General features: G+C 37.6%; 1 protein-coding gene across 4 annotated transcripts; it reads left to right on the top strand.

The window, feature by feature from the left end:
* Positions 1–47,360: 47,360 nt before the first annotated feature.
* Positions 47,361–55,586, top strand: SLITRK5 (SLIT and NTRK like family member 5). Of its 4 annotated transcripts, none has more exons than XM_080662513.1 (2): positions 47,361–48,090; positions 51,354–55,586. In XM_080662513.1, exons 1-2 carry the CDS (start codon positions 48,024–48,026, stop codon positions 54,245–54,247), a joined length of 2,961 nt encoding a protein of 986 aa, XP_080518639.1. In that variant the 5' UTR covers positions 47,361–48,023; the 3' UTR covers positions 54,248–55,586. The 4 variants fall into 4 exon arrangements, with proteins under 4 accessions (XP_080518639.1, XP_080518636.1, XP_080518637.1 ...); XM_080662510.1 differs by lacking the exon at positions 47,361–48,090 and adding an exon at positions 48,172–48,280; XM_080662511.1 differs by lacking the exon at positions 47,361–48,090 and adding an exon at positions 48,684–48,848.
* Positions 55,587–72,089: the final 16,503 nt, after the last annotated feature.

Raw genomic sequence — 72,089 nt, 5'->3', positions numbered from 1 at the left:
CAATCAACTTATCTATGTGGAATAGTAATATTTTTTAGATAAACCAACTGAAACTGCTATTTAGGCATTCTATATGACTTGCTACTATAGCTATAATTACATTTTTATTTTTTATCAAAACTCCCAGAAGCATCATGATAACTTATATTCTTATATTAAAGCTACTGAAGCAGAGGTTGATATAATTTGGGAATGGATTCTTAATAAATTGGTAGGTATTTTTCATAACTAGCTACAGTTCTAACATCATTCGAAGGATTTAATAACTTGGAGTCCTAAAGCTAGAGAACCTTTCTCTAATATCTGCCCCTTTACATTCCTATGTGCATGTGTTCCCATCTCTTTTCTGTACATGGCTGCCTAAAGTTAGCGTGAGGCAAATCAAAGCATTCCCACGGTGGGACTCGCAGAGAGAGTGGGTGCAGCTTTACAGGTCATTCATGCGTAGCTAACTGACTGGGCATTGCTTTGTCTCTGTTTCAAACACCCCAGAGAAAGAATCCAATTGTGTGTTATTCACTATACAATTATCTGAAACTGTGTTGCTAGTGTATTTGGGTTTGCAGGGAGAGAAAGTATTATTTCACATGGAATGTAAAGCTAGCATATGGGAACATATGCACATAAAAAGAAATACAAGAATCCAAGAGCTTAATAGAAAGACAGAAGCGAGAAACTTAAATATAATTTATAAAATTAATTTTCATTTTATTTCACCCTTACAAGAAATGTGTTACTTTGTTTCTCTCAGCTAGTACTTAAATATGTATATTTACTAGTAAAAACTCACATTATGAAAATAAATTTTAACCTTTAAATGAAGAAAATCATTTCTCTTTACTAAGACATGATTGCATGCCCTGGCTTTGGGCTGCAAAACAAATGGGGGATTAACCAGGAGGGAGTTAGAATATTCTAAACAAGGGAAATATTCTCTAATGCTAAAATATGAGATCCCTCCATTTTGGAGAAAAGTTTATTTTGTAATTGTGACTCCAAATAACATTATAAACCTGTGTTTAAATTTCTGTTCTGGGTTTAACTACCTGTATAAATATGAGCATACATTAATCAACCTCTACAAACCAATAATCTCCAAATATTTCTTGTGTCAATTATATGAAAACTAGAAGCCCGGTACATGAAATTCACGCCCTCGGGGGGGGGGGGGGCGTCATTCAGTCTGGCCTGAGCCCTCTAGCAGTCTGGAAGCCCTCTAGGGATGTCTGACTGATGGCTTAGGCCCACTCCCCACAGGCCTAAGCCATCAGTCAGACATCCTTAGCTCTGCTGTGGAGGCAGGAGAGGCTCCCGCCACCTCCGCTGTGCTTGCCAGTCGTGAGCCTGGTCTCTGGCTGAGCAGCACTCTCCCTGTGGGAGTGCACTGACCACCAGGGGGCAGCTCCTGCATTGAGCATCTGCCCCCTGGTGGTTAGTGCGCGTTATAGCGACCGGCCATTCCGCCGTTCAGTCAATTTGCATATTAACCTTTTATTATATAGGATTTGTAGTATTTATGCAGTTCTCTTTTGAGAACCCTTTCTTCCTTTATGAAATAGATATGTATTGCAATATAATTCCTTTACATTTCCTGTGGAGTAACTTCCATATTAAGAAGCAAAAAGTGTAGTGTTTGAAAACATGGACTTGAGCTAGACTGGTTTCCTGGTAAATGACTCAGTCTCTCTGGGCCCCAAGTTGTTTCATCTGTAAGCTAGAGGCCTGGTGCATGACATTCATGCACTAGCGGGGATCCCTCAGCCTGGCCTGTGCCCTCTTGAAGTCCAGGACCCTTCGGGCCTTGGAGGGTGTCCACCTGCTGCGGAGGCAGGAGAGGTTCCCGCCACCGCTGCTGCACTCCTCAGCCATGAGCCCGGCTTCCGGCTGAGTGGCACTCCCCCTGTGGGAACCCACCTACTACCAGGGGGCAGATCCTGCATTAAGCATCTGCCCCCTGGTGGTCAGTGAGCATCATAGCAACCAGTCATTCCGCTGTTCGGTCGATTTACATATTAGGGTTTTATTATATAGGATTATGGCATTACACACATTTAAAAATAAAAGAAATAGCATTATTTACATGTTAACAAAATTTATACTTTAAATAAATAGTAATTATATACATATCCAATGGCAATCTGAGAAATAAAAAGAATGACACAAACTAGTATGTACAGCAGTGGTCCTCATATTTCTCCACCCTGAAAAATCTTACAATCTTACTCTATGAGGACTCCAAAGACCTTTTGTCTATGTGGGTTGTATTTATTGATATTGTAGTGTTAGAAATCAAAACTGAGAAATTAAGAAATATTTACTAATCATTTTTGAATAATAATGAACATATAAATGCAAATAAAAGTAACATATTTTGAGGACAATATCAGTAGCAAGTCATATGTAATGCCCAAATGGCAGTTTTAGTTGGTTTCCCTAAAAAACTAACATTATTATTCCACATAGATAAGTTTATTGGTGTTTCATATTTTCTAATCTCTTTTATGTCTGAATTAACAGATGGCTGTTATTGTCTTTGATAATACTAGAGGCCTGATGCACAAAATTCATGCAAGGGGCTCAGCCCTCACATCCCCTGGCTGCCTCGACCCTCACAGCCCCGGCTCCATCCGGAAGGTCGTCCGGATGGTCATCTGGGCATGACCATGGCACACGGGAGCAAAGAATTTTCAGTAACCACCAGAGGCTCGCCCCATGACAGGAACCGGTGCCCTGCCTTGGTCTGGTGCCTCCACTCACCTGCTCCACCATCCCGCTGAGGCCGATGCCCACCATGTTCCACGTGCACCCCCTGGTTGTCAGCGCACATCATAGCACCAGTTGTTCAGTTGTTCCACCATCCGGTCTATTTGCATATTAGCGTTTTATATATAGATAGCAAAGACTTGGATACAACCTAAATGTCCATCATTTATCTTGTTAATTTAGTCATGTGTCAATTTTGTTATCTTATAATTAGTCTAGCCATAGAACTAAAGATGTGTTGAGTGGGGAAATTCCCTCCCAACCCCCAACACTTCCAATTCAGCAGCTAGAAAATTACAAGAATGGGAGAAAATTCTAGTAACTTTGACTATAATAATAACATTTTAAAGACTGGGCTCTGCTCAGGAAGAACAAAATCAAATAGGATACTCTTAGAAAGAGGGAAGCTATAGGGGGCGAAGGAGGCCGCAGGATTTTGGAATTTTACACATGGCATTTTGTAAATGAATAGATGGGAGCACAAAGGCAACACGTTTTCCTTCACAGTACTTGTTTCTTTCCTCTAGAACAAATGCAGGATGAGGTGGTTTGGAACTTATACTTTACAATCTATCCTTTTATGATAGTCTCCAAGGCATAATTTTCTATCAAATGTCTTAGATATCTTAGAGGTATATGTACATCTTCACTTCAGGAAACTTAGCTACTTATTCCTTAATGGCATTTTTTTTTCTCTAAAATACACCATAAAATATATCTTTCTGAAACACCACAAAGTTAACTGAAAAATGCGAGCAGAGATTTAAAAATTTAAACAACTCCCTGAACATGTGTAATAATCAACTCAAATCCTACCACTTGCTATAATATTCTCCTCAGCACCCAAATGGAAACGTCCAACAGGTAATAATAACTGTCCCACTTTGTATCCCCAGCAGAGAGCAACATGTTCAACTTCATAATGTTGCATGCTGCATAAGTATTATCACATGTTAAAAAAAAAACTGATAAGAAAGAAAAATAGTCTATCTTGTTGTCACGGCAACAAATTAAAAGAATTTGAAGTGGTAAATCCATTTCTCCTTGGTTGTGTCCTCATGAAAAAGTTTCCAGGACTGGTGTAAAATCCTTGTTTGACAGCAAATTGTCTTTTTGAAGCACTAACACATTTGGCTTAAAAGGAACATTTTTCATTCTTTTTTTAAGCATGTATATGAATGTATGTATTTTTGTTTTCATTTTCTTTTGTTTTGTCTTCTATCAAGTTTTAATAAATTTTTTGATTGGGAAATATTGAAATAACAGGAGTTCATAGAAATACGTTGAATACATAACATAGCTTTAACAAGTTATTTCAACCATATATTTGCAAACAGTTCTAATTTAGTAAATTTTCTCTTTTCCTCTTTTATACTGAAAATATGAAAGTGAATGAAGATATATGATTCAAAGAACAGTTTCTCAAGCTTAAAGAATGGACGGCAACTTTTTAGTTAGAAAATTATGCTTAGTAATCTCTATATCAATTTATTTTACAAATTATGCACAGCACAATTACAAAACACATCAAATTAAAAATAGCCACATAAATTTAAGACATTGGATCATGCCAATAGTGAATTTCTTAACTCAAATTGAATATGAGGATTGAAAAACATTGTTTTGAGTTTCAGAAGTCTAGTCAACTCTGAGCCATGCAATTATTTAATTCTATTTTTTCTCACTTAAAGATGCTTACCAATCTTTGTTTTCATATTGTCCTGTGGATGTAATTTTGACTTCACATCAGACAAATATATTGTATATGTGACATTTTTATCTCATTTTTATTGAGTTATTGTAAAAGTACTATTATCAATAAACCCAAGGCAATCATGACATAAAATAAAGACCTGTACTTGGTCATATAAATAGTACAAAATATGCTGCTACAAAGCCATAGTTAAATTACTATTAAAATGAAAGGATAAAATAAAAATGAAAATTTTAGTAGGGCACTTGTGGTACCTAAAAATATGTCTACATACGTCCATGTGTCATAGAAGCAAGTTTGAGAAACACTATGTAGTCACGGAGAACCAATCTCAGTTGTTAGGAATCATTTTAATTTTACAAGAGAACATTTATAACTTGATTAATTAGAAAACCATATCTACTATTTTTCATAAGACAATGGCAGTTATAGTTTTGGAGCAAATCATACAACACAATTTAATTTACCTGGACACTTTAATTTAGCTGAACACTTTTCATTTTCAATAAAAATGGTAGAAATTAGTTTACAAAGTCACTGTTTTATTTTAAATATATTAATATAAATTATGTAAGTTCCTTTACAGTTGCTTCTCTAAGTATTACAATAATAGTAATTACACAAAATCTCAAGAGTAAGAGTTGACCAGGCATTTTAAAAATTAATATTGAATCCAGGTGCTGGAGGAAAAGTAGATTTAATTATTGAAGTTTGGAACTTCTATGGAAATGCTGAAAAAGACTCTGGTGACAGTTGGGGTCTTAAAATATTTACCTTTTTTTTCGGTCATCTTAAATATTTGTTTACATAATGAGTGTTTTATTCATACTATCAAAAGTAAAACATATTTATTGTAAAAGTGACTGTCAATATAGATAATCATAACCTTAAATTAATGAAATTCTATCACCTGTGGATTGTATTATATCAACCTTGCCTTTATATCTCAGGACATGCTAAAATGGAATAATTAGTCTTTTTTTTCTTGATCAAAATCTCAATGATTCAGGTAAGGGGTGAGTCTTTTCTGTGAGGCTGTAACCTATACTTCCATAGGTCCTGGAATTCTACAGATCATTTTCCAAACTATTTGTAAATATTAAGTCACATTTGTATTAATAAAACATTTTTAATGGCTTTTATTCCCAGCAGATCTGCAGGAAGTCTACAACTTTAAAAATCTCCTCCCTGTCTTTTTTTGTTTTTCTTGTGGTTTTTGTTTTGTGTGGTGTTGTTTGTTTAACACAAGAGACACTTTCTGTATGCTCACAAATATGTTCAAGAAACTACCATCTCACCCAGTAATCCCACTCCTAGTAATATATTCCAAAAAAACAGAAACACCAATCAGAAAGGATATATGCATCCCTATGTTCGTAGCAGCACAATTTACAATTGATAAGATTTGGAAACAGCCTAGGTGCCCTTCAGCCAATGAGTGAATTAAAAAACTGTGGTACGTCTACACAATGGACTACTGCTGTAAAAAGGAAGGAACTCCTACCATTTGCAACAGCATGGATGGACCTGGAGAGCATTATGCTAAGGGAAATAAGCCAATCAGAGAAAGATAAGTATCACATGATCTCACTCATTTATGAAATCTAATGAACAACATGAACAAATGAACAAAAACAGATCCAGAGATACAGAATCATCCAACAGACCATCAAATGTTGTGGGGGAGAGAAAGGTGGGAATAAGAGATCAACCAAAGAACTGTGTGCATGTGCATATAAGCATAACCAATAGACACAGATAGTGGGTGAGGGGGGTGAAGGCTGGGACTGGGGGGCAGGGGCAGGCTGGGAGAGGACAATGGGGGGGAAAGGGACATATGTAATGCTTTCAACAATAAAGAATTAAAAAACAAACAACAAAAAAAGAAGCTACCATCTCGAGTACTTGTGCTCATCTACACTGAAACTTCTGAGCAGTAGAATAACATCTGCTGGACTCTATTATTGTTTTTGTTTATCCTGGTATGTAACATATTTTCAAGGCAAAATGTAATTTTTGGAAAAGTCACTGCTTCTTCTAAACACAGCTACCATGGGAATTAAGGGTAGTCATATAAACAAATTTTTATTATCACTACGGCTGTCTTTGGCAATGTGCAATTTTACCTGATTCTTTTGCTCCTGGAAAACAGTGATAATTAAAAAAATCCCCCAACCTTTTGTGCTTCAGGAAATGACTTACTGTAAAGAAACACCTCTCCTCATATGGCTTAAAGACTCATAGATGTTCCCCTTGCTAATGTATGAAAAGCCAGACACAAATCTTTCGAATCCTTATGCTTTGCCCTCTAAATAATTAGCTGGTGATCAGCCACCCATCCTTGGCTGAAGGCATTAGATACCTATGTATTAAACTCATTCAAAAAGTATTCCTTGGGAATAGAATTGAGGGTTTGAAACCAAATTTAACTTTTTAGAAATGTAGCTATTATGTTTCTCAGCATTTATTGAAGTATTATTCTAAAGATGAAGGGGGAAAACATCAAAATTATTTAGTAAATTACAGTCCTTAAAAGTTCTTTTTTCAAACAGCTATCTTGAGTAAGTAAAATTCTAAAAGAAGGAAAAACATTTAAAAGAAGAAGAGTGAAAAGGGTCTTTTTGTCATTTTCACTGCCATAGCTACAATTTGTCCAATGGATAAGACACATTCAATATTCAATGTATATTTACTAAATAAATCAAGGAAACTACTACATAAATTGTATGCTTCAGAAAAGAAAAAGACATCAATTCTAAGCTACAAATGAGAATACGTAAGACACCCAGTGTTAGACTTTCTATATCATGAAAGGAGAGAGAGAGAGAGAGAAGCTACATCTGTTCTAGATTAAAAAGATTTAAAAGTCAAAACAACCAAATGCAATAATCTGTGGTTTTTGACTACAGCTGTGAACAAATCAGCTATAAAAGTCACTTTGGAATTCTAACTATGCTCAAATACAGAATTAATATTAGCTAATATAGGTAATTTGTCTTAACTTGTTTGCTGTGATATGATATTGTGCTAAAAAAAAGGAGAATTTTTGGAGGGGAGTTACATGCTTGAGGTATTTAGGAATAAAATGTCAGTGTGTCTGTAACTTATTTTAAATCTTAAAAAAAGCTGTAGCTAGTGAAGTAAATATAGAAAATAACAACACTTACTAAAATCAGATTTTGGATATTTGCCCGTTCATTGTACTATTCTTTATACTTTTTTAAGTGTATACAAACATTAATGTTTATAGTGAAAGACAAAGAAGAGAAGGAAAACAAAATATTTAGATAAATAAGAGAAAAATAAAAGTTATACTCCATGCCTCAAGCTCATTTCAGAAAAGAAAGACATTTAAAATTTTCTTTAACAAATGTGAAGTTTCTGAGAATAAGGGGGCCTCAAGCACCATCTCTAAGCTAAAGTGTCAGAAAGACAGCTCTGCAAAGGCCACCTCAACTAGAGGGGTGGTGCAGCTAGCCAAGGTTCCCACATCAACATAGTCACATGGGTTAGCATCCTACTTGGTCTTGAACTCTTATACCCAAAAAATTTAACCTATTAACAATATATACAAATTAGCTTTAATAAAACCCAGAAATATTTAATATACTTAGATTGTATATATTTTCTATACTCACTATGTCTTTATCAAGTTTGATTTTATGGATGTGTGTGTGTATGTGTATGTGCATGTGTATGTGTATGTGTATGTGTATGTGTATGTAAAAATTTGATAATTGTCTTAGAATAAATTACTACCAGTAGAATTATTAGACCAAAGATCTGAACATTTTGAAGGTTCTTAATTAAGATTACCAAAATTCTTTCTAGAGAATATAGACATAATCATAAACTATAATCATCATACTGGTTACAATTTACATAATTTTGTATGTAGCCAGTAAACAAAGTATATTACATGCCTGATTTTCATACTCTATGCAATAGTTTCATTAAGTAGGCATTAATACCTTAATGTAACAAAATTAAAAACTGAAGCTTAAATAGTTTAGATTATTTGCAACTGCATAGAGAAAGAAAATTATACAAATTCATCTGTTAATTCTTTCCACCAAAATATCCCTACCAACATTGCTTTGAATGTTCATATGCACCTTCCCAACAATGGGTCTCATATATTTTAAAAGCTAATATTATAGATTAAAAAATAATCTTTCATTTTTAATGGCTGACCATTTCATGGGCCATTTATATTTCTTCTTAATTGTCTTTTTTCTGTCTTAAACATATCCTCTACTTAGACTTCAACCCAGTTCTTATGAATTTATAATTATGTGTAGATCAATATTATTAAACTTCTATTTGACTTACGAGTTACAAATATTTATTTGTCTCTACTACAAATTGAATAAAATTATACATCTTTTAAAGAAATAGAAGCTATTCACTTAAATTACAATTTAAATAGAAAAACATATGGAAAATTAACTCTGAATTCATGTGAAAAGAAAATGTAGAAAAAGTCTCACTATGTGGATGAAAATAAAATTCAAATTAAATTACTGGGTGTTTAGTCAAAATAATAGTTTTATAATAACCCATTGCACATATTTGTACATTTTTAAATATTTATTTATTTTTATTAAATTTATTAGGATGTGGGGTATAAAACTGAAACTTGTGTTAATTTTTAAAACTTATTTTAAACCAATTTCACAAAATGTATTCAAGTTGTCTTACTTTCCTAATACTTTCCTACTTGTTTCATGGTTTTATCTCTCTGTAACAAAAGTGGAAAACGCACAGGTGAACACATTGTTAATATACTTAGTCAATACAACTATTCTGAAAAAAATTAATTGCAAAACAGACTTTTTTTTAATTGAGTTTTAGAAAAGCATTTGGCTATATAGGATGTGTAGGTCAATTTGGCATCAGCTTTTGCATATTTTAATTAAGAGGATTAATTCAATTTACTGCTTTCTAATGTTTTGATTTTAAAGAATTATAAATGTATACTTTTTAAATAAAAATTTCATTCAACCAACCAATTAATTTTCATGTACACAATAGATGTGACTTTTTTTTTTAGCATTTCAACCATGTTTAATTCAGTGCAACTGTAACTTTAAAACTTAGTTGTATTGCTGCAACATGAAATATCTATGCAACTTCCTTAAACATATCTGTATTTAATAGATATCCCCTCCTTGGTTTTCACAGTACATCAAATGCTGACTTATATTCATATTTCCACATGTGCAATATGAAGTCTATAAATTTATGGACAAAATGAAGTGAAAGGTGAAAATAATGATGGATTGAGTCAAATTAGGAATTGCTCCTACTTCTGGTGTAAATATTTGAAAGGTTTTAATCAAGCAGATTTGTTCTTTTCTTTGAGAGGTGCCACCAGTAAATAAATAGGAACCTAAGCCACATTTATTTTGAAACCATATCTGAAAAGCTTTGTAGTATTTTCAAAGGGCTTTCTGAAATAGATCTCATTTAAAAAGGATTTCTAAGAACTAACTAAAACAGTATAACTGAATGAATATCATCCTTAGTGTAATTCCATTGTTGGTGGATATTTAGCTAGACTCTACTCATAAATTCTCTGAGAATATGAAATACAGCATATAAAATATAAATAATTCAAATAAGTTAATCTTATTTTTTATTATTTTCCAAATGTAATAGAAAGTATTTTTTCAACATGATACCTCTGATTTTTAGACCTATCCTTTTAAAAAGGTTCAGGGGCAGTCAAGCAGTAATAAATGTTCTTAGGATATTTTACATCTTAGCCCTGAAAACTTCTTCCCACTAGGCTAGTCATTCACTTGAGTAATAAATTTTTTAGAGGCATTCATAAGAAGGAGAGTCAGGATAGGGATATTCTTTTCTTTAACATTATTCATATTTTGCAAAAGTGAACTTTTGGCTTTCTTCTCGTCAATTTTATTATACTTCCGGCAGGTTGCAGTGAATCCCTTGCTTCACACACTTGATTTGTGAAGAGAGATATAGAGTCTACTTCAGGAATGAAAAGCACGTAAATCTTGATGAAATCTGAAAATGGAAGAAATTGCTAAAAAATGTAAATCTATCAGAATTTCACTATATGCTATATGTGTATCTTTTTTAATTTGTGAGAAATGAATTTAGGAATATCCTAACATAACATTTCAAAGAAATGTGTATTGTATTTACTTCCTCAGATAAAGGAAAATATAGAGTTACAAATCCTGCCAGTCTTATGTCAAGCCAGTCTATGAAACAGGGTAATATTGTTTATTAATTATTAAAATTCATACTTTTTGCAACAACATTATTAAAACATAAAAGAAAGAGAAATGACAGGGGAATTTAGTCTCAACCTATTATTCAACAACACATTAATTGGTGGTAGTTGCATGTAGGACACACTTGTACTTCCTTGGTATTATGACTAAAGTTGCCCTTACACCTCTAGCACCTTGAAAATCCATCATTCTCTCCTACTCATATCTAAATCCAATCTGCCACAAATATATATCTCCCAGAACTCTGATTTCTCAGGACATGCACTTTTCTCTCAAATTCCATAAAATTGTGAAAAAAATTTTTGAGTTAAAAAAGAATGCTCTCTTCTATGGGTGCTACTATGTTTTGCCATGAAAGCAAATCAATGTAATATTGAGACCACATAGTTTTATAGCCCAACATAACTGGAATATTAATTACTGTTCTTCGACTTACTGGTCTGTGACTTCATATAGGTCACTAAATTGATATTAGACACCATTAATATACCTAAATGTTGTGGTTAACAATCCTTATCCTTTATATTTGCTGCAACTTACATTTGTGTGTTATTTCATCACTGAAACTATATTTGGCTTCAACTTAGAATGTTTGAAGAGTGAAAAAGGAAATGATCAGTGAACCCAATCAATCAATCAATAAAATAAGATCAATTTTTAAAAAAAGAACACTAAAAGCAGGACTAATAGGTTTCTTGATCCCTTTTCCACAGTATTTGGCTCTAATCATGGTTCTTCGAATACTATGACTTTAATGGTGAAAAGATAGCAAAGAAAACTATTCCTAAGGAAGAACTATCCAAAGACAAAAAAGAAAAATCTATGTGTCCTTGAGTCTCTAGAGACTCAGACTGAGTGACATATTCTCAATCTTCTTAGGCAGGGTCCCTTCTTTGTTGTATTATTCAGCCAGCAAGCAGTGTGTTATTGGAGAGAAGTTCACGAAGAGGAAACATTAAAAACATACTCAATGGTCCTGAATCAAATTTGAAAAGTTTGAATGTTATGCAAAGCACAAAAGTTGCAATCTACATAGGATAGACATTTTTCACAGTATATATGCAAATTAGAACAAAATTTACATTGTAGTAAATCTTACAAAATAAACATTCTATGGGAGTGAATAATGAGAAGACCTTTTTATGCTGAATAGGCAGGGTAATTCTCTCTGAGGAAGAGATCATTTAAACAGAGAGCAAAGGGAGAAGAAGAACAGACTAAAGCATAAAACAGAATAAATGTAATAAAAAAAAGTTCTAGTATGTTAGCCAAATACAGATAGTCCCTGACTTACAATGGTTCAACTTAATGATTTTTTTCAACTTTAGGATGGTGCAAAAGCCATATGCATTCAGTAGAAACCAGCTAGGCGATGTGTGATAAGTTAGGGGTATTTTTTTTATATATATTTTATTGATTTTTTTTAAAGAGAAGAAGGGAGAGGGATAGAGAGTTAGAAACATCGATGAGAGAAACGTTGATCAGCTGCCTCCTGCACACCCCCTACTGGGGATGTGCCCGCAACCAAGGTACATGCCCTTGACCGGAATCAAACCTGTGACCCTTCAGTCCACAGGCTGACTCTCTATCCACTGAGCCAAACCAGCTAGGGCAAGTTAGGGGTATTAAATGTGTTTTTTCAAGTTTCAATATTTTCAACTTACTGTGGGTTTATCAGCAGGTAATGCCATTGCAAATCACAGAGCTTCTGTAATATCCAGTAGGGCAAAAGTAGGTTTACAGTTGCTTGCGTGAAAAATAATACAATAATTAATAAAGAAAAATACAAAAATAAACTGTTTTGTGTACTCACAACTGCAAACCTACTTTTGCCCCACCCTGTACTTATCCCTATGAGCACACCTAATTCTCTAAGAGAAAAGGAAAAGGGCCTTGTAGCATCAGTCTTCTTTTCCTCTCTCATCCTTTCAGGGTTTCTGCCACTCAAATGGCTTCCTGTAGTTTTTAAATTAACAGCCACTTTGCTGGTCCTCGCTGCTCTGCATTATTTTCTTCTTCAATGATTTTTGTTAACCTGAGTTTCCCTAGGCAAGTTTATAGCCTTTTGATATTTCAACTGAAAGCTTTTACATACTAATGACTCCAAATTTAAAACCCTGTCCATGATTTTTCCTATGAGTTTTAAATCAATTTAACCAACTTTCAACTTGTCATTTCTACTTAGATGCCAAGGAATCATCAGAAAATTAACATGTAAGAAAAATAAATATAGATTTCAATTCCACTCTACAATAAAATGTTTTCTCTTTTCAATAATCACAACACTCTACCTATACCTAGTTACTCAATCCAAAAATCTATTTCTAAGCTCTACAGTTACCATCTTGCCCAAACCACCCCCAACTGCATCCTAGACTTTTTAAATTGCCTCCTGATGTCTGCATCTGCTTTTACTTTACTCTTGTCCACCACTTTCCAGTCTATTCTCCCAATGGTGCCAAACTTAAAATTTGAAACAAGAACTGGTTTGATTTGTGGAAGAAGTAACTGGTGTTTCAGGAACATCTATTCTTACCTTTGTTAATAATTGAATCACCAGGTTTCAGTAGGACACGTGTTTGTCCTTTTTGGAAACTTAGTATGTCATATTACTAAGTGTTTTTGGAGAGACACTGAAATGATGTGTGCAATTTCAGCACAGCACGACAAACACTCTCCTGACCTTTACATTGGCAGAGAAGCAACCAATCGATGTTGCTCTTTTCACATCAATGTTTTGAGAAGGCTAAAAAGGGCTAATTCCAATGTAACCCTGATATTTGGAGGCTAGTGATCTGAACCCATGCCAGCAATCTCAGTGTAACCTCTAATTAAGTCACTGCCTCCTTCCCAGATGCTGGTCTTGGAGATCCGGTTACAGAGGCCATGGGGCTGTGGACAGTGCACTGCCCCAGAGGGAGGGTTATTAAAGCTGGCGCCAGGCCAGACCATCAGATATGGCCTGGAGACCCCCAACACCTGGAGGCTTTCTTGCAAGGCCCGTGAAAAGGACAGGAAGCATAATCCATATTTGCAGGACAAAGATCACAGGGAGGGAGATATAAAGGAAAGCCCCATGCGTGTTCCTTCACTCAGGTTTGGAAGGCTGTTCCCTGAGTCCGCTGGTGTATTAAACAGTGTCCCTCCTTTTCTTTGAAGCATCCTTCGTTTTCTTTGGTCTTCTGCAACAGTTTCTCTCTCTCTTTCCTCTCTCTCAAATCAATAAAAACATACCCTCTGGTGAAGATTTAAAAAGTTATGAAAATTCTACTTGATAAAAAACAGCTCTTCACAAGGCATGAAAACATCTGTCTCTACTTTAATGCAAAAGAATAACCGGTAAAGTAAGACTTAAGCTACCATTGTATTCAGTATATATTAAGAAATAAACTTTTTAAAAAAAAAGAAAGAAAGAAACTTAAAAAATTTTTTCTTCATGGGAAAACAGGTTGAAATAAAGTTCAGAGAACCTTGAAAGAGAAAGAAAAACATGAGTCACCCCACTCCCCAACCCAATAAGACATTCTTAACATTAGAGTAAACATAATGATGAATTATATCTCTGAAAATGTAGTGGATAGTCAAGAAAACAAAAAGTTTTCTAGTGTTTCTGCAATTATAATCACTGAAGCTCCATTAAGGAACTTTTTAATATCTTTTTTGGTAGTGTAACTGTGGTTAGAGCTAATTAGTACTCATACCTGAACTTACTACAAATGTCATGAGTATAAAAGAATTGAGGTAAAGGGCTATAGTTAATAGTAACAATGAGAAGCTTTTATTTTTAAGTACTTCAGGACTATATTAATATTAACTAATCCTATCTAATAAAAGATTAATATGCAAATTGACCATCACTCCAAGACACAAGATGGCTGCCCCCATGTGGTCAAAGATGGCTGCCCCCATGTGGACACAAGATAGCCCCCACAAGATGGCCAGCAGGACAGGGCAGTTGTGGGCAGTTAGGGGTGACCAGGCCAGCAGAGAAGGGCAGTTGGGGGGGACCAGGCCAACAGAGGAGGGCAGTTGGGGGGGACCAGGCCTGCAGGGGAGGATAGTTGGGGAGGGACCCAGGACTGCAGGGAAGGGCAGTTGTGGGGGCAGGCCTTCAAGGGAGGGCAGTTAGGGTGACCGGGCCAGCAGGGGAAGGCAGTTGGGGGCAACCAGGCCTGTAGGGGAGGACAGTTAGAGGTGACTAGACTGGCAGTGGAGGGCAGTTAGGGGTAACCAGGCCGGCAGGGGACGGCAGTTCGGGGCAATCGGGCTGGCCAGGGAGCAGTTATGCGTTGATCAGGCTGGCAGGGGAGTGGTTAGGGGGTGATCAGGCTGGCAGGCAGAAGCGGTTAGGAGCAATCAGGCAGAGGCAGGCGAGTGGTTGGTAGCCAGCAGTCCTGGATTGTGAGAGGACTGCTGGGTGGTCAGACATCTCTCAAGGGGTCCCAGATTGGAGAGGGTGCAGGCTGGGGTGAGGGACACCCCCACCTCCCCAAGCAAGAATTTCATGCACTGGGCCTCTAGTGTTTAAATAATTGTTTATGCAAAGGGTTAGTGAAAGAAATACTGGCTTTAGAAGGAGAAGACTCTGGCAATGTCAGAAACTGATATTAATTTCAACAAAAAATAAAAAGAGAGCCCTGGCTGGTGTGCTCAGTGGTTAGAGTGTTGGCCCATGCACCTAAGAGTTGGGGGTTCCATTCCAGGTCAAGATCATGTACCTGGGTTGCAGGTTCACTCCCTGCTCCTGGTTGGGGTTAGTGCGAGAGTCAACCAGTGGATGTGTGTCTCTCACCTCTCTCTCTCTCTCTCTCTCTCTCTGACTCTCTCTTTCTTTCTTCCTCCCACCCTCTTTCCTCCTTTCCACTCTCTCTGAAAATCAATGGAAAAATATCCTCAAGTGAGGATTAACAATAAATAAATTTTTAAAAAAGAGAAATAATAATACCTCTTCTGTCTCTCAAAGTCTTTGTTGAAAAAAAAGTAAGATAACACGTGTCAAAGTTTTGAATATCTCCAAATCACCACCACTTAAATGCAAGGAATTATTACTTTTATTTACACAGTCATAGTTGTAATTTTATGATATAATGATACCTGTATATCCAAAGAATATGATTTTTAGAAACCATTAAACATTTTAAGAGCTGAATTAAAAGGCATCAAACTATTAAGTAATTTCTAAAACTATCAAAACTATTTCTAAATTTATAATTTTCATGGAACCAAATGCTCTGATATATGTTGCTATTTTCCCTATTCTCTTTTCTTTAATACTAGAGGCCCAATGATTGAAATTCATGCAAGAGTAGGCCTTACTTCCCCAGCTGCCGGCACCAGCTTCCCTCTGGCACCCAGGACCCAGACTTCCCTCCAGCCACCGGCAGGCACTCAGAACCCTCACAGCTGGTTTCCCTCACAGCCCTGGCTTCGTCTGCAAGGTCATCCAGAAGGAGGTCAGTCTAATTAGCATATTACGCTTTTATTATTATAGATTATAGTTAGAGAAAAATAAAAACTTCTAAAAAGAATAAACACAACCATTTTGACAAATCCTCCATTCAGAATAATTTTTTCTATCAAAAAGAGCATTTTTATATACACTTTCTTTGATCATTTGTTCAATAGTCCCAGTCTAAAAGGGGCTAAGTATGAATCATTAAGGCATAGGAAAAAAATAGAACCACTATGTATATTAATTTTGTTTGATGTTTTTTAATTTATTTTATAAATATACTAGATGCACAAATTTTGTGCACCGGCAGGGTCCCTGGGTCTGGCCAATCGGGGCCTTCCTTCCCCCAGCTGCCAGCTGGGGCCTTCCTTTGTTTCGTGCTGCCCCCTGGTGGTCAACACACATCATAGTGAGCGGTTGAACTCCAGAGGAGACAATTTGCATATTATCCTTTTATTATATAGGATTTTGTAATGTTTATAATATTTAATAGATTATAGTTTAATATAAAATGTAAGCAATTAAATATATATAGTAATACATAAACACACATTTTTTTATTGATGGGGATTAATCAATATGACTTATGACTCTGATTTCCAGTGTAAGTAGGAAATTTAAAAACCTTTTAATTCCCAACAACAGAAATTTTGAGAGTTATAAGTCTTTAAGTCCAATCCTTAACATTATTGCATGCCTAGGTATTTAGATTCAAGAGCTAGATACTGCCGAAACCGGTTTGGCTCAGTGGATAGAGCGTCAGCCTGCGGACTGAAAGGTCCCGGGTTCAATTCCGGTCAAGGGCATGTACCTTGGTTGCGGGCACGTCCCCAGTGGGGGGTGTGCAGGAGGCAGCTGATCGATGTTTCTCTCTCATCGATGTTTCTAACTCTCTATCCCTCTCCCTTCCTCTCTGTAAAAAATCAATAAAATATATTAAAAAAAAAAAAAAAGAGCTAGATACTAACTGTGCATTCTGGTGATGCTCAGAAAATAAGGTACATTTCATGTGATGCTAAAGATCTTACATTCCTCTGGCAACAACACTCATATAAATTGGTAGTAATAATACAAAGTCATAAATGGAAAGATGGGAATAGGCAGAGAATACTGTGTTGTGCATCTATGTAATTTATTTTACAAACTGGGATATTTGAGAGGAAAAGAGGTCACTATTAATAATTCTGTTAGGAAAACAGATATAATGGGGACTACATCTGAAAACACAAGATTTATGTTCACCCTATTTTGTGAAAGCTCACATAATCACCCCAGGAGTGGAGTCAGGGCAAGTTTAGGAAGGAAGTGACTGCACCAAAGGATACAGTGACCATCAATTTGCATATTATTCTTTTATTAAATAGGAGGATTAGACAGGATAGAGGCCTGGTGCATGGGTGGGGGCTGGTTTGTTCTGAAGGGTGTCCCAGATCAGGGTGGGGGTTCCCTTGGGGTGTGGGGTGGCCTGGGTGAAGGGCCTGTGGTGGTTTGCAGGCCAGCCATGCCCCCCAGTGACCCAAGCGGAGGCCCTGGAATCTGGGATTTATTTATCTTCTATAATTGAAACTTTGTAGCCTTGAGCGGAGCCAAGCCTCCTGCTTGCTCCATGGCTGCAACCATTTTTGTTGGGATTTATTTATCTTCCATAATTGAAACTTTGTAGCCTTGAGTGGAGGAGGCCAAGGCAGGCCAGGGCTGCAGGAGCTTGGCTTCCTCCATTGCCAGGGGCAACTCAAGCCTCCTGCTCTCTCCAGCTCCGTGGCTACCACCATTTTTGTTGGGATTTATTTATCTTCTATAATTGAAGCTTTGTAGCCTTAAGCAGAGGCCAAGGAAGGCCAGGGCAGGTGGAAAGCTTGGCTTCCTCCATCGCTGGGGAAACCCAACCCTCCTGCTCTCTTTGTGGTTGCAGCCATCTTGGTTGGGTTAATTTGCATACTCGCTCCTGATTGGCTGGTGGGCGTGGCTTGTGGGTATGGCAGATGTATGGTCAATTTGCATATTACTCATTTATTAGATAGGATACTTACTAGAGCTTTATCTTGTTAGAAGCATACATTACTTAATAGCTGTTCAATGTATGTGGCCTGAAGATTTTTAGTTTTTAAGAAATCTTCTGTTAATCATACTGTTTAAGACTGTATTATTATTATCCATGTATCTATAGACTTTTGTGTAGTTTTTTTTAAAACAATAAATACCTTAGATATTGATAAACTGTCTTCAGAGTTTTGCCAACGTTTTCTAGTGTCCTAAGGCTTGAAGTGGTCCTTGACTACATCAATACTGTGGGGCATTCAGTTAAAACATAGTTATTAACCAGAGCAAGCTGTCAGTGAAGTCAGCTCTGATTAATCCAAGGGATTCTAGAAAGGTAAAGCCTGGATTTAGATTTTAAGATGTTATATAAGCCTGACTGGTGTGACTCAGGGGTTGAGTATCAACCTATAAACCAGAAATTTGTGGTTCAATTCCTGTTCAGAGCACATGCCCAGGTTGCAAGCTCTATCCCCAGGATGAGGCATGCAGAAGGCAACTGATCAATGATTCTCTCTCATCATTGATGTTTCTATCTCTCTCTCCCCCTATCCATTCCTCTCTGAAATCAATAAAAATATAATCACAAAAATAAGAATTTTTTTAAAGTTTAAAGCTGTTATATAAAGTAGACAAATTTGATTAAAATATCTTCTTTATAAATTTGATGAAAATAACTTTTTTATAAACTTTACCAGCAATGTGGCAACCTACCTAATCCACCTTATACATATACTTTGTGCCATCCAATTATCTGAACAGGGGGAACTCATGTAGTAAGAACATAACATCTTTCAGTCATTTTTCACTTTCTGGGTCTCCAGAGATCAAATTTTTATTTATAAAAGCTAAAATGCCCTATAATATTATTGTGATACAAGCAGTGACAAGAGCTCTAGGCAAATATTTCTATTTTAACAGGGTTTTTCTTGGAAGATATACCTTAAAATAAATTATTGAATCTTTTAGCCTTGCAATTTAAGATACTGGGGAAAATACCTGGAGGCAATGGACTTTTTGACCTTTCAAATTCCGGAGTTCACTCTTACAACAATGGTCCTTGAGTTATTTATTGAGTTATTTATTTTGTATTCAGTCACACCAGCATGATAGCCTTTCCTTGGTGAGAAAACAGAGATGATAACAACCACAGGAAACAGAGTGTTTTCAGTTTGCATCCCTTCCTCATTGATAGAGGAGAAAAATGAGGTTCCATGGGGCAATTTATGCAATGGGTATGTCTTAAGGTGGCCTGGAGAATTATCCAGCTAAGGAAATTCATCCAAAAGGAAATCTAAAAGGAAAAATTCTATCAGCCTTAAAGTTTTCAACCTAATATTTAGTTATAAATTAACTAAATGTTTTACTGTTATAAATTTATTTAATAAGAGCAGATGACAGAAACAAAATCTGCACCTGGAACTGTAGCTAGCTAGCAGCTCCCCGCCCCCCCCCCCCCCACCCCACCCCTCAGTACACCTCAAAACTTAACAAGAGTTGACTCTCTGGCCTCTCAGGAAAGCCCACTGTAGGAGGTCCTCTGGCTCCAGCTGATTTTAGGAGACCCTTGAATCTGCACTTCTGAACCACAGTGATTAAATCCTATCCAGGGACCTGGCAGGCCTGATCACCTCACCACATCTTCTAATAGGCAATTGAATGTCATTTGATGAAATATTTATCTCTGTGTGTTTGCTATAAAACAGGTCAAAACTTTTCTGATATCCACTATAGGTTTAGAATATCAACAACTTGCTTAATGTTACATGTCAGTTTATAGTAAGGGAGATAAAAATCTCATTCAAAATGCCACTTACTTACAAATATATCCTACTGCTCTTTATTAGGTGCAGGGCACTTTCTGTGTCCTGAAATTTGTATTCCTCTCTTCTGTATTCAGGAAACCTGGATTCTATTAGAAACTATGCCACCTACAAGCTGTATAAATTTGACATATCTTTGGATCTTAGTTTCATCTGTAAAATATGGTGATTGAACTATGCATCTCTTTTGCATCTAAAACATTTTAATCTACAATAATATGTTTCCTTCCTTTTAGTCTTAACTAGAGGCCCAGTGCACTGAATTCGTGCACAGGGGAGGGTCCCCTCAGCCCAGCCTGCACCCTCTCTAATCCAGGACCCCTTGGGGGATGTCCTGGGGATTGGGCCTAAACTGGCAGTTGGACATCCCCCTCACAATCCTGGACTGCTGGCTCCTAATCACTCACCTGCCTGCCTGCCTGGTTGCCCCTCACTGCCTCTGTGTGCTGGTCTGATCACCCCTAACTGCCCTCCCTGCTGTCCTGGTTGCCCCTAACTGCCCCCCGCTGCCAGCCTGGTCACCCCTAACTGCCCCCCCACTGGATTGGTTGCACCCAACTGCCCCCCCTGCCAGCCTAGTTGCCCCTAACTGCCCCCCCTGCCGGCCTGGTTGCCCTTAAGGCTCCCCTGCTGGCCTTGTCACCCCACGCAGCCTGCTTGTTCAGTCATTTGGCCATCCCTCACTAACCCCCCTGCAGGCCTGGTCACCCCATGCAGCCTGCTGTTCAGTCGTTTGGTCATCCCTCACTAACCCTCCTGCCGGCCTGGTCACCCCATGCAGCCTGCTTGTTCAGTCTTTTGGTTGTTCCTTACTAACCCCCCTGCCGACCTGGTCATAGGCAGCCATCTTGTAAGGGCATGAGGGTTAATTTGCATATTACCTCTTTATTATCTAAGGTATCACTGGATTTTTAAAAACCCTTATCAGCCTCTCAACTATTTATCTAGAAAAATATAGGGAAACAGAGAGCATCTTAATGATACCACAGAGGACAATTAGTGCAATCCAAATCAGGAAAGTGATTCAAATTCTTCATCAGATATTTTGGAAGGAAAATACCAGGAGAGAGAAGAGGATAAAGAACATATAGATTCAAAGAGGTTTAAAAGCATATTACCAAATTGTTACATATGAATAGTTTATATGAACATTTTTTAAATCTTAATTTGAAAAACTACAAAAGAATGTGAACTTTGTTACTTGATGACATTGAAGAATTATAGCTAATGTTTATGAAATGATTTTTTGTCATACTTTAAAAAATAAATCTTTATCTTAAAGATGCATTTTAAAATATTTGTGTGTGAAGTAAAATGTGTGATATTTACAGCAATATAAGCCTTAGGATTGTATGAGTAGGGGACTAGATGAAAAATAATTATTAAAGTTATTAAAACTATGAAAAGGCCATGAGTTATGGGTACATGTTTAAATTTTTCAATGACAAATGTTAATATGCCCTTACATCATTAAGATACTTATTGTTGATAAATATAATATATGGAATTTATACTCTGAACACAATTTCAATTTGGTTTAATAAATGATGAGTCGTATTTATATATGCTAATACTAACAGCTTAGAAGAAAATGTCCTTTGGCACAAATAAAGCATTCATATTTCAACATTTTGAGTGCTTTAGATTTCATTGATCATATATAAAACACTAGAGGCCTGGTACACGAATTCATGCACCAGTGGGGTCCTTCAGCCTGGCCTGCAGGATCGGTTCGAAACCAGCTCTCTGACATCTCCCAAGGGGTCCTGGATTGCGAGAGGGTGCAGGCAAGGCTGAGGGACCCCACCGGTGCACAATTGGGGTCGAGGACATGGGAGGTTGGCCAGCTAGAGAAGGACCACAGGAGGGCTCCAGGACATGTCTGGTCCATCTTGCTCAGTCCCAATCTGCCGAACCCCAGCAAGGTAACTACCGGTTGGCGCATCTGCCCCCTGGTGGTCAGTGCATGTCATGGTGACTGGTCAAATGGTCAACTGTCTGCCCCCTGGTAGTCAGTGCACGTCATAAAGAGCAGTTGAGCAGCCTTAGCATATCATTAGCATATTATACTTTGATGGGTTGAACGGCTGACTGGTCGACCAGACACTTAGCATAGTAGGCTTTTATTATATAGAATGTCTTCTTACATGTCCAGGTTTTTTTGTATTAATCTATGAAATCTTAATTTACTCTTCTTGTAAAAAGGCTAAGGAATCTTTTACTGCCTTTAGAATGCAACCAGAGAACTTTAACTACAGCCACTTTAAGATATAAATTGCAATCACAGATTTTTATTTAACCAAAACAGGGAAGGCTACATTTTTTCAATTGCTTTCATTCAATAAAAATTCATAGAGCTCTAGGGGGCCTATGTATTTGCTAATACAAAATGCAAGCTGGGCTTCATTTTTATTACTTAAATTCTGGCATAGTTTCCAGAAATATTTTTCAAGAGAGAGTGAAAACTTTTTATTCACAAATCATTAATACTAAATCTACATTTTTATGCAAAAATCAATCCAAAATGATCTTTTAAATTTAATGTATTAACAGCTTTATTTCCACATCTTGATATGATTTCTTAGATGTAACACATCAAAAAAATGTGAGTTCATATATGACACTGGTAAATAAAAATGTGTTATTGATACCAATTGTTTGTTCTGGTGATACATTTTTTGTGGTAATAATATATTTTCCAATTTTGAAAAAATGTTGCTTTACTTAATATTTTAAAATTATATATTATGTACAAAACCTCCAAAATTATAATTAATCTATATTTTTCAAAAATATTTTGTCATGTCACTCTATAAATTCTTATTAATATAATTTATCATATTAATGGTAAGAGTTGATGATATTCATGTTGAAAAAATGTGTTACGGCCCAGGCAGCATGGTTCAGTGGCTGAGTGTTGACCTATGAACCAGGAAGTCAAGGTCTGATTCCTGGTCAGGGCACTTGCCTGGGTTGTGGGCTCAGTCCCCAGTTGGGGGTGTGCAGGAGGCAGCAGTTCAATGATTCTCTCTTGTCTTTGATGTTTCTATCTCTCTCTCCCTCTCCCTTCTTCTCTGAAATCAATAAAAATATATTTTAAAAAATGTATTATGGACCTATGTATATTCATTCATATAAGGCAAGCAAAGCTAATGTTACAACCATCCCATGAATTGCACTTGCTTGTCTAAAAGGATAATTATGATGGAAGATGTTTATAACTTATATGAAACTTATCATGAAAGTAAAATTTTTCACTTTTTTCTAGTAATTTTTATGTTTCTTATGCAGTTGGAAACCTCAAGAGTTTTCAAAGAGGTATTGCTGCTTGCTCAGCAATACAATCCAATATAATAAAAGCCTAATATGCAAATTGTCCCCTTGACTGGAATTCTGCTGGGAATTTGACCTCTCAACCAGTCGTTATGAACTGCACTGACCACCAGGGAGCAGACGCTCTGACCGATAGGTTAGCTTGCTGCGGGCACCACTGGGCTGGACTGGAAAGTGAGGTGTGTTGTGAGAGCCATCAGGAAGCTCCCAGGGTTTGGCCCAAGCCCCGGGCGGGCAGGGGGCAGGAGCCAGGAGGGACCAGGGGCCATGGGAGGTTGCTATTCATGATCCTAGAGCCGTGGACTGCACAGCCCTCCACAGCCTGTGGCATTCTCAGTGCACAATTTATAATCTTCAGAGCTGCTTCTTTTTATTTGTTAAGTTTCACTAACTACTCCAGGAGAGTGGGTAGCACCATTACAGGGGAACAGACCAGGTAGGCCTGCCCAAGGCCAAGGGGCAACTTCAGGTACCCTGGATGCAGCAGAGAGGGGGATGGGGCTGAGTCCTGAGTCAGAGAAACTGAGTCCAAAACTTGAAAGGAAGCGGGAGGCAGGGAGGGGCTGAGGGCGACAGCTGCGCAGGGGCCTAGAAAAGCTGCTGAGTGGGGGCAGCTGAGGAGCCTGGTACCTCTCCCATAGGACAGGCTCCACGTCCCTCCCTCCTCCTCCTCATGACCCGTCACCCCAGCTCTCCTCCTAGGCCCCACATGGGCTCTCCCCACACAGCCCTGCACGCACAACCCAGCCCCACCCTGCACAGCTTTTGGGGAGCTCTGCCTCTGGAGGAGAAATGGGGAGGCTGCAGAGAGGAGGTCACAGGAGGAGGGGCAGAGCAGAGCCCACCAAGTTAGATGGAAGGGAGGGAGGGAGAGACCCCACAGGACTGGGGACAGAGATGGGTGGGGAAGGAGGGCCATGTGGAAGCGTCACCCTTGGTTGAAGTAGAAATCCTGACCCCATTTTACAGACCCCAGCAGAGTGTGTGGGGGGCAAAGACAAAAGAGGGTGTGAGGGGACTAGATGGATGGAGAGCAGCTACGTTTGCTACATGGCCTATTTATTTTTATTTTTGTTAATATATTTTTATTGATTTCAGAGAGGAAGGCAGAGGAAGAGAGAGATAGAAACATCAATGATGAGAGAGAATCTATCTGCTGCCTCCCACACGCCCCCTACTGGAGATTGAGCCCACAACCCAGGAATATGCCCTTGACTGGAATCGAACCCAGGACCCTTCAGTCCATAGGCCGTGGCTCTAGGGCAACCCATGGCCTATTTAAAACTGCTTCAGTAGGCTGAGCAGGGGTCTCACCACGATGGTGTTACCTGATAATAAGGGTGTCTCTCCTTATGTTGAGGTAATCAGAACTGCAGTGAAGTAAAGACACACCCATGGAGCCAGCAAAGGGTTTCCATGCACACAATGCAATTTACTTCCTGTGGCAGCTGAAGAGGGTGAGCAGAGCCTTGGAAGGACATGAGGTCTCCAAGACCAGGGGCTGGGGGGAAAGTGCGTGCCGAGCATTTCGCACCACGAGTTACAGTCTATATATATAAAAGCCTAATATGCCAGGTGCATGACCCAGCGATCGACCGACCAGTTGCTATGACATACACTGATGACCACAGGGCAGATTCTCCAACTGGTAGGTTAGCTTGCTGTGGGGTCCAGCCAATTGGGACTGGGTGAGACAGGGCCGGACATGCCCTGGAGCCCACCCTCGGTCCCTCTCATGGTCTGTCCCTGGCCACGGGCCCTAATCAGCCCCAATCGGGACTGGGTGAGGCAAGATGGCCCTGATTGGCCCTAATCGCCAGCCAGGCGAAGGGACCCCATCCATGCACGAATTCATGCACTGGGCCTCTAGTATTAATTATAAGATTTTTTTTTGTTTTTGACATATACTATGAACTAAGAATTTTAATTAAAATATATAAATAAATTGAGAAGATAGATACTTGTAAGTTTATTCAATATTACATAAAATTTTAATCCAAGGAAGCCTTTTATTAGGCCCAAGTTAAATTATAGAACACATATCAAGTAATATCAAAATTATTGATGTTTATTATTTAAAAGAAGTTCTAAATCTAGCTATCAGTGTATTCCAATATCTGATTTTTGGGCCCAAAGCATATTCTTAAATAAGCCTTACATGATAGAAATCACTCAGACTAATCTCTAAATGACCATCCATTTAAGACTACTTTGTACAACATCCAGGTTCATTGCCATGGATATTGTGGACGTAATTGTCCAACATTCATATACAACTTAATTTGCCAAAACATTAATTCTGAAAATGGTTTCTTCTCTGTCATGTTTTGTTCCTAAGTCAATATCTGGGGTGTGATCATTTGGTGTCATCTAAATAGGAAAGAGGAAAACAGGACATTAGTTTTGAACAATGGAGAAAGCACTGGGGCTAGAATACAAAGAAAGTAGGTTTGAGTCTTGGCACCATTTATCGGACAAATAATCCAACCTCCCTGAGTCTCCAGTTTTCTCTTTTGTGAAATGGTAATAAACATATCTAACGTTCGCAGCTTGTCCTCTGATTTACTGAATTTTCATTAAACAAATATTTATTTGATCCTTTATTGTAAACTGCTTATATATGATACTTGATTTTGGAAACACATTTTTCATTAAATTTTAAAGTTCAAAGAACTTATGTTAGAATAAGGCACCGAGACAAATAAATCATTATGTCCTGGTGTGACAAATGTAATCACAGAGGCATGCACTATTTTTCTAAAACAGATGTAAATTTTATGGAAAGATCAGAGAAAACCTTCTCAGGGTTGTTGATCACTTTAAGTTTTGAAGGACATTTGAGCAGAAGAGTTAACTAGATAAAGATGTGGAGAACAGTCACGGACAAAGCTGAAAGTATATAAAAAGGCATGAAAACCTTTCCCTTAGAGCCTGGGTATTAATTTCTAGCATAGATTCAACTTAGTTATATGTTTTCATCAATTCTTTTCTTAAATTGATTTGAGAGAGAGAGGGAAACATCAATTTGTTGTTCCACTTATTTTATGCATTCATTCATTATTTCTTGTATGTTCCCTGACCTGGGATTGAACCCTCAGCCTTGGCACATGGGGAGGATGCTCTAACCAACTGAAGTACCCAGCAAGGGCAACTTTTTTTTTTTTTTTACATTTTTTCAACATAAAAAATAAGGGTGTATTTTACAGTAAATCATGTCTTATGATCATTATCATTTAGATGACTATTTTTAGAAAGTTGTGTAAACACTTCCATTAAGATCAAGCAAGAGCCAAAATCAATCATCTTAGGTTTGGTGAAATACAGATAGAGATGGAGATGCAGATAGAGAAGAAGAGGGGGAAGGAGAAGAAGGAGATGGAAATGAAGAGGTAAAGAGAGATGGGAAAGGGAGAGGGATAAGGAAGCGGGGGTGTGGGGAGAAGGTGGAGGGGGTCAGAGGGTGGAGATATCTGCTGTCTCATTGAATTTCTATGAATTTGCCGCTATATTTCTCTTGTTCCTTGTTATTTACCCTGATTTACTTTTCAGCTACCATCCACAAATAACTCTTAATGCTTCCTGATGGACTTGTGAGCTATTTTCATCTTAAATTACTTATGAAGAAGAATTTACTGTACTCTCAACAACGTAGTATGCTTCTCTCAAAATAAATCACAAATTAATTTAAAATGCAAGCTAAAAATCTGGCTCTTCCAGAATCGTGATTTATAAGTATATGTATAATCAACAACTGACGTCCTCCGATGCTCACTAGATGGTTTCAATCCTGTTAAAAGCAAGGGCTCTGCTTTCCTAAAATACCCAACCCCAGAATTTCTTTCTTTTTTAATTTTAAAATTGGGGTATAATTGACAAATAACATTATATTAGTTTCAGGTGTACAACATAATGAATTGGTATTTGTATATATTACAAAATGATCACCAAAATAAGTCTAGTTAGCACTGATCACCATACAGAGTTAAAGTATTTTTCTTGTGATGAGTACTTTTAATATCTACTTTCTTAAGCAATTTTCAAATATGCAACACAGTCACCTTAAATTTATAGCAGAATGCAGAATATTTTTCTTCTATTGGTTTATAAATTATTGGAATATTTTTTAATAATTAGGAAAGGTATAATCAAGATTTAGTTTTAACTCACCGTCTTCTCAAAAGTATTCTTTTTTTCATATTTGCTGAATTATCAGTACATAATTCACATTTTTAATATTTTTATGTGTTTCTTTAATAGACTGTGAACTCACTGAAAGAGAGGTTTTATCATTCTTGATTCTATTTGTTTCTGAAAATCGACAAAAGACCTTACATGTGTTATGGAATTGGTAAATTAATTTTAAATAATGAAGCATATCAAAGAATTTAATTTTTGAAAATATAAACACATAAATAAGCAGACTACTGTTAAGAGCATATTGGAACTTGAGACACTCATATACTAAGAATATTATTCATTCATTTCACAAATAAAACTCGTAAGTACCTATTAACAATATATATCTAATCAAATCAACTCATATGGAAGATACTTAAAGACATCCAACTGAAGTGTAGGTAATAATAAAAATGCAGATATTAAAATTTAAAACTACAAATTTTATTAATTACAAAAATAGAGTAGAATAAGACAAAATTAGAAAAAAAGTACATGAACTATTATGTAGATTTGGCATTGTTCTCATGAACAATTATAAATAAAACCTACTGCAATATTCACATAACACATAATTTAAAAATAAGAAAGTATTCAGATCATTTAATATTTTTACTGAGGAAATGAAATAACTATTCATTTTATTGGTGGGGGTTTGCAAGTGTCATCAGATGCTAAGAAAGTTTCTGTATAATGTGCCCTTAAAAGCAAATGTAAGAAATGAGGTCAGATTAAGGGTGAAATATAGGTGATTGAGTGGCTTTTAATACCATTTTAATATGAAGCCTAGGAGCTTTATACTAAAATCATACAGAGCAAAAAGTAAACTCTCTCTAGGACACCCTCTTCTAAGTTAGGCAGTATGCACGCAGCGCTTTAGGACTGCCATGTTAGAAAGATGAAATATTTATCATTTCTACTTCAACTAATTTTTGAGCACATCTTGAATTTGAACTTTGAATTTACCCCAATTTACTTCTTTTATAATCATTGTTTGCTCCTAAACTGCATTATCTTTTGCTGATACAAGTGTAATAGATGGATTTAAAATAATAACAATACATTTGCCTACTGACAACTTTCTTTATATAGTCACATGTTGGCAACGACCCAATTTCATTTTGTATCGCACAATGAAAAGAGTTTTAAAAGCAGCAAGCAAACCCACACCTATTTCAGTTTTATTTTGTGAAAACATTTATCAGACTCTCCTAACAATTTACACTGGAAATTCAGGAACTCCAGGAGGGCTGAGCACTTTAGAATTACCCATTGCTATTAGGGACAAGGAAGAGTTTCTAGAAGTAATTGCTCTAACAGCTGCAAGAGATTTCTGTAGGCTTTTACAGCTAGCACAGAGCAGCTTTAATGGTGATCCGCAATCTACCTAGTCAAGGATTTACATGGCTACATATTTCTGAAGGGTTTCTTCCAGCGGGAGTCCTCTGGATGACTGGAGGAATCCTTGGGCGCCACAAGCTATAGCTACTGTGGCCCCAGGCTCCTCCTCCTCAGTGTGCTGAAGCTCTGAGCCCTGGGTTATTTGGCATTCTGCAAAATGATGGCAGGGTTTTTTAAGGAATAAAATTTAAAAATAAATAAATAAATAAATAAATAAATAAACAAACAAACAAACAAACAGACATCTTTCAACTCAGGTGTTAGAAAATAGCAAGGAATAGATAAAACAGGCTTAGAAACTATGCCTAAACATGCTATCTAAATATTGCCCCAATATATGACATTGGTATATATAATCAAAGTAATATAAATATTTTATAAAAATCTAAGTTCCCCAAATGCAGTCAAGTATGAATCATTGTATTTTCTCCCAGCAAAAAGTGTCTAACTAACATTTGGATGTAATGAAAATTACTTGAAATGAATGGACAGCATAGATCATAATCTATATGTGAAAGTCAGTTGAGAAGTAGCCTAGCTCCGTGGTCGGCAAACGGCGGCTCGCAAGCCACATGTGGCTCTTTGGCCCCTTGAGTGTGGCTCTTCCACAAAATACCACGGCCTGGGTGAGTCTATTTTGAAGAAGTGGCATTAGAATAAGTTTAAGTTTAAAAAATTTGGCTCTCAAAAGAAATTTAAATCATTGTACTGTTGATATTTGGCTCTGTTGACTAATAAGTTTGCCGACCACTGGCCCTTGCTGCTGAGAGATATAAATATTAGTACAAGATAGTTGCTACCTGCCATCAAGGAAATTTCAGATTAGTGAGAGGAGTTTATTTGTATAGATGTGGTAAGTGCTTTTTGAAATTGGCAGCAGAAAAAAAAAAATCACTGCTTTCAGGATGACATTCATGGTGAGTGCATTTTATTATGTTCTGATATTTGAAAATTGGATACTCCACATATAGAATCTACATTTATCATTTTCACTCTCTGCTAGTGTGTTTATATGTGTGTGTACAAACTCCATCTACACAGCTATGAGTGCAAAGTTATTATACAGCTTGCTACCATGTAAAAAGTAGTATCTGTTAAGTCAAATGCACCAAAATTAATGTTTGTGGAATTTTTCTTCCAAACATTTTCTTCTAGAAGGAACACATGCTTTTTCTTATATGTAATTTTGAAGGTCATAATCTTGGACTTCAATATTGCACTTAACAAAAGTACCTTAATAGGTGCACTTAAAAAATAAACATTAAATAACAGAAATCAAAGTTAGTAAGGTTGTATACTTAAAATGTGAACTCCAGGATGACAAAAATCATTCAAAATATACAAGCAGAAATATATATGTATACATACTGACAAAAATTAATAGAAAATACAGCAGAATAATAATTTGAATTAATGGTATGCATATATACTGTTCTATAGGCATGATAAACTAAGTAATTTGCATTAAAGTTTAATATTCCTAGTAACTTCAATTGGCTGTCCTGTATTTTTCTATAAAATTAACCTTCACTTTCATATCTAAATGTAAACTATGGTACTATATGTAAATTATATATTCATCAGGAAGACAGTTATAAGAATTCCTTTATAATTTCTTTACTGTATCAAAGTATATTTCACTTTCAAACCTGACTTCATAAACAATCTCATTAGAATTTTTCATTATTTATGATGTTGCAAACTCAAGATACAAAACTGTAGTTTCTCCTCTATTCTGTCCTCCAGGCCTTTTGGAACAATTTACATGCATGAGTTTTATAAAATTCATCATAGGAAGTGCAGTCTGGCGAGCACTCCCATTTTCTTATTCCAGTAGCCAAAAGAGCTGCTGAAATCTGCAAGCCAGCACCACTTAATCTATGGCAGACTCTTGGTGCTATAAATCTATAACTAATCAGGATCAGCTGATAATGAATACAACTTGTCCCGAACAATATCTATTCTGGGAAAAAGAAACTCTGCTGCAATCCCATGTAGCCTTCTCCAACTCTTGGCTCTACCGCGTGGACTCAAAACTATGTTAATGCCTGTAACAGCTAACAATATAACAACAAAACAGTAATAATAGGTAACACTTACTAAGTGCTTTCAATGTGCTGGGATGTGTGTTAAACATTTTGTGTAAATTATCTCATGAGATCCTCACAACAAGCAAATACATTATCTGATATAAATAAAATAACCCCTTAGACAGTCACTAAAAGGCAGAGGTGACTTGGGGTTCTAGGGAATGCTATCCAAATCTCTGTTTTTAATCACTGTATTATTTGTGAATAATTCCATCAAATATAGGAAAAAGCAACAATGCAATCTAACAGGACCCCTAACTGTGTTTGAAAATATTAAATATATATTTTAATAAAAATTATTGGGAAAAATGCAATGAAAAATGTCTTACTTTAAATCCATATTTCCTAAACAATGATATGAAAAATAATGAATTAAAAAACACTATAGAGAACCAAGATAGCAGCATAGATAAACACCTAAACTGCTGCCTCGCACAACAATTTTAAAACTACAACTAAAAGACAAAACGTCTATCACCCAGAACCATGTGAAAGCTGGCTGAGTGGAAGTTCTACAACTAGAAGGAAAGAGAAAAGAGCATTGAGACATGCACAAGCACTGAAAAGCTGAGGTACGGAGGCACGCGAATCGGGCTGGCGGCGGGCGACTGGGTGCGCTGCTTTTTTCAACCCGAAGGGAGACAGGCTCCCAATTACTCTGAACTCCAGTCTCTGGGGAGACACTGGGGACCCAAACTCCTCTGAGGAGAAGCTGGACTGTCTGCCATAGGGTCGGTAAGTGAGGGTGGCTTTCTTGCAGAGATGTGCCCAGCAATCATTGTTTACTGCGCTGGGGCGTGGGACGCGGGGACTTGGAAACGCGGAGACGCAGAGACGGCTGACTGGCAGCCATCGCTGTTCACCACACCCTAGCCTAGTGACTCCCTGAGACCCCGCCCCGCACAATCTACAAACCCACCCAAGCTCCATGGAGCAGCTTTTGCATATAAGTGGTCTGCCCTATTGCAGCTTAACCTAACAAACTGCAGCTCTGGTCAGACAGCTCCAAAACCTCCAAACCCCAAGCAAAGAGGAGAAAACTGTAGTTCTCGCTGTAGTTCCTGCTTGGTGGCCTCAGACAGTAGCTGACCTGCACCCCATTGGAGATCCAGAAGCCAGTGTACCTAGTGGTCAGTGTGAGACACCAGATTTCAACTCCTCACATCCATAAGTGACACATTCAAGAGGCAGACTCAGTGAGCACCGAAGCCCCACTCTAGCAAGTCCTGCCCCATAAGCATGTCTCCAGCACAGAAGTTCTTCCATTATAGACACAGAAGTTCTCCCATCGTAGACACAGCTGATCCTCACAGCCAATTGGCCTGGAGGTTAATTCCTCCCAGTGTACCAACAGCAATCAAGGCTTAACTACACCAAGACTTTTCACTCAGCCCACAAAGGGGTGCACCAAGAGTGTCCACCTCAGGTGATAGGCTGAACCACTGGTCACCTACCACAGAAAACCACTCCATCAACACAGGGAAGCAGCAAAATGAGGAGACAAAGAAACGTGTCATGAATGAAAGAAGTGGAGGAAAGCAAACTACTGGACATAGAGTTCAAAACCACATTTACAAAGTTACTCAAGAATCTTCTAAAAACCACCGAGAAACTTGATGAGACCTCCGAGGAGCTTAGTGAGACCTTCAAGGACCTTAATGAAAATGCCAAAAAATGGAAAAGGACCAGTCAGAAATTAAGCATACACTGTCTGAAATAAAGAATATACAGAAATTCAACTGTAGATCAAAGGACCCCAAGAATCAAACCAAACATCTGAAATATGAGGAAACAAAAAACACCCAACCAGAAAAACAAAAAGAAAAAATAATCCAAAAATATGAAGATAGTGTAAGGAGAGTCTGGGACAACTTTAAGCATACCAACATCCGAATTATTGGGGTGCCAGAAGAAGAGAGAGAGCAAAATATTGAAAACCTATTAGAAGAAATAATGACAGAAAACTTTCCCTACCTTGTGAAAGAAATAGACTTACAAGTCCAGGAAGCGCAGAGAACCCCAAACAAGAGGAATCCAAAGAGGACCACACCAAGACACATCATAATTAAAATGCCAAGGGCAAAAGACAAAGAGAGAATCTTGAAAGCAGCAAGAGAAAAACAGCTAGTTACCTACAAGGGAGTACCCATACGACTGTCAGATGATTTCTCAACAGAAACTATGCAGGCCAGAAGGGAGTGGCAAGAAATATTCAAAGTGATGAACAGTAAGAACCTACAACCAAGATTACTCTACCCAGCAAAGCTATCATTCAGAATTGAAGGTCAGATAAAGAGCTTCACAGACAAGAAAAAGCTGAAGGAGTTCATCACCACCAAACCAGGATTATATGAAATGCTGAAGGGTATTCTTTAAGAAGAGGAAGAAGAAGAAAAAGGTAAAGATAGAAATTATGAACATCAAAATGACAACAAATACATACCTACCAACAAGTGAATCTAAAAATCAAGTGAATAAAAAATCTGATGAACAGAATGGACTGATGAATATAATAGAATCAGGGACATAGAAAGGGAGTGGACTGACCATTCTCAGAGGGAAGGGGGTGTGAAGGGTGCGGGAAGAGACTGGACAAAAATCTTACACCTATGGATGAAGACAGTGGTAGGGGGGAAGGGCATGGGGTGGGGTGGGGAATCAGGTGGATGGGAGCTATGGGGGGAAAAAAAAAGAGGAACACCTGTAATAATCTGAACAATAAAGATTTATTTTTTTAAAAAACAACACTATACACCTCAGATTTTTGTTCAGTGTCCTTAAAGTACCTATCCTGAATGCCATTTGGGGAAACATTCTGCATTTTAATTATGTCTTCTGTTAAAATGTTATCAAATTCACACACACAAAGAAATCTGAAATATAGCCCTGGCCAGCATTGCTCAGTGGTTAGAGTGTTGGCTCAGGGACCTAAGGGATGCCAGTTTGATTCCTGGTAAAGGGCACATACATGAGTTGCAGGTTTAATCCCTGGCCCTGGTTGATGTCTCTATCACATTGATCTTTCTCTTACTCTCTCTTTCCCCCTCCCCACTCCCTCCCTCCCACCCTCTCTGAAAATCAATGGAAAAATATCCTTGAGTGAGGATTAACCAAAAAAAAAAAATCTGAAATATAAAGTTATTATAGTGTACTAGAGGCCCAGTGATCGAAATTCGTGCACTGCGGGGGGTGTGTCCCTCAGCCCAGCCTGCACCCTCTCCAATCTGGGACCCCTCGAAGGATGTCCGACTGCCAGTTTAGGCCCAATCCCACAGACCTGGTCTCACAATCCAGGACTGCTGGCTCCCAACCGCTTGCTTGCCTGCCAGCCTGATCACCCCCTAACCACTCCCCTGGCAGCCTGATCGATGCCTAACTGCTCCCCTGCTGGCCCGATTGCTCCCAACTGCTCTCCCCTGCTGGCCTGGTCACCCCTAACTGCCCTCCCCTGCAGGCCTGATCCTCCCCAACTGCCCTCCCCTGATGGCCTGGTCACCCCTAACTGCCCTCCCCTGCTGGCCATCTTGTGGTGGCCATCTTTGACCACATGGGAGTGACCATATTTGACCACATGGGGGTGGCCATCTTGTGCGAGGGTGTGAGGGTCAATTTGCATATTACCTCTTTATAATATAGGATTAGTTGATATCAGAAATGTGCAGATATGAGTCCTTAATATGAATAAAGGTACCCTAAGCAGTTAGTAATGATCTAACTAACTTGCATAAATTAATGCAAGTGTAACTAGGATTGTAGGACATTTCATCACAAACTTTATTTATTCCCATAAAGTTAACAAGCCTTTAGACTTGATTTTTACTATCTGTGAACATGTATGATCAGACTACAACTTAATAACTTATCTATTGCTTGCCTTGTATAACAAAGTTCTTCAATAAACCACGCTGACTTATTATGATAATCCATTCAGTATATGAAGTTCTTTTGCAAATGACATAGAATGCCAGAGGAGTGTGGAACCTGTGATTGTTAGTGTTGTATTTTTATTTTATGTTTTTCAGAATAAGTCATTTATCAAATTAATTTATACTTTTGTTCAGGCTAATGTACACTGAGTAAATAGACAGAAAATTGCGAGATGTATCTAATTGTCCAATAACCAGAGATGGACTTTGGTTAAAACATTCATACTGTCTGGGTCCCTTAAATTAGAATGTAGTACTCCATGATCCCTACAGCCCCTCCTGACACTTTTAAAATTTAATGCAACTAAGCTTTCCATTTTTATTCATTAGTTCTCATACTCACAATTCCAGAAACATACTCAAAAACTAACATTAAAAATACTTCTCATTGATTTTCCTTTTTGATGTGATTAAAAAATTTTTCCTTGAAGTAAATCTTCAATAATTCACCAGATTTTGGGAACCAGAACTTAATATTTATGAACTATTGACCTCCTAAATGACTCACCAATTAAAAACTGATACATTTTCAAATGGGTTTCTCCATTCAACCATAAAGTTGAATAGTTACACAAAGATGAGCTAATCTACTCACTCCATTTAGACCTTACCTAATCTATTACAGAAACAAAGACATATCCTTTAGAATTTTTCAGATATTTTCTAAAAATATGTTAAACATTTTTGTTGGGTTTTTTTAAGTGATTCAAAGTCTGAATGACTTATCCCCACATTGACATAGAGGGTATATGGCTAAACATTTTCAGCATAGTAATCATTTGTCCAGATAATAAATTGGGATAGATTGTCCAAATTGAAAACCTTATTTGCAAATGTAGCTTGCTTTTCTGTTACTCTGCTCAGCTACACTACACATTTCAGAAAAAAAAAATTAAGTCTATTCATTTTGTCAAGTATAAATGGAAACACAAAATTTGTGTTCAAGGGTGCATTTCTTTGGTCATGCATGCTCTCACCCATTTATTTACACTCAGAGTTGCTTTGCAGAGTTTGGTTTATGCTGGAATTTCTGTGATCCTAAATCTTATGCATGCTGCTAGCAGGTGTCCGCAGGTGTTTGCCTACAAGAAGTTCATTGACAGTTTATTGCAGCAAGAGTACTTTCCTTGGAGTGAAAATTAGCTGCAAAAGCACTGCAGGCCAAGTAATGCAGGACTATGATACTTCCTCTGAGGTGAATGCATAATTATTTATTATCTCAGGCAAGGATTAATCATTCTTCTGTGATATTTTTCCCATGGAAGAACTAGTTATCAAATTCTACTTTCCACAGATATTGTCAGTGTGCTGGAAGGACTGCAGCTGTACTATGAGTCTCATGGACATTTAACTTCTGACAGCTGTGAATGCTTCTTTGTGAATGCAGACATGGCTCTTTGAACAGTTTCTGGAAGAACTCCAAGATGCATTCTCAAGTGCTGCTGCAGGCTCTCCGAGTGCATATTAGGAGAAGGTGGTCAGAAACGTCATGAATTGCTAACATGGACAGATCCTTGTATTCTTTCTACACATATACTGATTTCAGCACAGTCATAAATAGATAAAGTGACAGTCAATGATGAATCTCATATTTACAAAATTAGAATATTTGGAGACTCATGATTATGTCAAATTATCCCATGTATTATTTTTCTTGCATTGAGAAAATAAATACTGACATACCCAGACACTCCAATATTTTAAGTTGGAGTGGATATACTCATGTTGTATTTGTAATGAAATTGGACTATTTGACAGTGATGATCAATAAGGTTAAGGTCAGATATTGAAAGATTATATAATACATTTAGCTATTGGGAGTGAATGTAAGTCATTTGTAATTCATATTTTCATCAACTAAAGTGGTTTATTAACTAAGAAATTTAGTTATGAGATAATCTCACTGTGTGTATTCTTTTGAAAATTTTTAGAAAATATGTCATTTCGTTTTTAATATTAAGTTATTTAAATAACAAATTCATGTCCCAAAGGGCTATGGGGTTATATCCCTCAACTTATGCATGAAAAGACTGATATGATTCCTGAGAGGTATATAAAGCTTGCTTCGACTACTAGTTTATTAAATATAAAATAACTAGTTGCTCTAGCCAGTTTGTCTCAGTGGATTGAGCGTCAGCCTGCAGAATGAAAGGTCCCGGGTTCAATTCCGGTCAAGGACACATGCCCAGGTTGTGGGCTCAATCCCCAGTGGGAAGCGTGCAGGAGGCAGCCTATCAATGATTCTCTCTCATTGATGTTTCTAGCTCTCTCTCCCTCTCTCTTCCTCTCTGAAATAAATAAAAATAAATTTAAAAAATTAAAATAAAATAACTAGTCAAAAAGTTATAAATAGGGAAAAATATTATTAGCAACATTTTCTACTTTAGGAAAAAAGTATACTGTATACATTCAAAAGATTGCTTTATGGATCTTAGGTAGTTCAATTACTGTGTCAATAATTTCTGGTAGTTAATAATGTCTCTGATATCCTTAATGTAGATCACTATAGAGTCAGTTTATTTATAAGTATATTTTACAGTTTAAGATACATATTATTACTATAATATTTAAAGGAGCAGTACTATGTAGTATTAGTAATTTAGAATGGAGTTCTATTGTTGATCGTCTAAGAATATTTCACATTATATAAATGATGAATCACTTAGAAAGTATTTTCATTAAAGCTAATTATTAATAATTGATATACATTATTTTCACTTTTATTTAAACTGAGGTAGAAGGCCAAAAGTGTGCATTTGAATTAGCAGTTAAGTCAAAAAATGGATACTGAGATCTTTGTAATTAATATCATAGTCTGGATCTGCTATGTACCATCTGTATGAAATATGGAATATCCCCAACTACCTCAAAACTCAGTTTTTCATCTGTAAAGAAAAATAACACGTCATAAAGTTGTAATAATTACATGAAAGGAGACAATCTAATAAACTAGCCAGCAAATAATAAATGGTTATATTTATGTTGTTTGTATACATACAGTTTATTTACCATTGGTTTTTAATTATAAATGATGTATAAATTGCCTGCCAATGGTTGTGTTGACTGTGGCTGGTAAATCACAATACAAATTGAAATTTTTCATCAAATGTATTCCTATTCTTTGGGAAAAATCAATTTAGGTTTCCCTCTCTATCCTATATAATAAAAGCCTAATATGCAAATTGTCCCCTCAACCAGGAGTTCAACCAGGAGTTCGATTGCTCGCTATGATGTGCACTGACCACCAGGAGGAGGCGTGGAACATGGAGGGCATCAGTGACAAGGCAGTGGAGGCTCTGGCCCTGATGGGTCCCGACGAGAGCGGGACCACAGTGGAATGGTGGAGCAGGTGAGTGGGCAGTGCCAGGCCAAGGAGGGTGTGAGCAGGGCCCAATCACCCTACCATCACCCTGCAGATGATGACCAGCGACTGCGGCAGGGGATGGGGCCACCGGCCGGCTCCCAGGCACTGAGGGAGCCAGGCAGGGGCCTGATGACTCAGGCAGAGGGCGTCGTGTGGGGGCCCAGAGGCCCAGGAACTGCCCAGGGTCCAGACGTCAACTGGTACCTGCCCTTCCATGGCAGACATTCCAGCTTTGATTGCCAGCCAGGCCTAGGGACCGCATCCATGTACTAATTTCATGCACTGGGCCTCTAGTATATACTAGATTACTTCTAAATACTACCATTACAATACTACAATGAAATACTTTTAAATATAAAAATACCTGGGATTAAGTTCATGAGTATCTTCATACCAGTAAGTGGCAGTACAGTCATTGATCAAACTGTCTGCATAGAAGTCACTACTTAGATAATAGAGCAATTAAGGATGCAGATTAATTGCACAATGAATCGTGCATCTCATACTGGTGATTTAAATTAAAATTGGTTATTTCTTCATTAGGATATGTAAAATCAATTAAAATTGCAGCATACATTATAATATGTCACATGACAATAACTATGAATCTAGTATCACTATAAAAGATTCATTAGACTGATGCAATGTTTTTGATCATGAGATAAAAAATGCATTATGTAAAATTAAACAAAAACTGAGCTGCCAGAACTTGTTTTCCACAAAAGGTACAATATTCACAAATTAGCAATATTTGTCTAAATGAAAATACCAATATTTGTTTAAATGAAAACAACTTTACATTTTAAGATTAGGTGAATTTAAAATCTTTATTTTAAGAATAATTTTATATGTATTTTTCTTAGAGAACATATTTTAATACTTATCATGAAATTAACTAGTGTGATAGTTATATGATCCATTGAAAAGAAAGCCCAGTAACTTCTTTTTTATTGAATTTATAGGGGTGACATATAAGTTTCAGGTGTACAATTCTACAGTACATCATCTGCATTTTGTAATGTTGCTCACCAGTGCAAGTCCAGTTTCCTTCTATCACCATTTATACACCCTTTGTCTTCTACCTCACCCCATCCCTCTTTCCCTCTGGTAATCACCATGCTATTGTCTGAGTCTATGAATTGTTGTTGGTGGTGGTGGTGACGGTGGTGGTGGTGGTGGTGTGTGTGTGTGTGTGTGTGTGTTTGCTTAATCTCTTCACCTTTTTCACACAGCCCCACAACTCACTTCCCCTCTGACAGCCATCAGTCTCTTCTCTGTATCTATGAGTCTTTTTCTATTTTGTTTATTAGTTTATTTTGTTCATTAGATTCCACATATGAGTGAAATAATATGGTATTTGTCTTTCTCTAACTGGCTTATTTTACTTAACATAATGCTCTCCAGATGTATCCATGTAGTCACAAAGAGTAAGATTTTCTTCTTTTTTTTTTCTTCTTTTTTTTATAGCTGAGTAGCATTTCACTGTGTTACTTCTTTATATACGTATAAAATATACTAGAGGCCTGGTGCACAAAATTCGTGCACAGGAGGGGAGGGTGCCAGGGGGGGTCTCTCAGCCCAGCCTGCGCCCTTGGGGGATGTCCGACTGCCGGTTTAGGCCTGATCCCTCTCACAATCCACGATGCTGCATGCACCAGTGACCATATTTTCATACAGGTGAAAGGCATCTTGCTGTTGTATGGGCAGCTACATTTTTTTGCCCTGATTATAGAAAGTAGTACATAACATGATCCTTCTGAGGCAGTAGTACCATTTTCCCCAACTTTTGGGTGGAAAAACTGAAGCAGAGAGAAGTTAAGTAATAGGCTTTGTCACACAGTTATAAGTGTCAGAATCAGGGCTGACCACAAAATGTGCAAGCCAGCGTCCATGCGTGTCATCGCTGCATCATCCTGTTTTTTCAGTGTTGGAGTAGCCTTGTCAGGTTTTAATTTTTAAATCTAAGAGACTGTTCCCAACGTATAGGGTAGGATCCCTAGGCCTGGCCAGCGATAAAGGCCGATTCCTGATGGTGACCAGTGGGCAGGGCGATCAGGGGGCCCCCACTGGCACTTGCCTTGGCTGGCAGCCTGGCATCACCTGCTGGCTGGCCCTGCCCCCTGATTACTGCTGCCAATCAACTCCCTCTCAGGGGGCAGTGCACGTCATAGCAACTGGTCGTTCTGCTGTTTGATCAATTTGCATATTAGGGTTTTATTATATAGGATGGTCTACCAAGATAGGTGTCTTCATAAATGCAAGTGCACAAACAATGTAAAGAAAGAGTTAAGAATGGAGTTGAGATCTCTGAGAGCACTGTACAACTCTGGATCAGGTGATTTCCTATTTATTTTGGACTTAAGCCCTTAAGCAATCAATGCACCTTTTAAATCTATATTGATTTTGCCCAAGAAAGAAGTATAATAATAAAAATATAGGTCAATTTTATTACTAATACTTGTTACATTGATTAAAAACAAGCAAGAATTAATCTAAAAAATTACAATAATTTTTATTGTAATTTTTATTACAATAATGTTATAAATGGGACTGGTTACCAAGCTATTACATCTTTGTTTCAAATATATAAATATAATTTCATTTAAACTAAGATTTATTCAGGTCTTCATGGAACTTAAAAGGCCATATTTGCATTTTTAAAAATTATCAATTACAATTTGCTGTCCAAACAGCCTACTCTAGTTGTACAAAATACCACTAAACTTCAACATAGAGCTTTTGTATTCAAATAGATGGAATGCAAGAGTTCAAGTGCAGTTTGTCACTGACTGTCAGACTTCTCTGCACAAAAAGCCTATTCTAGATAATTCTTGAGGCAAAGTACCCATTTAGGACTTTCCTTTCCAGTTTTACTAACATACCACTGTGTGATCTAGAGAAAAGCACTTTAGAAAGCACTTTATCATGCATAAAAAGGCATTTGACTTCTAATAAAAGTCTATTGATAATAAAATAATCTACCTTTCCTACTTGATAGGAGTATAATGAGAATGTAATAGGAATTTTGAAATGACTATAAAATATCTTCAATTTGTTGAAAGAATGGTAGAGGTCCTTAACGGAATGCAATTTTAAAAAATTGACTAGAGCTCCTCAATAGAATGCAAATCAGGCCTCCTGCAAAATGTGAACCATAATTTTCCTTGTTTATTGAGGGCATCATAATGGCCAGCATTACTTATCAGTGTAGCCCGTTCATATTGATTAAATTTCTAAGGAATCCCAAAAATTGCACAAGAAACACAGTTTCAGCCTCGTGGGGACTTATATTCTAGATCTGCACTATCCAATATGGTAGTCACTAGCCACATGGGGCAATTTAAATTAAAATTTTAAATTGTATTTCCTGTGTCATAACAGCCACATTTTAATTGTTCAATAGTCAAATGTGTCTGATGGCTATCAAAGTTGACAACACAGATACAGATTATTTCCACCATCACAAAAAGCTCTATTGGAGAACTGTTCTAGAAGCTTGTCAAATAGATGTTACAAGAAATAGTATTCAAGTATACAATTTATGCAATAACATTTTTACATTTTTACATTTGTTTAGAATACAGAACACAGATGATTCATCAGAAAGTCAAAATGTCTCTGAAATCATCCAGCTACCCTAACATGAATTAACTAATTATTTTATCTCAAACATAATAGGGTTTAATGCAATGTAGGTATTAAATAAATATTTGTTGAATAAATCCTATATAATAAAAGGCAACTTGACCGAACGGCAGAACAACTGGTTGCTATGATGTGCACTGACCACCAGGGGGCAGATGCTCAACACTGGACCTGCCCCCTGGTGGTCAGTGCACTTCCACAGGAGTAGGCTGCTCAGCCAGAAGCCCTGAGCCAGGGTCAGCCTCTCCCGCCTCTGCGGCAGCACTAAGAATGTCTGACTGATGGTGTAGGCCATGGAGAGTGGGCCTACGCCATCAGTCAGACATCCCCCAAGGGCTCCCGGACTGCAAGAGGTTGCAGGCCAGGCTGAGGGATCCCCCGAGTGCGCAGATATCGTGCACCGGGCCTCTAGTAAATTCATAAGAGACAAGTATTTCTTCTCCATACACAGATTTTTGGAGGTCATTTTTCTCACCATTAAGGGGTAACAAACACAATAATATTCTCTTCTCAAGAAGGAATGATAACATAGGCCAGAAGAAAATGACAACTTTAAGCAGGGAATAGGAAACTCTGCTAGATCAAACGCTAGATAATGCAAGAGAATGTTTAAGATGAGCAGTTCAGTGTTGGTTAGAGTGAATAGGAAAGATTTTTTTGGATTGAAGAAAGTATTTATGGAAAATTCTGTAGAACAATTGTTAAAAGAAAAGTAAAAAGCTAGCTAGGTAAAAGGGCAGTATAAACCAAAATTTTGGAGTGAAGAGAAAGGCTGATTTATTTTGAGGTAATAGAGAGATAACGGGAATCTCCTATTGAATACAGGTTTTCAGTTGATAAAAAGTTGAACAAAGTAACAGTTTCTGGATTGGAAATAAAAAGCTACTGTTTTGGGGGGAGTTGACTACAGTATGGTCAAGTTAGTCATTCACATACACATAATGGTTCTTCTGAAAAATGTGATAAAATCGTGCTTTAGAATAATTGTTTTTCTTTGAAAAAACAGAAAATACAGGTATAGCATGATGCCTCTTTGGATTGATTTCCCCGAAATGACTAAAGATATGAAAGAATCAACAACTGGTAGATCTCAAGAGACAAATCACAGTTCTAATGGAAAGATATATAGAAAAGTTAATCTAGTGATATAATAAAACTTCCTTTTTCCAGTGGAATGTACATATTTCAATGTGAGTATAAGCCATATGGCAGCAGCCTTTGTTCTAACAGGGCCTGATGATAGTTTGTATATTTAAAATGTCACAATTATACACTCATTCATTTTCCTGCAGATAGCAGTAAAGATCTGCTGCTGACAATTTCAAGTATAATCACTTGTCTTCTCTAGAGAACCATTTTGCTCTTTCCCTTCATCCACCAGAGTATCAAATAAAACTAACTACACAGCATGGTTTTGTATAGTGAAGATAATGGAAGCCAGCTCATATTAATTACCAATTCGATAATTAATATAGGCAACTAGAAGTAAATGTCACACATAAAAACTATAAAGAAAAAAAACATTTAACACATGTACATTTATATATTTAAAAACATATTCAGTGTCTCCATTAATAGCAATGTGTCATTAAAATGCAATAGTTTTGAAAATTATGGGACATAAAGTAATTTGGTAAAGCCATCTCCAGCTCTCCATCATCTTTCATATCATTCTTTCAAATATCGTTATTTTTCAAATACATATTTTTTCTTGCTAATGTTTTACTAAATTGTGTATGTAAACTGAAATTTTCAAATACTAAAAATTAGAAGGTATGATAAAAAAATAAATAAATCTCCATTCTACTTCATTCTACTCAAAACTCCCCAGTCTTTTCCCAAGATGTAACTACCATAACTGAATTTGTGTATTTGTGTATCTTTCCACAAAAGGTCTCCTCTCCCTCTCTCCCTCCATCATATTTTATATGATGCTATATGCACTATTAATAACAACATGACCATATTACTAAATGCACTATTATTAAAGACAGAAGAGTATCTCAAGGTGTAGATGCTGCTCTTAGCCAATTACAAATGCAAACCACTGTTAGAATGACTATCTTCTTACATATTGTCTTGTGCATTTTTTTAGTACACCTGTAGACTACTTTCTGAAAATATAATTGTTCAAAAGATATGTGCATTTTAAATTTTGGTAGATATTTCCAATTGTTCCTCCAAAGAGAATGTTTTAAAACATAATTCTGGCAGAAGAATATCAGGATGTATTTACAAGGAACTGTATGAAGTAAGGAAGAGAATTGACTATTTTATGCACATCTTCCTTTTATGCCTCTGAGAACATACTCTAAGCCTGGAAATAACTAATTAAGTCTATAATGATCATTTTGGATTTAATAAACATCATTGTATTATATATTTGATTGTTATAATTCCAAATGTGTCAGACTGATCAAAAACATATGGTTATTTAATTTAGCAATTGCATGGAGAAACAATTATAAATGATGACTCGTGTTTTACCATCCAGAAGAAACTTTTCTCCCTTTATCAATATGTGATATATATAATTTCAATGTCAAAGACAATAAAAATATAATTTAGTTCTGAAAAAACTGTCACTTAATAAATATTTTATAGATTTCGTAGCTATCACTATCATAAATGTAACCTAATAGAGCTAATTTTAGAGGAATGAGGAATCTAGCATTGAAATTCTATAATCTCATCTCACCAATTAGACTAACAAAAAGAAATCCAAGGACTACTGGATTTAAATTTCAATGATGTTGATTAGTTCCTATGAAATTTCAAAATTATTGCCAAAGAAGATTCTTGTTTATAATCTGTTAGTTTGCTTCATGAGAAACTATAATTCTTAACTATTTTAATATTCTAAACAAACCACACAGTGTAACACAAATGTAATATATTTTAAGAAATATATATATATAACATAAGAATTCCTCCAAAGAACCATAAACACTAAAACAATAATTCCAGGTAATAATAAATATGAGTTCACATATTTCAATTTCAAGTGACAAGTAAGCTAATTGTGGTTTAATTTAAATTTTAATATGCAGGAATCAAATTATGTCCACAATTTGCACTAATTAAAGCCACATACATTTCCATATATGAAATGCATTTATGATGCCACTACATCATGAACTAATTATAACATGCATAAATATATGCATAAACATTTGGACAATGATTCTCAGCTTTTCACATCCAACTAAATCAAATAATGTTTAATTTAGTATTAATGACTTTAATTTTGGAAAGCTATATTTGATCAATCATTTCATTTTATGGTTTCCAAATGTGTTTATGTAATCAGGTGCATTTATTTGAGTATTGTATGAAAGCAAGTACACATATCATATGACTGTATATTGTTCAGTATGGACTGAAACATAGATAATGTTTATTCTTGTGGTTAAAGCCTCAGATTTTATCACTGTTATATAATTCATGTATTTCATTTTGAGGCAATAGTCAATATTCAAAGAAAACAGGAGTCTACAGACTGGTAAATGAAGCTTTTCCTTATTTCTATGATGCGCCCCCCCCCCCCCCCACCCCATCCCCAAAGTTCTTCTGTGGTCTCTTCATATCACAGTATTTTCTCAAAATTCCCTTTCCTGCAGAGGAGCCTATAGAGACACCTAGTGGGAAATTGTAATAGTGGCTTCTCAGGCTATCCTTAATATTGACTTAATGATAGAAAGTTGACATCATTTATTTATTTGAACCCTAAGGAGTAAAACTGAAATAGTTTCAGTGTCAGTTTTCTAACAAAACTCTAACCTAATTTAATTGCAAACAAGTTTAATACTTTTTAGTGCAACAAAATTTATTTTAATTAGAATAATAAATATTTAAAATAAATATACAAAACCATAAATTGGACTAAAATTTGATACTTTATTGCAGCTGTGAAGATTTTGGTAGGTAATAAAATAGTGAACTAAAAATAAGTCCAATAATTGGTTAAGGCATTTTTACCTTTTCAGAAATCCTATTGTTTATCAACATTGAAAATTATGTCTGTCATAGAACAATATTTATATCCCAAAAGTGTCTAACTGTAATTTATATGTAATTTTAAAATTATGACATTTTAAAACTTTCATTTTGAAAATATAAAAGTGACTTAATACTTTAAAAATCAATTTTCTAAAACATTTCAATCATGTTAGAAGATAATGCAAAAAATCTAGTAACAAGCCTTTTATGAATGCAATTTAAGTTGCATGTTTATACGATGTACCTATAGCAAGTGGCTAGCATGCCTAGGCCAAAGGTTTCTAAATTTAACAAGAAGTTGTATTACAAGATTTTATTTTCATTATCTGATATTATGGATTACTTCTTTTCTCTCTTTCCTGCATGTCCCGAATTTTAACAAAATAAACAAAATTGTTTCCAACAAAGTACGTATGGCTTAACTTAAAAATATTTGCAAAACATTGTCAGAAGAAATTTCAAGAATATTGCAAAATCTCAGGAGACTGCAATGTTCATCACCTCCAGAGGATGTGGGAAGATACGTTTGTGGCTTTATACATTAGACTCTAGATTAATCCTATATTTAATCAGGATTTCAAAACCACAATGTTATCCAAAATGTAACCAAGGAGGAGACAATATCGGGGTTAAGATAATTCCAAAAGATACTACATAATTCATTCCAAAGTAAAATGGATTAAATATATTTAAGTGGTAAAACTACCCAATTATGAAAAGACACAGCTTGCATTGGGCTACTTATGATCAACTTTTTTTTTCAATGCCTGGGATGGACTGCAGGTTTAATATTACAAACACTGGAAATACACTCCTTATGGATATAAAGACCCCCTTTTGGGGAGGGTAGTGTCACGGAAAGAACCAGGAATACTTACTGTAGAGATGAATCTAGTGGAGTTTAGCAGGTGACTCTTCAAGAAACTCGCTTTCTATCGATACTGCATTTACTTAGGGGTTTCCAGCTTTTTAGCACACACCAACTATATTCAGAAATATTTTCTCTGAAAGTAGTTGCTATTCCCTTGTATCGCCCACACATACCTATAAAACGTAATTCTTAAAAAAAAAAAAATCTAGCGCCCTTGTTTGCAGCTAGAATGAACCACTCCCTCTTCCAGGGTCCTTTACAGTATGTACATGAGACAGCAGCAGGGGCTGCATTATTCTAAATGGCAGGGGGAAGGTAGGCGATCAGCACAGGGCTGGAATCAGTCTGTACTGACCGCCAACAAGCCTGGCGCTGTCGGGGTTATTTTCACTCCTCCCTTTTCCAATCCGAAGATTGCACAGTCCCACGTTCGTGTTACGCACATGGTCCAAGACTCCTCTGTCTCCTGCAAATGTGACATCCAAGGGGGGCTCCGGTCGCGCCGCCCGAGCCCAGCCGGGGACGCCTCCGCCCTCGGCTGCCACCTATCGGCCACGGAGCGACCGCTTTGCCGAGGGCCCACCATGTCTGCTGCAGCTTGGCTCGCACCAGCCGCGCGACAATAAACAAGCGCTCTGGACGGGGCCCTGCGCCCGCCCCGGAGCAGATGTCTCAGAGACCCCGGCGATGCTTACCGCGCTGCCACCTCCTCAGCGCCCGGAAGGGAAGACGCGACTTTCTCTGAGTTTTTTAGAGTCGCCGGGCTGCCGGGACACGCCACAGGCGTAGAACAACGACTGTTCCTGTCCCCCCAGACCACCCAAAGGATGTCGGAGATACAGAGTTCCAAATAATGACGATCGATCGTGTGCTGCATCTGGGAAAGGGATAGGGAAAAAATATAAAATACCCTGCACACAGCGGAAGCGCTGAAACCGCCAAGAGGATGCGGGAGCCGAACAAACACTAAGTGGAGACCGCGGCGGCGGCGGCTGCAGCGGGCTCAGCACGGGGAGAGCGGCGGCAGCATCCCAGCGCGGTGGTCGCCTCTACGCAGGGGGGTGGGAAGACTACGCAGGGGGGGCGAGGACCGTGCAGGAAGCCGCAGCCGCCGGGGGAGCAGCTGGAGGGCCGGTGCCACCTTCACTCGCCCCCTCACTACCATGTACAGCGTGCGCTGCAAGAAGAAGGCGGGCGATGCATGCACACCCCCGCGCCCCGCTCCCTCCGGCTCGTCCCAGAGCGTGCGCCACTGACCAGGGGGGAATGTGCTGAAGACACTCCGGAGGAGAGCCGAGGGGGGAGGGGAGGGCCGGCCGGCGCGAACCCTGGGCGGAGGGTGCGAGGAGCCCTAGGCGGCTGGAGGGGGCGGCGGCGGCTGCTGGCTGGAAGAAAGTTGCCCCCTATGCAGATGGCAACTGTAAGTACCCGCCCGGGGTGTGCGGTGAAGGATACGGGGGACCCCGCGATCACCTTGTGGCGCGATTTGGAGCGAGTGTACCAGTGAACGTGAGTGTGAGCGGGTGCGAGTGGTCCGCGGGGCTGACCGTCACGTTGAAGGTGTCGGCGGGGCCAGGCAGCCTTCTCCGCCCCCCCACTCCTCCTCCAGCTCCCTCCCCGCCCCGCCCGGCCCCTGTTCACCGCCCCTACCGCGCGGCGCCTCTACAGCGGTCCTCTGCCGCCCCCTCCCCCTCCCTTCCCTGCCCGCTGCTCGCGATCGCCCCCCTCTACCCACCCACCGCCCGGCCCGCTCCGACTACTGCGGAGAGCGACCGGGAGAGCCGTTTGGGGAGACCCGGAGCCCGCGGTCGCCACCGCGGCGGCGGCCCCGGGCTGGCGGCGTTCGGGCGCCTTTCCTCTAGCCGCGCGGACTGCACTAATCGGCGCCAACTCGCCCCTTTTAGGCTTGAGAAACCCAGAGCACACCCCGAAGAGGTATTTTTTTAAAGGGTGGCTACAATGAGTGGGCCCTGGAGATGTGAGACGGGGTAAGTCGGCCGATTACTTTGCAAAAGAGGCTCGTGTGTGTGTGTGTGTGTGTGTGTGTGTGTGTGTGGCGACGGGGTGGCTTTTTTTCCTCCCTCTCCTCCCTCCCCTCCTTCCTCCCCTTCTCCTTCCTTAGCTTTGGGGCGGGGTGGGGGAGGGGGAGCCTCGCGTCTTGGAACTCCGGGTGCTTCTGCCTGGGCCGCTGTGGGAACAGCTGTGCCCTGAACGGCGGGTCCGGCCTGGGTGCTGGGCTCCAGCCCGCGAGGCTCCGAGCTGCTTAAGGGGGATGTGCAGGGCGATGATCCGCGGTCTAAATTCTTTGGAGGAAAGCAAACACAGCCCCCCCGCCCCGCCCTCCAAAAAAAAAAAAAAAGCTGATCATCTGAGAATGTGCAGCGCACCCGCGAATTTACATCGAAGGTGCGTTTCCGTGTCAGAATGTCAGCCTTCCCCGCTCATTCAACTTTATTTTCTCAAATTGTCGGGCTCCTTTGCTGGCAAGCAGGAGGAGAAAGGGAGTGGGGTGAGAGGAAGCTCTTCGACCCTGGCTAACAAGAACTGAATTAAAGTTGTGGACGCTCGAGTTTAATACCGGCTGGACACAATTTGCCATGGGCTGTCAGAAGGGGTGGGAGGTGAATGGGGGCGGGAAAGCACAGAGAGGGAGGAGGAGGGAGGGGAGGGGGAGGGGGAGGGGACCCAACCCGGGCTGAATGGATGTGCAGATTTGATCCAGCGGAGAACCGAAATTTCAAGGTAAACATTTTGCTTTCCTAGTGGGTGTTTTTTCCGCTTTTAAGCCAGGACGTGTTTGCCGTTGCGTTGGGAGGTCGAGGATACTTGCGAGTATCTATACCCTGTGATTCCGATTCTTCCCTGCACGTCTGGGTGGCCACACGTGAATGATTCGCAGGCACACTCGCACATGTGCGTGTGAACGCGGGGGCTCTTAATAACATGGGCTGGATGCAGCTCGGGGATCCAAATCGAGATCTCCATTCCTGAACCCATGACTCCGAAATGTCTTGGCTTTAGTTTTGGATTGCGATTGGACATCCGACTTCGGTGGTGGTGTGGCTAAGGCGCGGGTGACCAAAGGAGAGGCATTGGTTCCCCCAGCAGCGGATTTCCACCCAACGTTCCCTCCCTCCAACCAACGCAACACGCACTCACACACATTCACACACTCGCTCCATTTATGTCCTTTCTTTTATGAGTGCTGCTGTCGAGTCGAAGTAGGAAGTCGAAGGAAGCCTTTAAGGGGACAAAAAGAAAGCAAGGAAGAGAAGGGGGAGGGGATCAGATTGATTCCTTGGGGAAATGAGACTCGGATATGTAAGCACTGACCTATGTCACTTGCTGTTCTTCCCTTCTATTTTGTCTTTAATCAGCCCAAGTGCCCTTTCCCCAAGGAGGGGGAGGGACGGGGGTTAAGCATTGACAATTAAATGTAGTAAGCAACTCCAAAAATGGGGATGCTGGCACTGTCGTAGTTCAGTCCAGATCTTGCTAATTCAGTAGGGTTAATTTTGTATACCATGGCAATCAGACGTGTAGCCCCAGGTAAGGGGCGGGGGGGTGGCGCTGGCCCTTGGTTCACTTTTAGCTGATTCCGGGTAAGCAGTTGGAATGTCCTCTTTAAACTCCAGGTATGGGGACGTATTCTGGGATTGCGGATGCCTTCGCAGAGCTCTTTGCAACCCACGGTGCAGAACTATTTCAGTGGCTTAGGGATGCGGTTTGGTAGCGTCGCTGACATGATCAATGAGAAGTGGATGCAGGGCGCTCTCTGAGAAGCACTGTTAAGTGGCACCGTGCATGCAATTAGGATGCTGATGTGCTTAATAGCTCGGGTCGTGAAGTCCACCATCAAAGCCAGCACGCTCTCCTTCTTCTCCACTAAAGCTCCCGTACACAATTGGAGATTCAAGAGCTTCTTTGGGGTCCTTTTGATGCATTGTCTTACATCCTTTATGACTCTGAAAAGTATTCTTTAGGTTCCCACCTTGTCATATTGTGGCTCCCTGCCTTTCTGTGAAAATGGGAGACCTTCACTGTGAACTGTTAACTGAAGAGATTCTGAAAGAAGGGCAGAGTGGCTGGGTATAGGTGAGGTGGGGAACGTTGTAAAATGGAGCTTTTTTCTCTCCTAAATTAGAACCATGGAACTGAACTGACAGCCATTTTATGTATACTTATGGGTTGGCTTTGAAAAGGGAGGGGGGCCCAGGAAGCACACTAAAATGGGACATTATCTAACCTGCCCTGATCTTGTAAAGAGCAGCATTTCCTGTTGTACTCATTAGGAAATGAAATCAACATTTAAATCAAAATGACTGTCAGATTTTAATAAAGTCTGGAAATGTCCATGTTGGAGGGGGGGTGTCATTCATAGCCCCCCCCCCACTGCATTTCAGAGAAATAGATTAAGGGAAAAGAGACTTTCTGAGTGATCCCTTAAATTCTTGTCATATTCTGTTGTTTCCTTTTTCCTTTCTCCCTTGCAGGAGGTAAAATGCACACTTGCTGCCCCCTGGTAACTTTGGAACAGGACCTTCACAGAAAAATGCATAGCTGGATGCTGCAGACTCTAGCATTTGCTCTAACATCTCTCGTCCTGTCGTGTGCAGAAACCATCGATTATTATGGGGAAATCTGTGACAATGCATGTCCTTGTGAGGAGAAGGACGGCATTTTAACTGTGAGCTGTGAAAACCGAGGGATCATCAGCCTCTCTGAAATTAGCCCTCCCCGTTTCCCAGTCTACCACCTCTTGTTGTCTGGAAACCTTTTGAACCGTCTCTATCCCAATGAGTTTGTCAATTACACTGGGGCTTCAATTTTGCATCTGGGTAGCAACGTTATCCAGGACATTGAGACCGGGGCTTTTCATGGGCTTAGGGGTTTAAGGAGACTGCATTTGAACAATAATAAGCTGGAACTTCTGCGAGATGATATATTCCTTGGTTTGGAGAGCCTGGAGTACCTACAGGTCGATTATAATTACATCAGTGTCATTGAACCCAATGCTTTTGGGAAACTGCATTTGTTGCAGGTGCTTATCCTCAATGATAATCTCTTGTCCAGTTTACCCAACAACCTTTTCCGTTTTGTGCCCTTAACGCACTTGGACCTGCGGGGGAACCGGCTGAAACTTCTGCCCTATGTGGGGCTGTTGCAGCACATGGATAAAGTTGTGGAGTTACAGCTGGAGGAAAACCCCTGGAACTGCTCCTGTGAGCTGATCTCTCTGAAGGACTGGCTGGACAGCATCTCCTACTCGGCCCTGGTGGGGGATGTGGTTTGTGAGACGCCCTTCCGCTTACATGGGCGGGACTTAGACGAAGTGTCCAAGCAGGAACTTTGCCCCAGGAAACTTATTTCAGACTACGAGATGAGGCCGCAGACGCCTTTGAGCACCACGGGGTACTTACACACCACCCCAGCTTCGGTGAATTCCGTGGCCACTTCTTCCTCTGCTGTTTACAAACCTCCCTTGAAAACCCCTAAGGGGACACGCCAACCCAACAAGCCCAGGGTGCGCCCCACCTCTAGGCAGCCATTCAAAGACTTGAGCTACAGCAATTCTGGCCCCAGCATCGCCTACCAGACCAAATCTCCCGTGCCTTTGGAGTGCCCCACCCAGTGCTATTGCAACCTGCAAATCTCCGACCTGGGCCTCAACGTCAACTGCCAGGAGCGAAAGATCGAGAGCATCGCAGAGCTGCAGCCCAAGCCCTACAATCCCAAGAAAATGTATCTGACGGAGAACTACATCGCGGTGGTGCGCAGGAGCGACTTCCTGGAGGCCACGGGGCTGGACCTCCTACACCTGGGCAACAACCGCATATCCATGATCCAGGACCACGCCTTTGGAGATCTCACCAACCTGAGGCGCCTGTACCTAAACGGCAACAGGATTGAGAGGCTGAGCCCGGAGTTGTTCTATGGCCTGCAGAGCCTGCAGTATCTCTTCCTCCAATATAATCTCATTCGTGAGATTCAGCCTGGGACTTTTGATCCGGTCCCAAACCTCCAGCTGCTATTTCTGAATAATAACCTCCTGCAGACAATGCCCTCGGGCGTCTTCTCCAGCCTGACCCTCCTCAGGCTGAACCTGAGGAGTAACCACTTCACCTCCTTGCCGGTGAGTGGAGTTCTGGACCAGCTGAAGTCACTCATCCAAATCGACCTACACGACAACCCTTGGGATTGTACCTGCGACGTGGTGGGCATGAAGCTGTGGGTCGAGCAGCTCAAAGTGGGCGTCTTGGTGGACGAAGTCATCTGCAAGGCACCCAAGAATTTCGCTGAGACAGACATGCGCTCCATTAAGTCGGAGCTGCTGTGCCCAGACTACTCTGACGTGGTGGTTTCCACGCCCACGCCCTCCTCCGTCCAGGTCCCCTCCAGAACCAGCGCGGTGACCCCCACCGTGCGGTTGAACAGCACCGGGGGCCCTGCGGGCTTGGGCGCGGGCGGGGGTGCGTCCTCCGTGCCCTTGTCGGTGCTGATCCTCAGCCTGCTGCTGGTTTTCATCATGTCTGTCTTTGTGGCCGCTGGGCTCTTTGTGCTGGTGATGAAGCGCAGGAAGAAGAACCAGAGCGACCACACCAGCACCAACAATTCCGACGTGAGTTCCTTCAACATGCAGTACAGCGTGTACAGTGGCGGCGGCGGTGCGGGCGGCCACCCCCACGCGCACGTGCACCACCGCGGGCCCTCGCTGCCCAAGGTGAAGACGCCCGCGGGCCACGTGTACGAGTACATCCCCCATCCCCTGGGCCACATGTGCAAAAACCCGATCTACCGCTCCCGAGAGGGCAACTCCGTGGAGGATTACAAAGACCTCCACGAGCTCAAGGTCACCTACAGCGGCAACCACCACCTGCAGCAGCAGCAGCAGCAGCAGCAGCAGCCGCCTCCGCCGCCGCCGCCCCAACCGCAGCCCCCGCCGCAGCTGCAGCTGCAGCCCGCGGAGGAGGAGAGGCGGGAAAGCCACCACTTGCGGAGCCCAGCCTACAGCGTCAGCACCATCGAGCCCCGGGAGGACCTGTTGTCCCCGGTGCAGGACGCCGACCGCTTTTACAGGGGCATTTTAGAACCAGACAAACACTGCTCCACCACCCCCGCCGGCAGTAGCCTCCCGGAATATCCCAAATTCCCGTGCAGCCCTGCTGCTTACACTTTCTCCCCCAACTATGACCTGAGACGCCCCCACCAGTATTTGCACCCGGGGGCCGGGGACAGCAGGCTGCGGGAACCGGTGCTTTACAGCCCCCCCAGTGCTGTCTTTGTAGAACCCAACCGGAACGAGTATCTGGAGTTAAAAGCAAAACTAAACGTTGAGCCGGACTACCTCGAAGTGCTGGAAAAACAAACCACATTTAGCCAGTTCTAAAAGCAAAGAAACTCCCTTGGAGCTTTTGCATTTAAAACAAACAAGCAAGCCGATACACACGGTGAACATATTTGATTAATTATGTTGTTTCAACGTTTAGAGTGAAGTGCCTTGGCACGAGATTCTTAGCTTCGGCGGAAGATACTGAAAGGGTGTGCAATTTCCTTTTAATTTTACACGTGGGGAAACATTTGTGTAAACAGGGCACATCACTTTCTCTTGCGTGTGGGGGAGGAGAGGAGTAGGGGGTTTTGGAAGGCAATTTGATGCACGGGTGACTTATTAAAGGTAGCAGTCATTTTTCTGGCGGTTGGAAGTGCTAAGAATGGTGGAAGATGACAGCGCATAGATTCTACTCTTCCTCTTTTGCTCCCTTCTCCCCTCCCCTTCTTCCCCTTTAAGCCGCGGGTGGGTCTAAATGGCTTTTGTGGAGAGATTAGCACACCCCAACTTTAATAGAAAGTTCATTCTCTTCTTTTCCTCTTTCTCCTTCCCCTTCCTCTCTCTGCTTCCTTGCTCCCTCCTCTCTCATTCCTTTTCTTTCTTTTAAAAGGATGTGTTTGTATGCATTCTGGACATTTGAATTAAAAACAAAAGTATTGTGATCTTGAAAGGATCACCATAGATGTGGACAAATCATTAAAATTACAGAGCTATATGATCCATAATTGATTAGTCAAAATAACTTATTGATGAAATATACAAATATTTTATTGTAGCACCTATTTTTATATGCACATTTAGCATTTCTCTTTCCTTCACTATTTAGCCTATGATTTCCACAGAGGTGTCGCACTATATTAGAAGCTGCATTTCCAAAATTGAAGTGATATCAGGAAGGCATTTTAAACCACTCAAAATATGGAGAACTTAATGACAAAATTTTAAAGCCAGTGCAACCCACCCAATTGGATCTGTAATTTAAAAAAATAACTGATTGTATCCCAATATATATTAAAATATTAGGGCAATTAATTGGGCCATTTGGGTGAGAATCGGGTGCAAGTTTTGGGTTTTATTAGAGAAGATTTCAAAGTATTTTTTATTAGTCAACCAAAATGATGTATTGATTTGACTACTATTGTAGCCGATTTTTGATTGTTTAACCAAACACCGTTGCATTTGTACAGATCCACGTGTTCTAGCACCTCAGAAGACCAAATGATGGACTGTACAAATTCCTATACAATGTCTTTATCCCTCTGGGCAGCAAGCAATGATGATAACCACAAACAGGATCTCTGTAAGATGGGGCTATTGTTGTTACAGTCTTATATGTATCCCAGCACATGTAATTTTTTAAATAGTTTCTGAATAAACACTTGATAACTATGTCAAATATGAGAAATTGAAGTAATGATTACTTAAAGTGCAAAAGAATTAGCTATGTGTGAGTGACTGAATCTCCATTATTAACAATTTAGGACAAAAAAAACTAATTATCAAATTAAAAAATATATAGATGTTATTACACCTATGGTGGTTCACAGAATTATGTTTTTCTAAATATGTCATTTAATGTGTTTATTAATGAAATTTTAATTGTATACTTCTTTTCCTTATTGAAGTATTCATCTAATACATGGAGCATGGTAAGTAATATATTGCATATTCATTTTTCTTCCAATATTGTGTATTTTTGTCATGTCAATATTACTTATTCAGTCTATAGGTTTCCATAGTTTCATAATTTTACTTGCATAAAATTACCTTCAATAATTATGAAGGATACTTTATCTCAAGTTTATCCATGTCCTAAATGTTCATAATGTTGGCAGGTATAAGCCGTCCACCTCTGAGAAAGGTTTGCCGGTGAATTGAGATTCATATTTAAGGGTAGGAAATGTTTGAATTAGCCTAAAACTTAAAGAGCTTTGTGCTTCATTGCTATTGGTGGGTCTTCCCATAATCTCACCTGAAATGTGTACAATATCAAGGACTGTTCATGAACTCTATGTTTAAGGAGCATTTTCCATGGCATTCTGCCACAAAGAGGCAGCATTCACCCATGAGTAAATTGACAGTAACTGCTTGAATTCAGGTTGAACAGGTGATAATAGTTTTCCTGAGGAAATATATATATATTACATTGGCCAAGTGAAGTAAATTATCCCCATTCTGTGCAACATGTTCCCTTCCAAATTCTTTTCAAAGGGAAAGTAACAAGATTAATGATGCCATGTGATATCATGAAAAATTAAAAATGTATCTTACTTTTTCATCTACCTCCTCCACATTAAATTCAGGATTAAAAAAGAAATATAAGTAGCAGCATTTGCTTTCACAGTTGAGGCTGTAATTAATTTATCTTCATTATGGGAGTTATTTTTCTTTTAAAAATGTTAAAATCACTTCCTCAATATTAGTATATGTAGATATGGTAAGGTTGTATAAATTATAGAATGCAAAGTGGAAACCTCCATGTAACGAGGTGTTTTTTTCTTAATTAATGCGTAAAATAGGAAATAAGAATTACGTGAAATTAAAGATGTAACTCCAAAACAATTCTGTGATGCATTTCAAAGATTTACAAAATAATATTTTAAACTAGCACTATAGTATATAACCTTGTCACATACCCTCTTTTTAGCTGGTTTATTTATACCTCTATTGCTCCTAAGGTGCCCAACATTATTTTAAATCTCAAAAATAATTATATATAGATTTATGAAAAGAGGTTACTTCTAACTTCTAAATTATATTTACCAAAACTATTAACAAGATAAAGTAAACATAATTTCTCTAATATACTTGAAATTTTTAAAAAATGTACAATCATGAAACTTGAATAAAATTAAAAATTAATTATTTTTTCTCTTTACATGGTTTCCTGTCAATACAGTAACATATACAATAGAACATAAGTTGTGTGGTTTTGAATATTTGATTTTTGTTTTTTGAGAATGTTCACTGAATAAATCGGGCATATCAGTGGCATATGATTGGAGTAATGGTCCCTGCATACACTCTCTTCATAGAATTTTGGAGAACAACATAAGTAATGTTTCAGGCATCAATTAAAATTTGGATGCAAACTAAGCTTATTTTTTGTGCTTGTTCTATTTTATATGTTGTGTAATCTCATACAGATATATTTCTAGGTAGATATCATAAAATCTCATTTTTATCTATGAATGATTATAGTGTAAATACTTAAATTATTTCAGAGAAAATAAATATATTCTGTGTAAATGTAGATAATTTGTATGCTAATAGTCAAAATCATTTACAGCCAAACTTGATTGAAGTTATGAGTTAATCAACTTTAGCATAAATATCATACTTGGAACACATCTCTTTTTTAGGCAAGAGTATCACCTTTAAATATGTGAGGTGGAAAATTTTGGTGAATGTCCTAGATACCCAAGTCAGTCCCACTACTGTTCCCTCAATAGCAATTAGGAAAATCAAACTATTGGATAATGAAAACATCTACACATAATGCAGAAAAAGTTAGAATTTAAGACCTTAATCTAATATACCAGTTTCTTGCCCTATATCATTAGTTCTAGTCTTGTTACTAAGTTATGTTGTTAACAAATTATTCAAATTAAATATATGTAGTTTTATTTCCATAATCTAACATTTTTACTTCTTTCTTTTCTTTTCTTTCTTTTCTTTCTTTCTTTCTTTCTTTCTTTCTTTCTTTCTTTCTTTCTTTCTTTCTTTCTTTCTTTCTTTCTTTCATCTCCCCCTTTCCTTCCTCCTTCCCTCTTCTTATGCTTTCTCTTCATTATTTTTCAGTAGGTCAAGGGAAAGAGTAAGAATAGTTCAGTCCTTGTTTGAAATGCCAAAAACTGGCTACTTAATTTCAAGAGCTCAATAGATTGTTTCCAAAGTCACATAACTTCAAATTAAGGAAAATAAAGCAGACCACAATAGTCTTCTAATTTTTTTGGAAATACCCATTTGTACTTTTCAGATTCCTCCAAACTGAAATATTTTCAGGGGTGGCAAAATATTTGGTATAATTAATTTTAAGAATAAATTTTACACTGAGAAAGAACTAAAAACAATAAAAGAACCAATTTAAATGCTAGAACAAAGGAACATTTAATTATTTCTAAAGGAATAAAATGTTGGGAAAGTAGTAATTAAACTATTGTTAAATTAACTATTTAACTTATGGATAATGTTCCTCAAACCCTTTTAAGTTCTCTACATTTTCTCAAATACAAATATATGACAATGAAATCAAAGTAGTTAGATTGCCATTAGTCATGTGCATAAAAATAATTATCTATATTCAAAGGAACCTTATGTAATTAATATTACATTTGGCAACTGTGCATTTTATCATTAATACCTTTCTATAAATATTATATATATTTCCCTCATTATATGTAGCATGTATGTAGCATACATAATATATGTATTATCAAAGAGAGTATTTCATACTTTTCATCTAGTGTTTTATATATATATATATATATATATATATATACACACATACACATACATATATATTAAAATGTATATATATATATTAATTCTCACTGGAGGGGAGGATATGTTTTCCATTGATTTCTAGAGAGAGTGGAAGGGAGAGAGGAGGGGGGAAGAGAGAGAGAGAGAGATCAATCTGAGAGGGACACATTGATTGGTTGTCTCCTGCCCATGCCAATACTGGGGCTAGGGAACTTGTAACCAAGGAATGTGCCCTTGACTGGGAATTGAACCTGCAAACCTTTAGTCCGCAGGCCCATACTCTCACCACTGAGAAAACCAGCCAGGGCTATATTTAAATTTTTACAATTATTTTAAATTATACTTTCTATTGGTTAGGCTGGGATAAAGAAATAATGGTATGCCGTATATTTGATTGTGATAATAATATAATACAATTTTCTTCCTCTGTTTATAGCAGATCATTTGACTTACAAACACAGGTCATATGTTTTTTATGGTAATTGTACCAGTATTATAAAATGAATAGCTTTTGGCCCTGGCCAGTGTGGCTCAGTTGGTTGAGTGTTCTCCCATGAACCAAAAGGTTGCCAGTTGGATTCCTGGTCAGAGCACATGTCCAGGTGGTAGGCTTGATTCCTGGTAGGGGGCAGGCAGGAGGCAACAGATCAATGCTTCATTCTCATATTGCTGTTTCTCTCTCTCCCTCTTCCTTTATTTCTAAAAATCAATAACAATTTTTTTAATGAATAGCGTTTGTACCCATATTTTAAAAGAATAATATTTGCCCTTAAGTTTAAGAATGACTTGAATTATTTCTTAATAAAAAGCTTTTGACAATCAAAACATACATTTCACAGAGAATTGATTTAAAGCAAATATGAAATGATTTGATTTTCTCATTTTCTATTTACTATTAAGATAAAAATGTAATGATACATTGCATAATTTTAAGTACATCAGATACATTTTTGTTAAACATTAGGAAATTGATCCTATAGAAGAAAAGTAATATTGCTAGTGATAGGTTGAATGGAAGTCTTCCAAAGAGGGTTGTTGTTTTTTTTTCTTAATTAGGTATCTCTATCAGTGAAATGAAGGAATATTGTATAGTTGTACTATAAAATAAACAAAATTATATGTCTCTAAAAGTATAAACCATGAAACAATGTTTTTCAGGATTTTTAAAATATGTTTTTATTGATTTGAGAGAGAGAGAGGAAGGGAGAAGGATAAAGAGATAGAAACATCAGTGAGAGAGAAACATCAATCAGCTGCCTCCTGCATGCCCCCTCCTGGGGATGGATCCATGCCTGCAACCTGGGCATGTACCTTGAGGGGGAATTGAACTGGTGACTCTTGGTTCATGGGTCAATGCTCAACCACTGAGCCACACCTTCCAAACTTTAAGGATTTTTAAAAAAATTTTAACATGCAGAAATGGAATGGTGGCTTTATTGAATTGAAGGCTCATTAATATCTTGGTCTACTTTTGACAAATTTCTTTACAGATCATTGCATTTTAAGAAATATTTCAAAATATCATGAAATAAACTCAATTCAAATTTAATTGTATTACTTCGACATTCAATCATATATATGCAAGAGCAAAATACAATTACTTTTCAGTATTTTGGAATATGCATATTTTGGAGTTTCTTAAAAATTTATTTCTACCACTGGTAATGATTTTCACTGTTTCCAAATAACACATTTTTTAAAGAATCTTATTGTATGGTTCATTAAAAACAAAACAATATTGGATATTGAAATCAAAATTTGTGTATAAATGCAACTTCTAATTAGGCACTTGCCTATTTAAATAAAACAGGAAGGGTGGCAGTAACCCCTTGTTACTTCATTTGCAAAGTTCTTTGTCAGACTTTGACTAGCATGCTTTATTTATGAGAGGTTCATCAGGTGCATGTAGACTAAAAACTTACATATTAAATATAAAATGTTTACGTAAAAATGATTCCTTGACTAAAAAAATAAATTTTAGCTGTAATGATATATCTATAAAAATTATCTGTAGAAAATCGTGCTTTTTAACATTATAATACTAGATTTTTTTGTTCTATTTAACTCCAAAGTCAAAAGGGTGCTGCACATTCAAAAGTTCTAATAATAATGGAAAAATTTTTATTACATGTGTTTAAATCCTGAATTTTAATATTGACTTTATCTCCACACCCAAGTGTATAAAGTTCACAGTGCATGTTTTTCTTTGTATTACTTAACTCTGTCCTTGCTAATGTCCCCTTAAAGTACACTAATACACATAATATTTTTTCTTCATGTTTTTCTTATTTGTTTGGCATCTAGGTAGCCAATTTTAAAAATAAACAGTTATGAACTAGCACTTGTTAAATTATAAATTAAATTTCATTTCACTGAAACAGTTCCCTCAATTTTTTAATTATCCCCCAATTTTAAAGTTAGTGAATAGCATATTTACATAGGTGACTACAAATGTGAAAATTCAGATCCATAAATTACTTATATATGTCAGAGAATATCCAAAATCATTCACCGTATTATACTTTAAACTCATTCAATCTGTACAATGCTATTTTTTGTTTCTGGTTATGTCTTAGGTGAAAATTAGGTATATCATTACAAATTTTAATGAGAATAAAAAGTGAAAGGTGGATATTGAGTACTTGGATTCTATATTTAAAATACCTTCTCCAAAGTTAACAAAACTGTGCATTTTGAAAATCATTTAGAAAGTGTCTTTGTATAACATTATACATTTTATGAAATGGCTAGTTCCATATGGCTTGGGTAATCTGTTGAATATTAAGTTAAAAATGCACTCTTTCTTCATTTAAAAATTTTTATCTGAAGGAAGTTTTTGTTGTTTTTTTGCATAGGATGCTTGAGTCATCATGTTGGACATTCTAGCTTGGGCTTACACTTTCATTTAAAAGCTCTGTGTCTAATTTTAAACATTAAAAATGATCTTTATTATGCTTGATTCTTGCACCTCCAGTAGTTTTTCTTCCCCAAATATTGAAAAGAAGCTGTTAACATATTTCCATTTATATTGTTAAATTAAAATATGATTTTCCTACATCATTCCTAGTGTAACAATCCAAGTACTATGTAAGCACAACTTAGTGTGAGTGTGAGGATGTGGATATGAAATTGTCACTATGAACTCATCACTCATTAATAATCATCTTTAATACATGGCATCTAAATATAAAGGTGAAAATTTATTTTAATGTTAATGTACCTAAAATTATATACACTTTGAGTGACTGGATATCTTATATACTTTACAAAATAACTCTACTGTGTTCTTTTAAATACTAAAGCAATGCTCGACAAGTGGTGATCCACAGCTAAATTCTGAGAAATCTGTATTTTATTTAATCAGAACAATTTTATTTCCTTTTAAGGAAATAAATTTGAATTTGAATGCCTATAGGTTGGATAAGCACCCTCCATATTGTCTTAATCTAGCAGCTTCATATCATATTATCTGCTGAACCATGAGGGCTTTGCATTTTCAACCATGTTTAAATAAAATTTGTTCCTCTGATATTAAAATGTATATATCATAATGATGGATTTTCAGGCCTTGTTCTCTAGGAGCTCAGTTTCTCAATGCTTTATACATAATAGCTGAAGTGGCAAATTCTATGTAGGTTTATATTATGAAGAAATCTAAGTAAATATAGGAAAAATTAAGAATGGATAACTTTACAACCAGAAGAAACTGGTTTACTATAAATGGGTATTCTATTAAAAATGTAAATGTAAGTGTTAAAATTGTAGTGACTTGAAGTCTCCCAGAAAAGATGTTGTAAATTGCCCTGACTCCCACAGCCCCCTGGCCACTCTAAGGGATCTACAATAGTAACTGAAGAAGTATGTTATTACAGAAGGAAAATTATAATCACAGCTAACAACAGAAGATTTTCTCCAAATGTCTAACTGAGGATGTATTTGAAAACAGTGCAAAAGGTCAATTCAATGAAAGTGTGTCAAACATCAATTATGAGATTGCTTCCAAGATGGAAGATGTAACTTGGAAAATCTTATCCAATAAACTTAGCACCATGTTTTTTTTTTTAACAAGGAGGAAACAGAATGGCCAAGACTACTTTTTTTTTAGTGTCTTAGAATGAAATACTGAGTAGAAGGAAGATTTTTTTAATATTGCTGACACTATTAGTAATAAACTATAATTTGATGTATATCTATAGGAAGTAAATTGATTTATATCTAGAGCAGTGGTTCTCAACCTTTCTAATGCCGTGACCCTTTAATACAGTTCCTCATGTTGTGGTGACCCCCAACCATACTACTGTGACCCCCAACCATTGCTACTGTTATGAATCGTAATGTAAATATCGATGGTCTTAGGCTCTACAGCAGCTGTTCTCAACCTGTGGGTCATGACCCACAGGTTGAGAACCGCTAGCAGGGTCGCCTAAGACCGTCGGAAAACACAGATATTTACATTATGATTCATAACAGTAGCAAAATTACAGTTATGAAGTAGCAACGAAAATAATTTTATGGTTGGGGGTCACCACAACATGAGGAACTGTATTAAAGGGTCGCGGCATTAGAAAGGTTGAGAACCACTGAAGTAAGAGAGAATAAAATGAGATTCCCAAACTGTCCAAATCAATTTGTTTTCTTTTAAAGATTTTTTTTCATTTTTTTTGAGACTAAACACTGACACACTTTATAAAAAAATTTGGATTTCATCTTCTTTATTAATTTTCTAACAAAATGTGAATTAGCTTTGCTATATAAATATATTATAAATTGGATTTTTATTTTTACTGGTGATTTGGTTTATTGATAAGCTGGGCCTGAAATAACAAAATAGTTGTATATTATTTGCTGTTATTTTATAACAAACTAGAGACCCGGTGCACGAAATTCGTGCATGGGGGATGTGTCGCTCAGCCCAGCCTGCACCCTCTTCAATCTGGGACTCCTTGAGGGATGTCCGACTGCCTGTTTAGGCCCAATCCTACCAGGTCTGCTGGCTCCCAACTGCTCGCCCTCCTGCCTTCCTGATTGCCCCTAACCGCTTCTGCCTACCAGCCTGATCATCCCTTAACTATTCCCCTGCCAGCCTGATTGATGCCTAACTGCTCCCCTGCCAGCCTGTTTGCCCCTAACTGCCCTCCCCTGCAGGCTTGGTCACCCCCAACTGCCCTCCCCTGCAGGCTTGATCCCCCCCAACTGCTCTCCCCTGCAGGCCTGGGTCCCCCCCAACTGCCCTTCACTGCAGGCCCGGTCACCCCGAACTTCCCTCCTCCACTGGCCTGGTCACCCCTAACTGCCCTCCCCTGCTGGCCATCTTGTGGTGGCCATCTTGTGTCCGCATGCGGTCAGTCATCTTTGACCACATGGGGGCAGCCATCTTGTGTGTTGGAGTGACGGTCAATTTGCCTATTATTCTTTTATTAGATAGGATGATTAGATAGGATAGAAGCTTGGTGCACGGGTGGGGGCCGGCTGGTTTGCCCTGAAGAGTGTCCCGGATCAGGGTGAGGGTTCCCTTGAGGCATGGGGCGGCCTGGGCAAGGGGCCTGTGGTGGTTTGCAGGCCGGCCATGCCCCCTGGTGACCCAAGTGGAGGCCCTGGTACCTGTGATTTATTTTCTATAATTGAAACTTTGTAGCCTTGAGTGGAGGCCTGGGCCTGCCAGGGCAAGCAGAAAGCTTGGCTTCCTCCATTGGCAGGGAAACCCAAGCCTCCTGCTCTCTCTCTGGCTGCAGCCATCTTGTTTGGGCTAATTTGCATACTTGCTCCTGATTGGCTGGTGGGCATGGCTTGTGGGTGTAGCAGAGGTATGGTCAATTTGCATATTACTCTTTTATTAGATAGGATGGTAGCCAATAGGAACAAGACAGAAGAATAATTCTAAAACTCCAAATTATATTTCTTTTTTCATTATAGATGATGTCTTTTTGCAATTTTTTGTGACTTTGTCTTATTTTCAATTTTTAAAAATTAATACAATGCATAATTAAATGAAGGGTTTAAATAATTTATATTTCCATTTTTTCTACTGGGCTTATATCAATTGTGATTCCAAAAATTAACAACATGATAATTAGTTATTGTTCTTTACACTTTATACCTATGAAAGCCCATCATAGTTTGAAATGTATTTTTCCATTTCTCCATTAACAAGTTTGTTGTTTTCAAAATTAAGTGGTCATTTATAGATACTTTTTTTGTAAGTTTAGATGTACAACTTCTTTAAAAAAAGGAAGAACTTAGTGTAGTTTTATTGACTTCATTTTTTACCCTTTGAAATGATTGCATGTGATTTCAGTATAGTTCCAAAATATATGATCAGAATTTATTTCTCAAAATATTGAGTGCTATTTTTATACCAATGGTAGTTGTTTCACATTGGCTTATTTTTCTTGCTTTGAACAAATTTTGAGATTATGTATGAGGCAGTTTTTATTATGTTGGTTTTAATTCAAATAATGTTGGGCACATTTGTTTTATATTAGCTAAGATATAATAATAAATATCATACAGAAATGTATCAATATTCTATTATGTACAATATTTAAGGGTACTTGGCTTATTTTATTTCAGAGTTAGTTACAGAAGATAGATTAAATATGTGATATAGCATTTATAATTTTAATATTCTAAATTTAGCAATTGCTCTTCCACTTAATTATTAATAATATAGGTAGTTTCTAATTTTCTTTTATCTGGTGCTATAAATTTGGTGGTTAATTTAAGAATGAAATTATTTCTGTTTTAATAGATTTTAATATCACTGCAAATGCTATTTTCTAGTCTCAATAACAATCTGAATAACCCCTCTAATGCTTAAATGAATCTTCATAGATTATTATAAATAAGGATCTCTAAGGTTCAGAATTTCAAATGGTAGCAACAACAAATTCACTATAAACACTATAATTAAATCATTACCTTTTCTATTAAGAAGAAAACAAACTCAAGTACATTAAAATAATGTCTTGAATGATATTGAAATTCTAGTAAGCTGACATTCATACCTAATAAAAAGTCTTATTAATATCATCTCACAACATTTACATTGTTCTATATAAATATGTTTCTATTTGTGCAACAGAGAATTAATCAACCCAGAATTATTTTGATGGTAATTTTTCTTTCTAATTGACTTGCCAAAATTCATCTGAATGAAGGTATAACAGGAAAAAGATATTTGGGATAGTGGCTGTTCTTATCAGATCCTAGAACTATACCTTGGACTTAGTAGGCACTCTCCTAATGAATTAACAAACACACATTTATAGATGGCAACTGACTAAGGTAAATTCAGTGTAAATTATATCCTAAGTTGTCTATCACACCATTTACCTTGGCATAAACATTAAGGATGTCTAAAGTATCAATAAGAATCTAAGGTGACTCTTCCATACCTTGGTGTGCAAATATATATGTTACCAGTGAATTTAAAATATCCTATATAATAAAAGGCTAATATGCAAATCGAATGAACGGCGGAACGACCAGTTGTTATGATGTGCACTGACCACCAGGGGGCAGACACTCTATGCAGGAGCTGCTCCCTGGTGGTCAGTACACTTACACAGGGGATGCTCCACTCCACTCAGCCAGAAGCTGGGCTCATGGCTGGCGAGTGCAGCGGCGGTAGCAGGAGCCTCTCCCACCTCCACAGCAGCGCTTAGGATGTCCGACTGCCGGCATGGGCCTGTGGGGAATGGGCCTAAGCCATCAGTTGGACATCCCCCAACAGCTCCCAGACTGCAAGAGGGCACAGGCCGGGCTGAGGGATCCCTGCCCCCCACGAGTGCATGAATGTCGTGTACCGGGTCTCTAGTATTCATAATAGACACAGGAAATATTTTTTAAATGGCTCCAATTTTAGTCCACTTATCTAAAAAAAGTTGAGATAAAAAAAATAGAAAGAAAACTTGAGCACTTAGACATAAAACTCTATTTTGTTGTGTTGGTACAATTGACAAAGTTTTTAAATAATTAAGAGAAGTAATGATTGTTGTTTTTCACTAACATTATTGTTCAGAGCCTGCCTTACTCAAGATACTGGTGAAATTTACAGGCATTTCACAGATATGTTTCTGGTGTTTTAAGCCTAGTGAGGTGTTTATCTATTTAGAAAGCTTTTCTGGGCACTGTATGCTTTCCCCTGGGTGTGAGAAAATCAGTTCATCCTTTAAATGATAATGTTACCTCCAGGGAAAACGTAATCCAGAAGGAATAGTACATTCCTTGGGGCAGTTTCCTATACAAGGACACATTTTTCTCTGGGGCTGACTCATGTATATTTCATTGGGGAGTTTTAATATTTTGAAATATCATTGCATTTAGACATAAGGTACCTTGACTATAGAATAGAGTATTATTTTGGATATATGTTGACATATTTTTCTAAGCTTTTCTATACATCAATTATATTTTAGCAACTTTTATTTATTGTTAAAGTTCTATTTATCTTCATATTTGAGGTAAAATTGATAATGTCATAAATAAAATAATTATTAATATACATCGTATATATTTATATATGTATATTTACCCAGAACAAGAGCTTTAAGTGAAGTGGCTTTAGAATTTCACTTATGAACCTCCAACAGCACGATTTTAGAAGTTTTTAAGCTTTTTTGATACCAAAATATAAATTTCTTCTCTCCATAGAAACTTTCTTTATTTTAACCTTGATGAAAATTTGGAGAATGAAGTAATTACTTCTTATTGTTACTTCATTATTCTAGAGAGTTTATAAGTTGAGAATGTAAAGCTGTTTAACATTGTAGTCACATATTTTAAATACTCAACATTATATTTAATATTAATATTTTTCAAAATTCTGTTCAGACACTAGTTTTGCCCACTAAAGAATATTGGGATACAACTACATACCTTCTTGAATTTTAAATACTTAGCTATTTTTTGCAAATTCATAATTTTTTTCTAAAATAAAGACCATTTTATATTAAATGTATAATATTAAAACATTAAGATGCATTGATATTATGCTTTGTTTGTAAAATAATATACTTTCATATCCACTAAATATAGTAAGTAACTCAGTTTCATAAGATATATCAATATTATCAAAATATTTCTATAGATATATGATGATACATTTAAAAATGTATTTCATTTTATGAATATTAGCTTTATGTGTTATTATGAGGAATAGGATCAAAGAGGCACCTTTACAAAATACTTAGCATAATCAAAATGAAAGTAAATTTTTGTATTTTGGGGAAAAAAAACTTTTTTCTCACTATTTTCTCTCATTTCTTAATACAAAATTAGTTTCCTCTTAATAATGTTCATTTTAAAATGCTTAATTTGAATTGCTATTTTTATGTAAAAATAAAATCACTATTTTTTATTTAAAATAAAACATGGACTGACATAAATTTAATGTAGCTATTTATTTGTGCATTCAAATTAAATTTAACTAAAATTAATTCAGATCAGTTATATTTTTAATGAATTCATAAATTAGAAATATAAAGCCTATTATATATGTTGGATGTTAGAACCATTTTATCATATGCTAGAATATAGTGAATACTTTTAAAAAGAAATAATGAATCATTTTAAGAATAATTTTAATCTTTTTAAACTTCTGCACTGTGATTCTATAAACAATACTGATATGCAGGTTTCTGTTTACCTGCTTTTTAAGTGGGAATGTAGGTATTGATATCTATTGTTTAAATTACATGTTTTTATTGAATTGGAAAAAAGATAACATTTAGGCAAATAATTGAGAAAATAAAGGTTATCATATTGATGAAATATTACATAAAATAATATATTGTGCACATTTTATAATGTGCACATAGCTATTAACAGAATTGAATATTTATATGAAAGTTAAACCATGTGCAGATATTATATTTAACTTTATATGGTTTAATTTCTATTTGCAGATTTTTTAAAAATAAAATTACATTAAAATGTAGTCTTTTATATGTGGTATGAATATAAGCAACATTACTTACAATGCCAGAGAATGAAGACAAACACAGTTTAAGAAATAAATATTTATTTTAAAATATTTAGAAAAAATATATGTTTGTGCAGCAAATGTCAACCTAAATGATCTCTAGGTGTATTGGTGACTCAATTAGCAGCATATATTTTCACATACTCTTTGTATTTACTTATTTTAACTAATGCCAATATCTGACATATATGATAACCCATTTAAAATTTTACTTCAGAATGGCAAAAAAATTATATTAGACAATTATTTTTCATATCCTATACCACAACTATGACAAATTTGTAAATATTACAATGGGAAGAGTAATGTTTGGTTTAATTTTGCTCCCAATTTATTATATTTATATATTAGATATCTCTCCATTTGAAAATGTTTCTATGAAACAAAAAATTTCCCATGTGGATGGAATGGGGCTACAATAAAACAAAGGAACGTAAGGATGTGGCTATGATCAAACTAAGGTAATTTTAAAAATAATAAACCTTTACTTTTAAGGAATTCTGAATTTAGTGTCTATTAGGTAGTAAATTAAAAAATATATAAATGTGATAATCACATTAAATTTTTGGATTAATAATTTTAAATTAATTCTTAATCCCACTACATCATAACCTGTTGTAACATTGCTATTAGATTCATAGTTGAAATATTGGAAGTATTGGATAAAAATTGCATTTTAGGTAATTTTCTTCAAGTGGATCATGTTGTTACTGCTGTTGCTAGATATTATCCTTAGAATCATTCTGTAGTTGAAACTCTTTGCAGGTCTTATCATCTGGAAATGTTGCATTGAATGTATGGGTACTATGTATATATATATGGCATATATATGTTCTCATATTTTTGTAGTACCATTGTTTTATAACTGGAGTGGCAATATGTATTAACTAGGATTTGGAGGGATCTCACATTTTTCCCTTAATTTTTTATTTTCCCAAGGGATATAGAATTTTGGTTTAAAAGTTGCTATATAATGAATTATCCCTAAGAACCATTCATGTTTTTACATTATTGTTAGGCTACATTTCATAGCATATTATTATAGTTTCTATTGTTTTAATTGAATGTAATTCATGGATATTTACTTATCCCTATGTCAAGATTATTCTATTCCTTTCATATACTGCATATAAAATAGCATTTTTGTTTGATAATTTTTGTAATGCAATGAGCCAGACATAATTGGTTACTAAATCAAATGGAGTATAAGGGTATGGCATCTATCTGTAAATGGAAAGCAAAGATATTTTAAAGTAATTATTGATCTTTTTACACATTGACAACTTTAATTCAGTGAAATGCTGTACATTGTGATTACTCTTAACACAGTTGATTTGCATTACTTTGAATTATGAAAAATGTTTATATTTACATTTTTCTAGTTGCTCAAAACATTAGGAATTGGCTGAATCTGATTGGTCTTAATCTAGAATAACTATGAAGTAGATAAATCATACCTCCCTTACAGACCTATTTTCTCAATTTTGGCTTTCTTTTTAACTTGCAATTCAACTAAGAAAGTTACAATGATGTTGTTTCTAATTCATTCTTTCTAAAATGTTAATTAGTTCTCGACATTGTGCTTCATGAGAATGATATTATGATGAAAGTGCCTTGGAGATAAAAAATGATTTCAAAGCTATTAAGCTAATTCCTACCTATGGAATCCCAGTTTCTGTGACAACAGTGATAGTAGGAGATGTGGAACAAAAACCCAAACTCAGCACCAAGGACAGAATTTATGCAAATTAGCCCACTCCTCTTATTGGAGGAGGTGGGGTGGTGGGGAGACTGGCAAACTAGCAATCATGTATGTAGCCACCTAAGAGAATAAGTCAACTGTCTTTTTGTGGTTTATATTTTCTTTTCTTCTTTTATGTTTAGAATGTACTCTTATAAAAGTCTTCATTGTTGAAAGTATTACAGATGTCCCCTTTTCCTTCCCCCAAGCCCCCCTTCTTCGGGTTCCAACCTCACTCCAGGATTTCACCACCCTTTTGCTTATTTCCTTACTTATTGCGTGTATGCATATAGGTTCTTTGGGTAATCTCTTGCAGCCCCTCCCCGCTTCTCTCTGAGATTCATCAGTTTGTTACATGTTTCCATGACTCTGGTTCTATTTTATTCATCAGTTTATTTTGTTCATTAGATTTCTTGTTCATTTATTTTGATTTTTAGATTCAATTGTTGATAGATATGTATTTATTGACATTTTATTGTTCATACTAGAGGCCCAATGCATGAAATTCATGCATGGATAGGGTTCCTAGGCCTGGCCAGTGATCAGGGCCAATCTGTGGGGTGACTGACAGGACAATTGGAGGTCCCCGATAGCACCCACCTTGGCTGGCCTGGGGCCTGTTGACTGGGGGCAGCTCCTGCATTGAGCGTCTGCTCTCTGGTGATCAGTGTATGTCATAGCAACCAGTCATTCCACCAGTCATTCCACTGTTTGGTTGATTTGCATATTAGGCTTTTATTATATAGGATTTTTGGTCTTTCTTCTTCTTCTTTTTCTTCTTCTTCTTCTTCTTCTTCTTCTTCTTCTTATTATTATTATTTATTATTATTACTATTATTCTTTTATTCTTATTCTTCAAGAATGACCTTCAACATTTCATGTAATACTGGTTTGGTGGTGATGAACCCCTTTAGTTTTTTTTCTATCTATGAAGATCTTTATCTGACCTTCAATTCTAAATGATAGCTTTGCTGGGTAGAGTAATCTTGGTTGTAGGTCCTTGCTAGTGTTCACTTTAAATATTTCCTGCCACTCTCCTTTAGCCTGCACAGTTTCTGTTGAGAAGTCATCTGACAGTAGTATGGGCACCCCCTTGTAGGTAACTAGCTGCTTTTCTCTTGCTGCTTTTAAGATTCTCTCCTTGTCTTTAACCCTTTGCATTTTAATTATGATTTGTCTTGGGGTGGGCCTCTTGGGTTTCTCTTGTTTGGGAGTCTTTGAACTTCCTGGACTTCTAAGCCTATTTATTTCACCAGGTAGGGGAAGTTTTCTGTCATTATTCCTTAAACAGGTTTTCAATATCTTGCTCTCTCTATTCTCCTTCCCCGCTATTTGAATATTGGTACTCTTGATGTTGTCCCAGAGGTTCCTTACACTATCTTCATATTTTGTATTTTTTTTTCTTTTTGCTCTTCTGATTAGGTGTTTTTTGCTTCTTCATATTCCAAATCATTGATTTGATTCTTAACATCCTTTACCCTACTATTGAATCCCTGTAAATTATTCTTCATTTCAGTTAGTGTATCCTTCATTTCTGACTGGTGCTTTTTCATATCTTTGATGTTCTTACTTTCCCTTGAAATTCTCACTAAGTCCCTTGAAGCTCTCATTATGATCCTTGAGCATCCTTATAACCATTGGTTTGAACTCTGGATCTAGTCGTTTGCTTGCTTCCATTTCACTTAGTTCTT

This window comes from Plecotus auritus (genome assembly GCF_963455305.1).
Source record: "Plecotus auritus genome assembly, chromosome: 3".
NCBI lineage: Eukaryota > Metazoa > Chordata > Mammalia > Chiroptera > Vespertilionidae > Plecotus > Plecotus auritus.
Note: the sequence above shows the minus strand (reverse complement) of the source record. Positions and strands in the feature narration are given on the sequence as shown.

What these genes read in the sequence shown, in the direction of transcription:
- SLITRK5 (XM_080662513.1), top strand. Translation starts at nt 48,024, where the DNA reads ATGTACAGCGTGCGCTGCAAGAAGAAGGCGGGCGATGCATGCACACCC. An exon ending in CCCGCGCCCCGCTCCCTCCG is followed by an intron (nt 48,091 to 51,353) that starts GCTCGTCCCAGA and finishes TCTCCCTTGCAG; the next exon opens with GAGGTAAAATGCACACTTGC.